The following is a 50,927-nucleotide window of genomic DNA, read 5'->3' on the forward strand; positions in this document are numbered from 1 at the left end:
GAGGTTAACGTACAGTTCAGAACTCACGAGCTCCGCAGACCATGGCTAGACGGTCGTGCGAAGTGAAACCGCACCGGCAATTGTATATATAAATATATTTTCTTTTTTTAAATGAAATTATGCATTTCTTTAAGGTTACCAGTACTAAATGTTTCAGTTTCGATTATAACACATGATGACTCATAGATTATAACAAAAAAATGATATGTTCCTGGAGGTTAATAGTGAAAATCCTAGATTACTAATTTTACCTTAAATGCGACAAAACAATCTACTCTGGAATGTAGGACAATATTTTTTGATATCCTATAATAATCTATCAACGGTCAAAATTGTTACATTGTTTATTTTCTTCATCTCTTCAATATATTTTAACAAAATAATTTTTAGTAGTAGAATATTTATTCTCTTTAATATTTTAAGAGAATGTATAAGACTTTTTTTTTCATATTATGTTTTAATTTGTGGTTTAATCATTTATATCTTGCTGTTAGAATTTTAAAATCTATTCGTCATTATCTAACCACAAAAAATATTTATAAAATTCATTTCCGTTACGCCAATTATTTGGAAAAGGAGCCTTTCCTTAAACGCCATTCTCAATATCGTGACCTTGCTCAATAAAAGTGATACTCCTCTTATACATTGATTTAACTAGAATTATAAACATAATGAGCACTATAAATATCAATTTATAATTTCTCTCCAAGACTTACTCACTTAGGATAATACTAAGGAAATACGAGAATACTTAAATAATATTTTAATTAATTACTTAACATTACAATTGATAAAAAAATTTTTCCGTCCATAATTTGGATTTATTCAATAAAGTTGATTTTTCTATGAAATAAGAGAGTGGTATTAATTTTGAATAGTGTAAATAAAAACATTCCCTTCTTTAATGTAAATTTTGAATAGTATCATGTGCTGGAGTAAATTATATATATATATAGTAATAATTATTATTAGTATTATTCTGCATAATCATGCAATAAAACATACGTTAATTTAAAATTATAAGAAAATTAAAGTTGGAATATAAATCCCTTTAGACAAAATACTTTTCTAAAACAAAAATTGATTTAAACAAAATCTATACAAAAAAGTTATTCAAATTTTAATTCTTATGTATTTATTTTAACCTTTTTTTTTAATTAAAACAATATTTCATTTAAAAATAATTTAAATTTTTCTACTACCGTAGCAGTAGAAAAGCGTAGCTATAGCTACAATGGAAAAGCGTATAGATAGGTAAAGAAATTTAAAAAATTGGTATTTTAACACGTTTTATTTCTTACGGGAACATTATAAACATTTCATGGAAAAAAGTAGATGTAAATAAATTATAAATAATATTGAAAAGTTTTTTTATTCCGCTGTTCCTAAGTACCAAAAATTTATTTTAGTCAGATGGAGAGCCCAGTAATTTTAAATAAATCTCTAAAATATATTTTTTTTATTTCGATTTTCATTCATTTAAAATCAATTTAAGAGAATATTTTAATCAAGAAAAAGTTATTAAAAAAAACCCTTGTAGAGTATCTGATCTCTCACAGCTACCTCCCCATGTGGCAGACTGAGGAATGCTCCCAGATATGGTGGGTACCAGGAAATAAAATACCAAGGGTGGACCAAAACTAGTAGCAGCTGTCTAATGGTTCAAACTTTGGTTAGTTAAAGGGTAAGGAAAGAAAATACCCTAAAGGGTAAGGAAAGTTTTCCTGGTACTCCAGGTTATGCTTTATAGACTTTGGGTTTGCAGGGGGTTGAAATTTCAAAAAAGAGCAAAAACTCTATAGAAAGGCCTCGGAATGAGACAGGTTTTAAAAGTAAATGTAAAAGAAATCAAAAACTATTCATGAATTTTGGTAGCTGGTTCAAGGGTTGTCTACGAAAGATAAGGAGTGGTTTGATGAATTGAACAAATTTATGATAGATGTGACCGTATTATTGGAAACGAAGAAGACGGAATCTGGAACTGAAGTTAAGGAAAATTATGTCAATTTTTGCAATGGAGTAGATAATTCTGAACAGGTTAAGGCTGGTGTGTAGGCTGCTATTCGGAAAAGGTATGCAGGGAATATTATTGTTCATTGTGATTGGTTAATGAACTGATAATAACACTTGAGATTAGCCATACTTTGAGTAGCTGCACTTGCTCTAAAGGACGATGCTAATGGACAGCTTAAAAATTATTTTTTTTACTCTTTAGGCTTGTTACTGGAGAATTTAAAAGGGAAAGATATTGTGATCTTGGGGAATTCTAATGGAAGATTTGGAAGGAGGATGGGAAATTTAGTAGTGTGCCAGCATGGGCAAGATATTGGAAATGATAATGGACTGAAATTGATTGATTTGTGTACACAGTTTTCTTTTAGAATAATAGATGGTTTTTTAAACCAAAAATATACAGAAATACATATGCTAAAGTTCATCAAAACGTTTGAGATCCATAATTGATTATATACTTTTAAGACTGGGATCTTGTTAGAAATTATGATGTTTGTGTGGTGAGGGGAAATATGTGTGGTTCTGATAATTTTTTGGTGAGATCAGAGGTGTTGATTGTCCAGTGATTAAGTTAAAAATAATACTTTTACTAAGATTCACGTACCTTATATGATTTGAAAGGTTTTAGAAATGATTCTACCAGATTCCTGAATAAATTGAGAGTGACACATATTCTTGTGGAGAGATCAGAAAAAAAGTGTAGATGGTACTCTCAAGAAAGTGTTGTTTAAGGCAGTGGCAGAAGCTCTGGGTATTGTTGGAAGACAACAAAGGAAAAAAAGAGACTTAATGGTGGATTGAGGAATTAAGGTGATTAATGTTGGAGTAGAGTTGACTTTATCAGAGATGATTATCTATCCATGATCTGGATGATAAATGGGAATATTTACAGTGTAATTATATGGTAAAAAAGGAAGTGAAGTGATGAGGAAAAAGGAAGTGTAGTAGTAGTAGTAGTAGTAGTAGTAGTAGTAGTAGTAGTAGTAGTAGAAGCAGTAGAAGTAGCAGTAGCAGTAGCAGTGGCAGTAGCAGTAGCAGTAGCAGTAGCAGTAGTAGTGGTAGAATAAGAATAAGGAATGAACTATATTGGATAAAGGTTTACGTCAGCGTCAATTTCTCCAACTTTATTTCATGTCTACACTGTGAAGATTACAAAACACTGGAGTCAGAAATTCAGGTCTCTGGATGTGAAAACAGGAGATATCAGGATATTATTATTATTATTTGCTTATGATCAGGCGTTTTTGTCTGAAGATGAGGAAGACAAGTGTTATATAACCAGAAAGTTCGTTGTTGGATGATTATGACAAGTGGTGATTGGAGATAAGTGAGGGGAAGGTCCCAGTATTTGGAGGGTTGATAGGGAGGGGTCAAATTTGAACGCAAGTCAACACGCTATTAACCCTTTTAATGTCAAGCCTTTTTTTCAATGGATATGTGAAAAAAGTAAACCGATTTTGCTAAAAACATGATACAGCTAAACATTTCTGAATAATAATTGATATTTAATCATAAAAGTCTGAAAAAATTCACACTTACTTTAAAAGGTCTAATGAATCATGTGCTGAGCTTGAAATTTTAATTAATACGTGAAATTTAAATTCAGTATATTTTAATTAAATACTAAATATTTTGAATTTCTTTAAATACAGTTTACAAACTTTACAAACTACAATAATGTTATTATAATCACTAAATTTTCTTCTAAATGAGCTATCACAGCTGTTAGAGAATGTCTCTCTAATAACGGAACATATATATTTTTCCACATTTTATTCACTACTAATTCAGCATCTCAATGAAACAGTTTAAAATAGGTGCATACGTAAAGGAAGACCATGAATGTGGTCAGCCAGGTTAGAATCCTCTCAATTTCTTCTTATATGGACAAATAAAGGATCTGTTTCAACATTGAAAATGAAATTTTACACTGAATCATTTATGTCATCAAATAATGTGAACAATGCAGTGAAAACTACAATTCGTCCCTGAAATATGCATGGAAAGTGGATCCTCACAATAATTTATTGATTTATTGGTGAAATTAGCTAACTAAATTGTATTTGAATATATATATATTTTCAGTTTAGAACTTACAATTTTTTACTAAAAACTTACAAAATAAAATTAAAAAAAAAAAATTACAATTTAACATCAGTTTTATTGACATTAACATCAATTAACTCCGAATTAAATTTTGTTTCAAAGTTGTTTAGATATGGTTTTCACCTCCAATTTATAGGGTTTCACAACGATTTTTTTGTATTGGAGACTTAGTACATTGACCCATTTTAATGTAATTTTTCATCTCTTTTTCTAACAGTTCTCAATAACAAATTGTTTACAAAAATGTTTTTATAAAATTTTATCATTATTTTAAAGAGTATGTTTATAAATTAAGGCAGAAATTTCCAGAAACATTATATATATCTACTGTTAGAATGAAATATTATGTAGAAGCACATGATGAACCGGAAGTAGAAAAAATGTTTGTTTGACAATAAAAAATACGACTGGTGAAGTAAGATAACTGAGAAGGGAAAATTCGCTTTATCATGAGATATTGTGAGATATCATGAGCGAATTTGTGTTTGTGGAAGCAGCACAATTGTATACATAAAATGCACTAAGTATATTTCTTTGCTCTTTATTGGGTATTTTTAATTTTTATGATCAAAAGATTATGAACTTAAAAACCACCCTTTATTATCAAATTCTTCAAATCGCTTTGAAATCATATTTATATACTTTGGATTACTGAAGTATCCTGACATAAACATTTTGTTATTTAACATGTCATCTATATCCACTTCTTTAAAATCGATGAATTCACCATTATTTGGATCACCTATTAACACAGGTAGTACACAAACGGTGACGTAGACACCAAATAATTGTCGTTCCTCAATAGCTTTTTTTAATTCTGTTATATTAAGTCTTTTTTCACACCCAAATAATTTGAGGTATAAGTTCAATTTTTCTAAATAAATATTTAAAAGTGTATCATATTTTTCTGTTCTTACATCTTCTTGAACACTTCCAGCCATAAAGTATATAATATCAAATGCAGGTGATGTATATCGAGATATTTGTAAATCAAGTGCTTTAATATCAACCGGTATATTATCAATATATTTAAACATCATATTTGTTGTCCAAAAATCACCATGATTCAATACATTAAATTCATCTTCTTTAGGTTTAATCATTTCAGTTAGAGTATCAAATATAATTTCACGAAACTTTTTTAGTTTATTTATGTATTTCTGTAATACTTGTATTTCCTTATGCTTAATTTCACCTATTAAATTTTCAAATATTGTTATTACATATAATTCAAAAGTTTCCTTTAGATCTTCTCGAAATAATGCTTCTCTTCCCATTTTTTTAATGAGATCAGGTTCTGTTTGGTATAATTTCACTGAAGCCGCATGAAATTTTGCTAGCATTGATAAAGCTACAGAACATTCCTCAAAATCTAATTGTTTAATTCTATCAGCCATGACGTAACCTTTTACTTTTAAATCTTCCAGTATCACAACATCTTTTATACTTGAATAAAATGACTTTGCGGTTAAATCTGGCCATTCATTAAGAAATACTGATCTATATTTTGGTATTAATTCATTATAGATCATCACTTCTTTATTGAATATACCCATATTTTCCATAAAATCGTTAAGTTTTAATCCATCTTTTGGAGCTTTAACAATTAAAGATATATTTTTCAAACTGCTTTCCTCTTTTACTTTATAAATTACTTTTACTCTGTATATACAACAAGCATAGTTGTTACCTTTGGCCACTGGCATATCTATTTCCATATTTTCAATGGATAAAATATTTGATGTACTTTCTTCTTGCTTTAGAGCAGTTGTTATATAATCCATAGTCAACCATGTCGGCAGTTCAACATCCATTTTTTCTCCCTGAAAAAAAATAATCATCATTAATTTTTTAATTGTATTCTTACACCCCATAAAGTGGTATAAATATTTGAAACAAACTATTTTACAATTGATTTTTGTTTTTTACATAATATATATAAATTTTGTTTCATCTATCTACTTCTCGATTTATTTATAAAAATCTCTGAAATTTTTTTATTAAAAGTTTTAACAGAATGTCCGTAAAATACAAATCTTTATTTACAAGTTTTAATTGCTGTTTCCTTAGAACTGGGATCAATTGACTTTTGAATTAATGTTACTGAAAATTTTACTGAAACATTGATAAAGTTGTTTCATTCCAACAAATGAATTTTTAATTTGTTTGCAAATTAGGATAAAACAGGTTATTTTTTACAATTAATATGCTTTCTAAACACTTGATAACCCACCATGATGTGATATACTTATTACTATTTCAGTAATATGAGAAAAACTGCAGCTTTTCTTACTTTATTACATTGTACATAATGTAATCAGTTTTGTTAAATATTACTGTTAGTGTTCCTGTAATTTTTGGGTTCTAATTAGTTTTTAACAAATTATTATTAGTTCTTTATATTAGCTTAGATTGGAAGTAAATCTTAGATTCATAAATATTGAGGGAACAGATATCACATTCTCACCGATTGAAAACCTAAATTTAAAAATATTTAAATGTACGGAATACAATTCTTTATACATGTACATGAGAACAAGTTTAGTGAGTAGTGGAGCTTATTTTAAGGGTTGGAAATGAATGGAGTTAGACATGTTTTTATTTTATTGTGCTCCATAATTTTGTGTCTTTTTGGTTAGGTGTTGTCTAGTGTGATAAACAAGTCTGTTGATGTAACTTTGGTTACATTATTATTTATATTGTTAGTTTTCTTATATTTTGTGACTGGTGTGTGCAAGATGTTTTGTGATAATACGTTATATACATTTGTCATTCTTTTGGATTTTTGTTTTGTGTGTAAGTGATAATTCACTTATAAATAGGTAATGCATTTGTATTTATACTTATAATTTTTTGGAGTTAAATGATTTTTCTTCCTCTTTGTATATGTCCTATTACATCAACTTTTATTTTCAGAGAAACATATATTAATTAGCAACAACTTCCATAATTAAATTGTTTGTAATTACAGCTATGTGAAGAAATGTATTAAGTAAAATTAAAATACATGTATTAAATAACTAAAATAATAATAAGTATTTAATAATTGCATTAAATAAGTAAAATTTTAAAAAGGAAATGTAAGTAGTATTTTTAAGTAGTAGTTTTCACAGTTAGTGAAAACAACTTCTCCAAAGTTAATTTCATAAAAATTATTATAAAAAATAAACCCGCATTTCTAGGAACATTACAATTATTAGAAACACTAATAAACAAAAGAATTCAGCACAAAACTTCAACACTTTCTTTGTTTAGAATATTTGTCAACAAAATACCAATTATTATAGAAGATTTTGCATAAAAATAATATCAAAGAAAATGAAGAGAGCGGTGAGTATTATAAATCGTCGAATTTACACAGTGTTTCTATTTTTATATAATAACCTATTATGTATTTAATTTTTTTTAAGGTTTAACTTACTCTAAATTCTAATTGTAATCGCTTCAAACTTAAAAGATTTAATTACTAACTTACTTGAACTTTTTTTTTTAAGTTTTTCTGTTTTGTCATAGTGGTCTAATAAACTTTACTACAATGGTGATTTTTTCTTCATTTTAATATTTTTAATGTTAGTTTAATAGTAATTTGGATTAAAAAACCAAAGTAACTTAAGGTTAATATTTAATTTAAAATTTTTATTTTTGTTTAATTTTAATCTAATCATAACTTAATTAGCTCATTTTCGTTTTGTGAAAAAAAAAATTAAATTAGCAGTTTTAGGTTCTTTCACCAGTCAATTAATTTTTTTTTGTCTTTTTTCTTTATTCACTAACAGAATTTTAAACTAGAGATTTTTGCTACAAATTAATAATAATAGCTGGAATTCGTTTATGATTTAATTAACCATTCTTAGGAAACTATTTGATCTTTAATCCCATTTTATAGATTTTGTTTCGCCAGTTTTAAGATTAATACTTTATAATAAATTGAACACTTTACCTATTCGAAATACACTATATACTTTCAATATTTAATGTTTAGATTAATTATTATTATTCTCTTGGGCAAACCCAGTAAAAAAGAAAAAAGCATCCTGGCCAGCCCAAAGGCAAGGCGCAGGAGCTATAACTATTGTTCTGACATGCATTGTATATGGTAACATGAACTATTGAATACTATGGGTGAAATATATGAATGAAATACAAAATACCAGACATAAAAATGTATGAACTGCCAGATGTTAACGGCCATTGTCCCCCGTCTGCAGCTCCATCTGATGACGATCGGGTGGCCCTTCAAGAACAGGCGTTATCCTATCGCTCGAGCTAGTGATGTACCGACGGACCAAGTGGCATGTATCCAACAACACAGCCTTCTGCATTGGTCGGAACAGATTTGCTGGTGCTCCAACGGATCTTAATGAACCATGCAGAGAACGTGGAATCTCTCCCATCGCGCCCAAAACCACCGGGACCACCATTACGCTTTCCTGGTCCCAAATCTCCCTGACTTGTTCTGCAAGATCCCTATACTAGTTTTTCCGTGTACTTCTTCACTATGTTGGTGGACAATGGGATTGTGACATCAATCAGGAAGGTGATCTTTTCCTGTTTCTTGGTCAGAACGATGTCTGGCCTATTATGCTCCACTGTCCTGTCCTTCAGAACAGTACGATCGTAGTACAGTTTATAATGATCGTCCTCTAATACAGGCTGAGGAGCATACTAAAAATACGGGACTGAAACGGCAAGGAGACCCAGGTCCAAAGCGAGTCTCTGATGAAGTATCTTTGCCACGTTGTTATGTCGGAATGTATATTCCCTTGGAGGTAAAAACTGACACCCGCTAACGACATGTTCGATGGACTCGTTGGTCGATCCACAAAGACGGCACAGGTCAATGGTTACAGCAGGATCCTTGACGACATGCTTTCTGTAGCTGAGTGTGCTGACGACCCTACCCTGTATAGCAAATACAAGGCCCTCCGTCTCAGCAAACAACTCGGCATACTCCAGCCAGGCCACAGACGCATCTCGATCAACCGCTTCATCGATAAGCGCCGCATAGTACCTCCCATGCAACTCCCTCGAACGCCACCTATCCATCACACTGATCTCGGAGAAGGTATCCTCAAGGGGCTGAAATTTCTCATCACTGAGGCGCAGTGGTGTTAGACCACTCACTTTTTACTATAACCCCGTGGAGCAAGCTGGATTGGCTCTTCTCTAGAAGTATTTCCGGAGATTCAGCAATTGTTTTGCATGAACCTCCCGCAAATCCACAACGCCTCTTCCTCCTCTATTCCTAGACAAGTGAAACCGCTTGACAGAGCTGAGCGGGTGATGGGAGCGGTGTCACGTGAACGATACACGCAATCGCGTGATCACGCATCGCATGAACGATACACGCCAAAGCTATAGGAAATCAACGGAACGGCAAACATGTTAATGGCCTTTACCTTATTAGAACCACTCAACTGGGAACTCATGACGGCTCTTACTCTACTCTTGAAGCCAGATGTAAGGGTCTCTTTCGCTTGACTATGGATAATTCCAATATCCTGCAGGAAACCAAGGTACTTATATGTCTCACCACGATGCATTACATCCATGAGTGCAGGAGCATCCATCTGCGGCACTTCACACGCCTCAATCTGCGACCATTTTCCTCTCTTCAGAGCATTGACCCTACACTTGTCAAGACCAAAACTCATGCATATGTCGACACTAAACCTCTCGACTAATTTGACAAGTTGCCGGATCCCTTTTTCAGTGTCAGAAATAAGCTTAATATCATCCATATACATGAGGTGGCTAAAACTGTACTGCCCAAGAGCAAAACCCTTCTTGGACTTCTGTAAGATGGAAGACAGAGGGTTCAACGCTAATCAAAACCATAGAGCGCTCAAGGAATCGCCATGAAAAATGCCTAGGTTGATCTATGTTACTCCGAACTTAACGGGGTTCTTATCTGGAATAGTCAGCAAAAGATTTGTGCACCACTTACCCATAACGACACTTAGGCACTCAACGACAACGGGATCGACTTTGTAGAGACGTAAGAACTCTATCAACCAGGAGTGCGGAACCAAGTCAAAGGCCTTTCTGTAGTCTATATAACCAGTATATAGGCTGCCCCGACTCTTCTTTGCCGTTACAGAGATAACTCTATCAATCACTAGCTGCTCTTTGCAGCCCCTACTACCCTGACGACACCCTTTTTGCTCCTCAGTTAAGATCTGATGCCTCTCAAGATGCTTATTGATTTTGGCAGTGAGAACAGAAGTAAAAAGCTTATATATTGTGGGGAGACAGGTAATAGGTCTGTACTTGGACGTATCTGCCTTCGCAGTAGAAGATTTTGGGATCAGATAGGTCATCCCCTGGGTGAAAAACGTCGGCATTAGACTTGCATCTCGCAAGATGGCAGAGTAAAATTCTGCAAGACGCCTGTGAACAGAAGAAAAGCGCTTGTACCAAAAGCGCTTGCACTCCATCAATCCCAGGCGCCTTCCAATTATGGGTTTTCCTAATTGCCTCCTAAACATCTTCTAGAGTGATTAAATTATCTACCATTGTCTGGACTCTATCAACTCGTTTTCGTTCCTCACGAATCCACCTTGCCCCACTGTTATGCTGTGAGGAACACGACCAAAGCGGGCCCCAATAACCCAAGACCTCCTCACTAGTAGGGGACGCGTTCGCCTGAGGTTGTTGCTGAGGTGAAACCTGCAGCCGCTTATACAGCTCCTTTTGATTGGTACGGAACAAGTGAGCTTGTTCCCGGCGCATGTTAATCTGCCGATACCGCCGTAGCCGACATGACAGTACCATCAATCGTTGCTTTAACATATCCAGGATTTCATGGCCGGTGGTGTTTTCCGGGTTCTCATATGTTCGGATTATCGACTCCGCCGCCGATCGGATCCTTCCACTGGGGTTAGCACATGTTAAGAAACTGGACAAACGACCAATCTCTTTCTCAGCTAATCGACTTTTCTACACAGTCTCTCCTCCCCAGGTGGACGCTGGGGACTCTTACGCATTGCAGGAGCGACTATTCGCTGGCCATTCGCTTTGACTGCCGTGATCGGACCGATGTACACTAACTCATGGAGCTTAGTTATGGAGGATACTAATCTTACTTTTTCTTCAAGAATCTCATTAATAAGGCTCACTATGTTCCTCCTTCCGCAATTAACCCTCGGTCTTGGTATACGCTGCCTGGCCGACGGATCTATACCACCATACAGCATCTCGTTCTCAGCAAATTGATCGGAGAGGGGATTGTCGGCTCTTATCGTTTCTTCTACAGCACTTTCATCTGAAGATGGACTGGACAACAACCCTAACTCCCTAGAAACATCAGCTCGGATTAACGCCACCACATCCGCAGGAACCCTATTAGACTTAAAAAGGGATCTGCGCTGATCCAGGATGTTTTGGACAGACTTACATCGTAGCTCAGGGAACTTCTCAACCATCGCTTCGTGCAGCGGAACACTATACGGTTTCATGTGTGATTCAATTTTTGTTATAGTTAGGTAGGTGCGGTAAAGGAAGGCATTATGTTCATCTGTCCATTTAAACCGTTTACTACCCCGGGGTTCTACAGCACTGGGTGACTGAACTTCAGCCACAACAGAAGCCACAGAAGACGTTCCAGGCCTTGTGGTACCATTAGGTGAGGCGCCGCCACTCGCTACAGCACTCCTCACCCCAGACTGAACATCACGACGGCTCCGAAGGGTGTCAGCCCGCAACATCCTACCGCCCTGGCATTTATTCACATCGTTGTACTCCATTAAGTTTCAAAACAAATGGGTAACAGGATAAGCTCCTGCGGGCAAGGCTCCGATACCTCTAGAAACGAACGTCCCTAACATGGGAAATAGACGCCGACCAAACGCTGCCCAATCTGGAACAGACGCGTTGGATTTAAAGTACCTGTTATGGTCCGCGGGTGGGCCTTTGAAGAACACCACCTACCCTGTATATCTACAAGGACTTCCTCTATCCGCCACCTTGAGGACGCGCCCAGTAAGGGGACTGGATTCCCTCTGGGTTATTATTATTATTACCTTATTACTTATATTATTTTTATTTTATATTTAACGTTTTATGTTAAATTCACTGTTTACATTTAAATTACTTAGTGAAAAAATGTGTTTCCTAATCAAAAGTAGTTTATACAAAATTGTAATTTCTTTATATAATTTTTTCCCCTTTTTTTTAAATTTATGAGATTACAGGATTTTAAATAAAAAATCTGATGTGAATTCCATATGACTTCCATGTACGCCTATTAAATTAATGTACACACAAGTACGTCTTTTTTTTTTTAAATGAAATTTTATTTCATTAGTTACTTCTGATACTTTATCATATCTATTTTTGTTGTTATTACTGAATTATAATTTATCGTAAAATTTTCTTTACAATCAGAGGTTAATAAATTAATAAATTTAAATTTTTAAAATAAGTTTAAAAAAAAAGACGAACTCTGATTTGAACCGACGTGTCTTATAAGATTCAAATATTTCTTTAATTAACATTTTATTTGACTATAACTCTGGAACCAATGAAAATTACTACCACTTATGATATATCGTTGAAAAGCTCTCAAAAAAGGACGATTACTACAGTTGAAAAATTCCAAATCCAATTTTGTTTGGATCTTGGGCTTTTTTGGACACTTTTGTTTCAGTCCATTGCAATCAAAAGGGGCGGTGCACAACTAAATGTTACAACAATCCTAAATCCAAAATTTCAACATCCTACCCCTAATCGTTTTTGAGATATGCGAGATACATACTTATGTAAGTACATACATAATATAAGTACGTACAGCCGTCACGCCGAAACTAATCAAAATGAATTCAGGGATGATCAAAATGGATATTTACGTTGAAATCTGAAAACCGAAATGAAAGGAAGTAAAAATGTTGAATTGATCAAAATTTTGATTTCTTAATCACGGATGTAACGTTAAATAATATTATATTTACGTTATTAAAAATGAAGTGTAAAAACTAAACCCATTTGTTCTTTGTTCAAATAATTTCTTATTTCGTATATATTTATTAAAAAGCATCTAATTAGTTTATCTTCTATAAAAACTTTCTGGGAAGTAACTTTTACGGACTTAGTAATGTGAAAATAGTGATAAATCAATTTTCTATCCCCTCTTTTGCAAAAAAGTGACTTAGTGTTGTGTACTTCTGGGCTATGGATAATGTTTATTGGGAATATTTAAAAATATAGTCTATTTATATTATAAATTAATGTTAATACAGTATTAATGTGCAGTATGTTAAATTTATATTACTGTTTTTAATTTCAATTTAGCAAACTCTTTCTAGAAGAAACCTAACGATTAATATTATTAACATTTTTTTAAACTATGTAGTTAAAAAGATTATAATAACTTACTTTTGATTAAATAATTGTAAACACTTCGAGCGTTTAGAAGACTTTAATAAGTGTATATTTTGTTTCAGACTAAATATACACTTTATAATAATTAAACAATTAATTAAGTAATTAATTATTAATTAAAAATATTATAATAATTAATTAGACATATTACTACTGTACAACATTAAATATTGCTAAATTTGAAAAATAAAAAAATTATAATAATTTAAAAGGTTATTGGAATTTCACTTACCATTTAAAATAAACAATTAAGAAAAAATAACTATAAATTAATACTACGATGTTAACTGAAATTTTTACGGTTCTGAATGATACGAGACTTAAAATTTCTTCATAGTTTTATAGCACGTTGAGTTGAAATTGACGTTTATTTAATATGTATGTATTCTATATATTATATTAGCCGAAATAAGATAACAAGAAACAATTCACAAAGTTCTTGGTGATTAGTTAATACTGTGAAGTTAATAAAAAAGATTCTACTAAAAAAATATTTCTTTTGAAGTGTTACGTTTCAAATCTAGTTTATAACTGCTACTAATTTAAAGTATTTTTTTAATAGACGACCTTCAATCAAAAAGATTGACCAATAAAAACACTAGATGCATTATACAATTGTAATACACATTATTTTCACCACCGTTTATTTAATCTATTATGGTAGAAGCCAAATTACCCGGTTATCTGTCATTAACTATTATTTGTAAGAGGCACATAATATTATATCACTTACCCATTTTTTCATATTTTATTTGATTTTAATTTTCTTGAATATTTCCGTTAGGAGTGTGTGCGAAGCATAAGTAAAATATATTAAGCAAATATATATAGTAAATATATTTATTTCTATTATATTTATAATGAGGTCAAAAATTTCCTCTAACTTGACATTAAATTAAGACACACCGATAACTTTAAATACGATAAATTACAAAACTTTTAAGGAAAATTTTTATTTGGTATGAAAGAGGGAAGCGTATTTAACAATAAAGATCAGTCTTCTTACATTCTGGGGCTCTTTCCATACTGAAGAAGATTAAATAATCAGGAAATTTTTCTGTACATATTAACCTTCCACACATATAAAATTAACCTTCTTCATTATATTGCTTCTGGATTTGAAGGGTTAGTTATCTTTCATCTTCTTATTCCTCATCATTTTCTGGATTGGGGGATCCGTCTCTAGCACTCAGCAGTTATTCAAAAGGATACGTTATCCTTACTAATAGGAAATACCAAAGTTGTGACAAAATATTTGAATGTATTTTGGTTCTTGTAATAAAACACCTACGAAAGAGTAATTATAAATTTATAAGAAACTATTGAAAAGTAATATTATAAAACAGATTGTAGCCTAATGTTTGTTGATTGTAGCGTATACACGTTGCCTAAATATTTTTATCGAGCTTATGAAACTTGGAAACGACACATATATAAAGACGGCCCAAAAAATTGTGTTCCCGTAAGAAAATGAAACATCTTAAGTTTTCCTTTCATAATTTGTGTCAATTTCTTAATTTTCTTCTTTCTTATTCTGGATTGATCATATCCTCAACGTACTTGAGGAGAATCTTTGCCAAATTCTAAATTTTTTTCTGTTCTTACTGGTATATTAACAAAATTCCAAATTGGTAATTCTCTTCTGTAAGATTAATAGCTCAATAATTTTTATTCTGAGAGTTGATACCATACACAAATTTTTACGAGTTGTTCAGCATAGTAAGTGCGAGTTAGGTATCAAAGCCAACAACAGTACTTACTATTCTGTCTTGTAATTAATTTCTTTTTCAGTTTTCTATAAAGTCTAAACACTTTGTTAGTTATCAGTATTATTTTCACAAACATAGGGGTAATGAACACTGCGGTGGCTAAGAGGTGGAGCACTCTGGCTAGATGGTCGGACGTGAAAAGCGAGCCCCGTCTATCTAATGTGTATGTGTGTGTGTGTGTGTGTGTGTGTATACTCACTATATACATATATTTACTTTCACATCTAGCGCTATAGCTTTAGAAGTGAAAGTATTGTAATCTATCCAATTAGAGCATATTAGTTCAAATAGGGCAATTAGGGCGGTTTTCACCGGAATTTTACGTTTTTATATCTAAGAAACCCAAAAACAGGATGGAAATTTTCCGGATGTTCGTATATACGTGTGTGTTCGATGTCGCCCTCTAAATCACCTTATATCTCCTGAACTACTGGACCGATTTTGACCAAATTTGGTCATTAATGGCATTAAACTTTCAACTTAAAAGGTTAAGTGGGTGAGGCTGTACAGCAAGTCAACCTCACTATCTCTAGATTTCACCTGATAAGGTTTTATTGTTCTAACCAATTTGTTAACAGTTAAAAAATATGAATATTTGCATAAAAAATTTGCAAAATCGCACCTCCATCCCAAAATATGCTCTAAATAAACAAGTGGATAAGTGTGTATACTGCTTTATTCCCTCTCACCACAAGGAGTGCTAGTGTAGCACTGACATAGTTGCTGTAGTCGACTGTCACAGGTGAGCGGAAGAATTAAATGGATGAATAATATTTAAAGTATAAAGAGAATTTATAGCAGCCGCTAGTACCACTGTAACCGCGCGAATGAAATACTGTATGAGCGCGGGCTTAAGTTATAATCATTGAATTAAATAAACAAAATATATTATATTTAAGTAAAATGATAAATATTTTTAATGAAGTTATGTGTAATCCGTGCATCAGAAAAAAGCAGCGTGAGGAGAAAGTCCTACAAATGTTTTTTTTTTTTTTGTAGGTGGAGGAATTTATTTTATAGATGCCGAATCAGTGTCGGGGTCGTTAACAGGTTCCGTAGGATGTTAAGTGTGAATTAATACCTGCGCACTACTGACGAAACCTCCACCCCTGCCTACCCATCCATTCCTTGTAAACTGCCAATGAAGCATTTCGTTAGCAAGGGAGTAATACGCTGCCACAAACACGCGCCGTAGAGAAGTCCACATCACGAATAAATAACAACACGCAAAGCCACGTACGTCATACCACACCCGATTCACACTATCACACCTAAAACTGCACACACTCACCACATCGCATCGCATCGCATCAACTCAATCACTTCCACCACATCTCACAGCATACATCACGGCATGTCAGACATTCCCAAGAAACTCATACTCACCACCTAGGCTACCATCAGCAACGCAGACGGAGTGTACACGGACTCATCGCGCACAGGCAACAACCACACCTACCGGGGACCCTCTAGGTGCTCACGCGCGGGCCTGTCCGCTCACGCGCCCTCCGGGGCCACGCATGCGTGCGGAACTCCTCCCACAGTTTGAGATCCTCCATCACCGGTATATGCCGACAGCCTACCAATTCTTCACCGACTCCAAGAGTATCTCTTGCAGCTCTTCTGGTACAAATATTTGTTCCCTTATCCAGAGTGTCCAGTAGTTCCTCTTTCTCTACATCGTACCTGGGGCATTTAAAAAACATGTGAAGGGTGGTTTCCTCCTCCTGACACACCGGACAAGCGTCGGAATGATCGAGCTCAAACCTATATAAATAGGCTCTAAACCCTCCTTGGCCAGTCCAAACTGTTTAAACTGTAGTTTAACGAACCAATCCATCCATCACCCAACAGCCGGTGTGTCCACCGACCCTTATTTCCGCAATCCCACCTATGTTGCCATATTTCCGTAATTTCGTACATTATGGGCTTTGATAGACTCATCTTTTCTCTGTGTGAAAGTTCGCCCAGCTCCCACAGACTCCTCCTATGCCTCAGAACCAAATTGAGCGGGAGGAGTCCCACAGTAAACTCCGTAGCTAACCCGGAGACAATTCTGTATGCTCAGATAACCCGGAGACAATTCTGTATGCACAGATAACCTGGAGGCAGCACCTTCTGTGATGCATCTCCAGCATCCCTCGGTATCTTCCGTAGTCAGCGGCTCCCACGCAGACCTCCGCGCCGTATAATAACGCGGAGCCGTCCACACTCGTTAAAAGTCGCCTCTTCTGTTGTCTGAGGCCATTGCAGTTAGGAAGGATATTAGTAATCAACCCGAATACTGTCGGCTTTTTTTGGGGCCTCTAAAACATGTGCCCCGAATTGCAGCCGGGCGTCCACCCAAATACCCAGGTATTTTACAGCCGGCTGCGACACGATGCGTTTACCCTCCAAGGTGACAATCAGTTAAATTTTCCATTTAGCTTCTAAAATGACCACCACCTCTGTTTTTTGGTGCCATCGACATGCCTACTTCCCTTATCTACTCTGATAATGTTGCAGGTATTAGATATCCTCCCTTCCACCTCTTTTGGTAGACGCATTGACAACCATCACAAGGTCATCAGCATATCCAACCAGGTTAACTTCTGGGGGAAATGCAAGTCGAAAAACAACCGTATTATACGCGATGTTCCATAGGGTCGATCCAAGGACTGACCCCTGCGGGACTCCCCTGTCAAACACACTTTCTAATTCCCCTCCTTTCAGTTTACAAATCAGTGTACTTCCAGACAGATACATCTGTATCACCTGTGTTGTCAGCTTTTCTACAGTTCCTACAACTGTGTTGTCAGCTTTTCTTTTTTTAAATAAAATTATGCATTTCTTTAAAGGCTGCCGTAAATGTTTCAGTTTTGATTACGAAATATGATGATTCATGGAACAGAATAAAAACTTAAACGGAACGGAAATATAAACTTAATGATCAATATAAATGTCGATTTATAAGAATACTACACTCTTTCCAAGAATCATTTACTTAAGCATAATACTTAAGAAATCTGAGTATTCTTAAGTAAAATTATAATTAATTACTTAACATAAAAATTAAATTGATAAACAATTTACTCCGTCCAAAACTGAAATTTATTTAATACCGTAGATTTTTCTACGAAATTAGAGAGTAGTAATAAATTTTAAAGGCTAAATAACAACTCAACAATTTTTAAATGTAAATTTTGATTAGTAGTATGAGCTGTAGTTAATTATTTTAATACGTATTATTATGCATAATCATGCAATGAAACCTAGCTTAATTTCGAATAATAAAATGAGAAAATTAAAACCTTGAGATAAATCCTTTTCTAAAAGAAAAACTAATTAAAGAAATTGATTAAAATTGAATCTAAAAAAAAAAGATTGGTCATTTATTGTTATATGTTTTAAGAGAACATTAAAAAAAAATAATGAAAACACTAGATATAAATATATTTTAAGTAACCTTACAAAAATGTTTTTATTCCAGTACTCCCAGGCACAAAAAAATCTATTTTCTGTCTGCCGGACGGACGTTTGTACATTTAGACGTTTGTACGTACTTACTGTATGTTGACCTGTAGTTGGTCTTCTCCGAACTCTTGGCCCTTGACCGATTTCTTCAAACTCGGTACTACCTTTTGGAGAAAATAATAGATTAAATATTTGGAAAAGTTAAAAAGGAGTGAGGGTGTTTGGCAGAAATTAAATTTCAAATCATTTTTGGGGCAATTTGGCAAAAAAAGGTTTCTTACAAAAGTTTCTGGTGGGATGCAGGTCTAACTCAAGACAGAAATTTCTAGATAGAGAGACAATTGAAAAGAAAGTTACAGCAATCTTCAACTATTAGTGCATTTGTTGTAATAGTATTACAGAAAGATAAACAATAAATTGCACACAATTCTCCTGAAAATAGAATCAACATATTGCCAGTGATGAAGAGATTTTAACAGTTATTAGGATTCCAAACAATGCATATCTGTAAAGCCAACACCCATTTGCAAAAAATCTAAGTTGCTCTCCCAGTTGTAATGCAGTTCCATAGTAGTAACACGTATACATGTGGGTGGATAAAGAGAAATAAAATGTTAGAGACAGTTAGTTTAGTCATGTAAAAGAATAAAAGTTTGTAACAGTTTTTACTTCCTTTTACGAAGTAATGGAATATTGTAATCCTGAAAAATCTCGGTTTTCAGATTTCAACGGAAATATCTATTTTGACCATCCCTAAATCAATTTTGATTAGTTTTGGCGTGACGTCTGTACGTACGTAACTATGAACATATGTATCTCGCATAACTCAAAAATGATTAGCCGTAGTTTGTTGAAAGTTTGGATTGAGGACTGTTGTAACATCTAGTTATGCACCTCCCATATTCATTGCAACTGACTTGACCAAAGATGTCCAAAAAAGCTAAAAATCCAAAACTTTTTGGATTTTTCCTTAACTACAGTAATCAGTCCTCATTGAGAGCTTTTCAACGATAAATCATAAGTGGTACTTATTTTCATTAGTTCCAGAGTTATAGCCAAATAAAATTTTAATTGATGAATAATTGGATTTAAGTAATTTATAAAAAACCTACACGATTACAAAACAGTCTCGATGGCGAAAAACAGTCTACCAGCTATATCAACCACATTTTCTTTAAAAACTGTTCCATTGGGTAGAGTGATGTGATGGGGGCGATCCTGAAGACTGCTATCACTGACCATTACTGTACTTAATTTCATATGAAACTTACAAACTTTGTAAAAAATAAGATAACAACCGATAATATTATCAATAAAATAAATTATGATATACTTAAATCTAGTTTAGATAAAGAAAACTGAAACGACATATGCAATAATAACACTGATTATATATAAACTATATGAATTTTATTAATAAACTTACAAACTACTTAAATAGACATAAATAGATTATTAAAATATCACGTAAAAATAAACTACTAAAACAATGGGTCACTCCGAGCATGGTAGCTGCTATGAAAGAAAGAGTTAAAATGCACCGGAAATTATTAAAACAACCTTTTAATACATAACTAAAACATTATAATAAGAAATATAGGAACACATTAAACAATATAATAAAGAAAGAAAAAATTGATTATTTTAACAATAAGTTGCAATCAAAGAAAAATAATAATAATAATAAGAATACATGGGAATGTTTTAATGAAATATTAGATATGAAAAAAGAAATTACGCAACCGAAAATTGAACCTAATAAATTAAATAAATACTTTACAAATGTAGAAGAAAATTAGGCAAATGCAATATTAAAAAATACAAATAACTTAAATCTGCCTCCTTCGTTAACCCCACCCTCTATTAATATCCTGTTTCTTAACCCAACAAATAATAATGACATATTAAATGTGATATAAAAATTTTTAAAATGACTCGGCTCCTGGAATCGATAGTTTTAATGTTTATTGCTTAAAATAAATAAGAAACTGCATAGCAAAACCACTTAAACACATAGTAAATAGATTTTTTAATGAAGGATATTTCCCTACTAAATTTAAAATAGTCAAAATAATCGCAATACATAAATTGGGAGATAAAAACAACCCGGCAAATCACAGACCTATAAGTCTGTTAAGTAACTTTTCTAAGAAAGAATATTAAAAAATCGAATATTTAAAAACCAGTACGGTTTTCAAGCTGGAAAATTAACAAAAGATGCGGTTTTACATTTAACTAGAATAATTAACAATAATTTTAATAGAACTAATAAGACTAGCAATATTCCTCGATTTAGCTAAGGTATTTGGCACAATTCCTCACAAAATTTTAATACTTAAGCTGTATAACTGCGTTATACGAGGACCAGTAAAAGAACTGTTTGAAAACGTCCTTAAGGATAGAACTCAAATTCTGACTTTAAATAATCAGTGATCACAGAAAATCCTCAAACTTCTGACTACCACAAGGTACTGACGGTTCTGTCGACAATACTTTTTCTAATATATGTCAACGATCTTCTAAAACTGAACCTTCTTAACGGTACCATATTATCTTTCGCTGATGACACCGATTTGGTTTTTTCGGGTGAGACATGGGATGAAATATATATGAGCGCTAACTATAGATTACTTATAGAAAATATTGGTTTGAAAGCCATATTCTTACGCTCAACCTAAATATAACGAAATATGTCATTCTCGCCTACTGAAACTGGCAAGCCCCCGAGTTAACTACAACTAAAACTACATATATGTTCAGTAAATAGTAATGAATCGATAAACAGTAACAGTAGTTGGGAAATGGGTATATTGCATCAAAATCCGCCATTTAGGAATGATGCAAGTAGCCCGTCAGTGTTGCCAACTTGATTTATTTTGTGTCAGTGTTGTCAACCTGGTTATATATTTAAATTATTGAAGTAATATTTCAAAGGATGGTAGCACTAGTGAACAGCTGTTGTGTAGCGGTCGGTATGAATTAATAAATAATATTTGAAGTGAAAAAAAACTTGATCGGCTAGGACTTGAACCGGTCATGACAGGACGCGACTGACTGATGCCTTTAACCAATCGGCTACAGGGGCTCCCTGAGGTAATGAGTGAAAAATATTCGACATAAGCGATGAATTATGAATTTTAACGTCACATCTATCTGTCCATATACACACACACACACACACACACACACACATACACGCAAACAGTAGTAAAGAAATAGGGGTACTAGCATCAAATCCAATATGGCGCCGTCTGCCATCTTGGAATTTTCTTTTTACCCTGTGAGAATTTCCATTTTTCCCGTGGGAATTTTTTTGCCTTTTCCCTGTGAAAATTCCCCTTTCCTTTTCCGTGTAGGAATTTCCTATTTCCCTTTTTCACCGTGTTGGAATTTCTTATTTGCTGTTTTTTTGTATTCAGTGAAAAATGAAATATATTATCTGTGTGTGTGTGTGTGTGTGTGTGTGTGTGTGTGTGTGTGTGTGTGTGTGTGTGTGTGTGTGTGTATGAATGTGATGTGAATGAATAAAAATTTTGACGTACTTCGAGGATGTTCCTGGTCATCGTATCTGTTGCACCGGGAGACGTCACCCGCTACTCTAGCACCCGGACGTGGCTCGTTCACAAGGAGGAGGCGGCGGCGGCTGGGTGTGCGTTGACGTAGCGGCGCGGTGTTGCTGACAGTGCGACTGATGAACATGGCCTAAGGTTGAGCGTCCTATTTTGAACAGCCGTTACAGTGGTAGGCGCGAAAGCGCCACACTTTTTCACCCTATCACCGGATTCAAAGCGGTTGCGAATGCGCAATGCAGTACCGTTGCTGCTACTACCACCACCACCACCACCACCACCACCACCACCGCTGCAGACACGTGCCTACATAAAACCTAACACTAACCACAAACATAGGAATGTGCTAAATTATCGTAATGCAAAAGTCTCTCCCTCTCCCACTCCCTCCATCACACTCTCTCTCTCTGTGTGTGAGTGTGTGTGTGTGTGTGTGTGTGTGTGTGTTCGTAAACTTCCACTAATATATCCCGTGAACATTCATTCAGCATTAAGACATTGTTTCTGTGATGCCTTTACATAAAAAATAAAATATCTAGGTGTGTGTGTGTTTGTGTGTCTTAAAAGATTGCCATGATCGACAGTAGCGTCATGCAACACACACTATACTCTAACTTTGTATTATTACAAATAAAGTAGTAAATCTACATCCAGGAAATAAATATTAATGATGAACAAAAAGTTTGCAAAAATTAATTTTTATCTGTTAAGAAAAAAGAAACAAAATGTCTCTTAACGCCCCCCCCCCCGCCCCCCTCAAACTAATATAAACGTGATATATAACATGTATCATTGTAACAGAAGAAACATTTATAGATTATGCTCTATTTTTAATTTTATTTAATCGAATAAGAAATAAAAACCTTGAGTTTATGCAATATTAATAAGTTTATTTAAATGATTGTATGAAAAGTAAATTTATATATATATATATAATAGAATTATCTTACAAATGATTGTATGATTGTATGAAAAGTAAATTTATATATATATATATAATAGAATTATCTTACAAATATATTTGCACTAAAAAATTATTTCTTTTAATTTGAAGATCGGAAAAATAATTACAGGTATAAATACATACCAGGCCGGATTCAAAGCGACCGCACATGCGCAACACGTAGACCGTTACTGCTACCACCACCATTAAGTAAGTATGGACATACCTTGACGATGATTCTGGTCGCCGTGGTCGTTCACCAGGAGGTGACTGCTCCCCGACGGGGAGTCTTATTCTTTATGACTTTAGGGGTTGGCGTCCCCACGGGCCTAGCCTCTGCAGCTTTTCTTCCCACTATACAATGAGCTGCAGAACACTTTAGATTATACACATATACTACACCAAGAACACTACATAAATTACAACATACACACTTACACAATTACACAACGACAACCTACACTGATATTTCTTACATTTACACTCGGTGGTGTTGCGACATCTTACGAAACATAACCGTAACCCAAGGTGGGAACAAATCGTGCCGATGGGTGAATGGCTCTACGTAGTGAGTCTCGAACGATGTCCTCTGGGCACCAGAGCGAACCCAGTTGTATTTAGCTCTAGCTGCAGTACGCGTGCGCTCTGCTGGAGTGGTCCATTTTTTGCCTGTACTCGTGGGACCAAAATTTCAGTTCCAATAATAAACACAATGATGGTTGGTGGTCCATCTGAAAAAACCACCAAATCCAGTCTTGTGAAGAGACCTCGGTCAGCTTTGTCTGACGAGGATAAGTCCTACTGAGAAGAATCACAACTTATTAGATTCGAATTCTAAAAATATTAGATTCGTTGTTCTCAGAAATAGGCAGGAAGGTGGCTCCCTTCAAAAGGTTTCTCCTTTCTTAGTAAACAAAACCATAACAGGTGCAAGTGGCTCCCCGAAGAATATCAGGAAATTACGTGACGGATCGATTCTGATCGAAAAATTCAACGATGAACACAGTCGATCTATCTTACGTCTACGTAATATGGGTGATATAAAGTGCGGAAAGCCACAAAACGTTAAATACGAGCCGGAGTGTAATCTTTTGTCGAGACCTCTAAGATATAGATATCTCTGAAATAGTTGATGAGCTTTGCCACCAAGATGTTGTTGACGTGAAACGTATAGTGAAATGGCAGAACGGAACAGAAGAACCGACACCGTTTCTTATACTAACAATCAATCTCCCTGTTCCACCAGAGAAGAGTAAAGTGGGTTACCTCTCGGTTCAGGTACGACCATTCATACCCAACACACGGCGATGTTTCAGATGCCAAGGTTTTGGTCACACAACAACATCTTGTACAAAAACTGAGATCTGTGCTCGATGTGGTAAAGAAGGTCACAACGACACTAACTGCGAAGAAAGTGAAAAATGTGCAAACTGCAGTGGTCCACATACAGCCCGCTCCCGAGATTGCCCAACTTTAAAAGAAGAAAAGGCAATTCTCAAAATCTGTACGGAGCAAAAACTACATTTCCCGGCTGCACGTAGAGAATATAAAAAGATAATTCACGGAACCTGGTTAAACCAGATGTATCTTTTGCCACCGCTACATCTAAACAAATTCCTACAATTATTAATTATCAGCAATGCGGATCCTGCAATGAGCTTAAAAAACTTGTTCAGATGCTTTCTGATCAAGTAGCTTCACTTACAGCCACTATCTCAGAGCTGACAAAAATTAATAAAAAGTCCTCCGTCGCAGTTAGTGAATCCAACAGTGTGATACATACGAAAGTTCCTGTTCCCAAAGTCGTACCGGCACGAGTAGCGACTATCACAGCTGACAGTAAGCCACCTAATAAGCTCCCTGTACCGGGAACCCACATAACTATCTCCTCTGGGATGTCAACTGCAGCATCCCATTCAAATAAATCTCCTCCACAATCACCTCATATACTTGAGGATATGGTTGAAGAACTACCCGATCCTAGGGTATCAGAGTTCTTTAAAATAAAAAATACAAAAAAGAAAATCCGAATCACGTACAGCTAATCTTTATATAATTTCTGAAATTTAATTATTTAATTTTTTTATTTATTTTTTTTACACTTATGAACATTATTCAGTGGAATGTTCGAGGTATTCGGTCCCGCATTGAAGATATTAGAGTACTGGCGCATGCACATGATCCACTAATCATGTGTTTCCAAGAAACTCACCTTCTACAACATGACCCAATAACACTCAGAGGATACTTCTGTGAAAGATACGACTGTCTAGTAGACAGTAGAGAGTGGTGGAGTGGCGATTTTCATGAAGAATGGGGTGTCGGCTACAAGGATTCAACTAACCACTCTCATTCCTGCTATTGCAGTAAAGGTCTCTATCCCCTTCAAATTGCATATCTGCAACCTGTATCTCTCACCGAACACTGAGTTCAGTGCTCTAGATGTCTCAAATCTCCTCACGAAAATACCATCTCCATCGTTAATAGTAGGAGACTTCAATGCCCATCATATTTCCTGCGGCTCAATCTGCTGCTCCACTCAAGGAAATATGATAAACAGAGTGAGACAAGACTTGGACCTTTGTCTACTGAATAATGGATCACACACATTCATGAGCTTATCATCTGGTACTGTATCTAACATTGATCTCTCCACATGCTCGCCGAACTTACTCCCGCATTTTAATTGGTTTGTTTGTGATGACTTTCACGGCAGTGATCACAGACCAATTATTATTGGTTTTGATGTAGACTGCGAGATTAAAAGAAGGCCACGGAGATGGATTGTTGAAAAGGCGGATTGGAATTGATACCATAAAGCTTTTTCAATCGCAGTATGACGATGATGCGAACCTCATTGACCAGTATTCCTCTTTTACGTCCACGATACTTGAGAATGCCAACAGATATATCCCACAAACATCGGGTAAACCTAGACGTCCTTTCGTTCCATCGTGGAACGATGATGGCATATATGCTATTAGGAATCGACGGCAGGCACTACGCAACTTTAATCGTAGGCCTACAGCTGAACATCTAAATCTATACCGCAGGGCTAGAGCGGTTTGCCGTCGGGTATTCTTGAACGCTAAGAGGAATTCATGGACGAAATACGTGAGCACTATCTCACGCACTACTCCCACGTCTACTGTGTGGAAAAAAATTCGTGCAATTTTCGGATCACCGAAACAATCTATTCTCGGTCTTATTGATGAAGGAGAACTCCTTTCATCACCTTCGGCAGTGGCAAATAGTCAAGCAAAATCTTTCCGCTCGGTGTCTCTCACCTTATCATATAATAACGATTTTCAAAGGTACAAGATACAGATAGAAGTATTATCGTTAAACATTGGTGATTCGGTTGGTGAACTAAACACCCCATTCGTATTTAAGGAATTTTTACATGCACTTAAAAACTCACGGGACACTTCCCCTGGACCGGGCAACATTCGCCTTTCCATGCTTTCACACCTTCCTAATTTGGCACTACAACAACTTGTCAATATTTTCAACGGTTTATTCTCTGAAAAAGTCTTCCCACCCGGCTGGTCAGAAGCATTTATTATAGCAGTACTAAAACCTGGTAAAGACCAAACCAACCCCTCAAGCTACCGCCCTATATCATTAACAAGCGTTTTGTGTAAAATAATGGAGAGGATGGTAAACCGCAGGCTTACATGGCACTTGGAGAAACATGGTTTTCTATCTCCAGAACAGTGTGGTTTTCGACAAGGACGATCTTGACCATTTAGTGTCACTAGAAACAGCCATACAAAACGCTTTCCTCAATCGCCAACACCTCTTCGCTATCTTCTTTGATAGTAAAAGGCGTATGACACAGCCTGGCAACGTGGTATTCTTAACACCCTCAATGAATGGGTAATAAAGAGCAATATGCTTGCTTTTATCCGGGGATTCTTAAATCACCGAACAGCTCGTGTTCGGGTGGACGATTCGCTCTCAGATAATGTCATCTTGGAGAATGGAGTGCCTCAAGGTAGTGTATTAAGTGTCACCTTATTTTCTGTAGCCATGAACAGTATTACCAGATGTGTACAGACTCCTGTTTCATGTTCTTTATTTGCAGACGATTTCGCTATTTACATTGCAAGCCGTTCAACACCCACAGGAGAGAGACTACTGCAGAACACTATATTTCGCCTTGAAGCTTGGTCCAGGATTACTGGTTTCACATTTTCATCCGAAAATACAAAATGTGTAGTTTTTTCTCGGCTACGAAACCCTTCTATTCTGCAAGTTTTTCTGAACAGAAAGACTATTACTATTTCTACCTACGTCAAGTTTTTAGGTTTACTTTTTGATAGCGACTTACTTGGGTCAAACATATAAAAGAATTAAAAACAAAATGTTCCAAACTTCTAGATATGATGCGAGTCCTTACTAACACCAACTGGTGAGCCAATAGATCATGTATGATACGTTTTCACTATTCCTTTGTTCGCTCCCGTTTAGATTATGGTTGTGTCGCCTACTCTTTAGCTCCTCAAACCGTGCTTAAAATGCTGGATAGTGAACATCATGCTTTCTTTCGGCTTGCCACAGGCGCGTTTAGATCTAGTCCTGTCGCAAGCTTACTTGTAGACTGTGGTGAACCATCACTTTGGGATAGACGAGACCAGCTTTTATTATCGTATTTTGCTCGTCTCAGAGGACAACCAAATCACCCGGCTCTTGCGTCTGTCTTTAGAAATCCTTATCTAGGAAAGTATGAGGACCATCCACGTCGTACTGCACCGGTAGGTATCCGTTCCTGGCGTCTGCTGCAGCATATAAATGTTGACAAACCGTCATTCTTTCTTATATATCCTTGCTCATATCCTCCGTGGAGAATAAACCTTATAAATTTTAATTTTGACCTGACCACATACAATAAACAATCAACACCATCTATTGTCTTTCAGCAAATGTTTCAGTGTGTTCTCTCCAAGATGAAACCAGACGCGGTTGTATACACTGATGGATCGAAACAAAACGATGCAGTTGGGTGTGCATTTGTTGTTAATGAGAGAACTTATATGTTTGGTCTACCCGGTATTACGAGTGTGTTTACCGCTGAACTATACGCTATAAATAAGGCTCTAAACATCATTAACCCTAAATATAGAAAATTTCTTATTTGCAGTGACTCGTGTAGTGCTCTCCAAGCCTTAAAATAATTTTAATCCAAACATCCTATCGTCATTGAAATTTACAACGCAATCGCTGAGTTGAATAATCGCAACACATAAATAACTTTTTGCTGGGTCCCTAGCCACGTAGGGATTCCAGGTAATGAACATGCAGATTCTGCTGCCAAAGAAGCATGTAATCAGCCTCCTTTCACCAACCGAATTGCTACCTCTGATTTTATTAATTGTGTAAAACAATCACTTAGAGCGTGGTGGCAAGGTACCTGGACGGCTACCGTTGATAATAAACTCCGACAGATTAAAGATTCTATGTTACCATGGGACTCCTCATACAGAAACCTTGGCGTGAGGAAGTAGTCCTTTGTCGATTGCGGATAGGACACACGAGGATCACACACGATTACCTGATGACAAGAGGACAAGCACCCCTATGCGCTCGATGCAACTGCCCCATGACTGTTTACCATATACTCGTAGATTGCATATGTTACGCGGCGTTGCGTCGTAAATTTAATCTACCCAGAAACATCCGTGGTGTCTTGTGCAATGATAATGAAATTTTAACCCGGATGTTTCTACTTTTGCGTAGTGCTGGGTTAATGCAAAAAATATAATGTTGTTGCGTATATTTTTTAATGCTGTAAGAGTTTTTAATAAATTTTTTTATTTTTTCTGATTTTTTTATCCGATTAGGAGCCCTTTACACTCCTTATCGGAATTTGTTAAATTTTATATAATTATTTTTTTAAAATATTTTAAAGACTGTCTGTGATATTAGTTGTAAGATTTTAATAATGTTAGTTTTAAGTTTTATTTCACCTTCTTAATTTTTACTTTTAACCTAGTTTTAATTATACAATTTGTGTTAGTTTTAAGTTTTATTTAATTTTGTTATTTTAGTTTTTAACCTAGTTTTAAGTTTTATATTAGATCCTTTGTGGTTTTTAGTCTTTTGTTATCCAAGAATGAGCCCTTTACACCCATCTTGGACTTTGTAAAATTCTATTTACTCTTGATTTTATATTAGTTGTAAGTTTTATTCATCTTTTAGAATAGTTTTAAATCCTTTAATTTTTTATATAAAAAAAAGATTCCGGGCGATGATAACGCGCAAGCGTTTTTCGCCCTCAAAAAAAAAAAAAAAGGAGGTGACTGCGTGTGTGTTCGCGTCCTTTCGTTGACCTAGCGGCACGGAATTGTTAACAGTGCGAAGTGTGACGCGCGACTGAAGAATAGCTGACGAACATGACCTAAGGTTGAGCTGGCGGCTGCACACTAGCGCTCCTAGCGACAACTAGTAGAATTAGTAACGCAGTACCAGCTGTGTGTGTGTCTGTGTGTACAAACTGACACCCTACCGACCAATCACAACATCGGATTCAAAGTGGTCGCGCATGCGCAACACAGATAAAAGGTCTTCGTATCCCCTCCTACAATGGCTTCGTAACCGGTCGACCTCTAACAAGTTTGAAGAGGAAAACTTCTATACACATACACAATGACTAGTTTGACCTTGACGTCACACACACACACACACACTTCATGATCAATAGGAACATATCCGTCCAAAGTGCCACACCCAAACCGATCTTGAAGCCCCGTGTCATTTTATGAGTAACCTTAAACAGTGTTAATCGTGTAATTGTAAGAAACGACAACGTATTTTTTCAGCAGTTTAAGAGCGTATGTAACCGGAAACGGCATATCATGTTACACAAATTCTTTACCGTGTAATTCTAAAAAACGACTACGCATTCACTCTTCCTTCCGGTTACGCATACGTGATCGTCAACGAACAAGGGCAGATTTTCGAAGGTCCTGTAGTCTACCGACCGAGTAGTAGTGATGCGAAAATCGTTGAAAAGGTGCTGGATGAATTGCTCGCACACGCTGACAATTTGCACAAAATTTTGATTACCGAAAAACCAATGATGATGACGACCGAAAACACGGAAACATTTCAAAGGGCTACCGAGTGTTTTCTTTGTCATTGCGAATTGAACGACGATCTTGTACGTCATGAATCGTATACCACAGGGCGGTTTCTTGGTGCATATCATAATGAGTTCAATTTAAATTGTAAGCGCACCGAGCATATTCCGGTATTTTTCCATAACTTCCGCGGCTACGATAGCCATCATATAGTTCAAGCTTTGGCAAAATACTAGGACGATGTAAAAATAAACTGTATCGCCATCACGTCCGAGCGAATACAGTCACTGTCCATCGGTCCATTGAGGTTCTTGGACTCTTTACAATTTCTTTCGTCATTCCTCGAAAAACTTGTAGAAAATCTAGTAAAAAGTGCGCTGGTCATACTGGTCATAATAACGAAATAGTTTCGATTATAGAAGAACTGTAAGAAGGTGGATACATAAATGAGGGGGGTGGTAGAAGAAACGTTTTATTTTTAACAGTCTGAAAATGAGTATTGAAGAGTTCGGACATTCTTGCGTTGGAGGTGCACGCGTCACCAACCAACCACCAACTCGAATTGTTGAAACGTTCGACAAAACCGGCGACGGGAATTTCGTTATCAAAAAACGACGTTTGTGCAATGTTGGAAATCCTGTTGATGATGACGATGGTACAACATTTGGTTACGTTAACAAAATGTACGTGAAGCAAAGCGATTTGAATAATAAATACTTGCCGTCACTTTCATCGATGGACAACAACGGACTCTTCTTTTCAAAGAAGCGATTATGCGATATCGGTGAACCAATTGAAAAAACAGACGTTGTTACTGTCAACTATTTACGGACAAACCTTTACGATAAAAAGAAGATAATTAACGCTAGAGGTTGCGTTATCACAAACGCTGGTATACCTAAGAATAGCTCCGATCTCGCTACAAAGTCCTACGTAGACGATATGGAATTTCATCAACAAAAAGTAATGAGTAGTATTATGAACACCAAAACACCAATAAAATCGACCGATCTCGCGACTAAGAGATATGTCGATGAGCATCGACATATTTATTTAAATATGTAAATAAATATGTAAATTTAAATATGACATATCTATTTAAATTTTACAGATTTCTAATAATCGTTGACGGCAAAAGTAACAAACACTTTGATAAAAAAGTGTTTTAAATAATGGAATTATTAAACAATGACAGAATTACGACGAAGAAAAAGGAGAAAAGTATGGTACGACTACCAATGTAAGTTGGTGGAATATTGTAAAGAGGTTCATTGTCTGTCCAACATGTCAAGAGTGAGGAGGTCAAAACGTTCTCCTGTTCGAAAGGGTAAGATGAGAAGATCCAAACGAATAGCTAGTTTTAAACGAGGCGATGGGCTGTTAACAAGTCTAACAGCAAGAGCTGCAGTGATATTAGGATCTTACATTGGTGATAAAGCATTAAAAGGTGTCAAAAAGGTGGTGGGTAAAATTTTAAACAAAGGAATCCATTTATTGCCGGTTAAGTTACATATTCCTGGATATATCAGTACTGCTGACTGGGAACGAATTTAGAAAAACGATTAGAGAGAAACGATCCCGGTGTAAAAAAGTTGAACCCATCTGGTAAAGAACACGATATCGCATACGCTGCGTACAGTGATAATGAAAACAGAGCGGTTGCAGATGTAAATTAGCCGATAGCGCTTGGGAAAGAGTTAAAGCGAAGAATTCAAGTATCGCACAATAGGCTACTGCATTGGGGGTTACAAACGCGATGAAGTTAAGAGAAACGTTCGGTGGTAAAAGAGTAAAAAGAAGACAATCAAAAAGGAATAATATAAAATGTCTTGGTGAAATGATGATCATGAAAAGAAAAGCCAGCACTGTAGGGCAGGGATTATACCATAAGCCCTACCCTTTGACCGGATCGGGGATAGGTGGTAAAGAAATCGTCGTCGTCGTCTCCAGTAAAGGGAATACCAGTGCATCCGCTATCGAATAGAGAACTGATGTGGTACCCGAGAAAACTAAATACAGCCGATTTTCGAGGAGTTTTCATGTTGGACGCATTACCCAAAAAACCGAAGACTGACGAGTCTGCGATAGTTAATCTTGATTGCAGTACCGGTCGTGGAACACACTGGGTATATTATAGAAAATGTGGACGAATGGTGGACTACTTTGATAGTTTCCGTAATTTTCTCCCACCTAACGAATTGATGCGTTATTTTCCATTCGATTCGATTATAAATTTCAATAATAAAGTCAAACAGAATATAAACATGGTTATCTGCGGACATTTATGTCTTTAATTTCTGTCGTGGTTCTTCAGCCTACAGGTAAACATCATCAACATGTTCTGCATAAATGGAAATACGTCGTGATTACATGCTACATTCTTTCCGCCATTGGATTTGTCTGATGGCGATTGGGAGTTGGCGTTGATAAACGTAACAACATATTACTTGATTCCGAATGTCAACGAGGGAATCAACAACACAATTATTGTCGTTTCAAAGAAATTTCAAAAAACGATTAAGTTTACACTACCGACCGGATCGTACGAAGTGGATGATATCGCTAAACGAGCGATGAACTCAAAGACAAACACCAAATAGATTTACTTATGCGACCGAATAACAATTCGTTAAAATGCGAAGTTAAATGCAGTGCTGTGATCGATCTATCATAAAGAGATGGTTTGGTACCGCTGTTGGGGTTTGATAAAATTAATCTAGCGGCGAATATATGGTACGAGTCATTGAAGCCAGTTGCCATTAATAACGTGAACACCGTACATGTCGAATGCAACCCTATACGAGGCTCCTATACTAACGGATCAGAAGGACACGTGTTGCATGAATTTAATGTAAGCATCCGCCTGGTTTCACAATAATCGAATCGCGGAAGAATATAATATATCTACCGGTAAATACAAAGAGCTCAGACGAGATCGCTATAAAGTTTACCGATCAAGACGGTAAACTGATAAATTTCCGCGGTGAAACCGTAACGGTGAGATTGCATTTACAAAGAAAACCAAAATAAAAGAAAACCGACCGATGGGGATAATATACAATAACGGTGGTAGCAGTAGCGAAACGACACGCAAATTGGTCAGTCGACGTGCAAACACCAAAGCGTTAACATTGCATAACGTGTTGTTTCTTCAAAAACTTTGTTTTACAGTTGTGGTGAACCGTAATGGCAGCAATAGGAGCGAATATGTTGGACGTTGCGAAAGTGTTTCTTTCGACAACATATCACCCAGTACGAATATCACACTCATCTACCGTACGCTTAGTCGACTTTCAACAACAACGATGAAATTCGGATACCGATACACAAACAAGATGTGTACACGTTACCGCATAAAAGCATTTTGATGGTCGAAGGGCTGCTAACTACTAAGGCAGGTGATAAAATGGCAACAGAATCTTGTTTAAAAAACAACGCGATACAATATTTCTTCGAGGAATTACGATATGGATAAAACGAACGGAGATGTGTCGTTACAAAAGTTAGGAAAAACGAAAACGATAAAGAATATTCTATCGTTGTTGCGAAAAAAATTATTTTGGAAAATTTCGGGTGGAAGTTGGATGTGACGAATAAATTCGATTTGTGACAAAACACAGGAAGATTCTGCTTCTAGTATAGCTGCGTATGCTGATGGGTTTTGCCGAAGACTACAAACACATAATATTGAACGTCAAACAAGAATTGGTTTTGCTTAGATCTTCCAACGACGTGAACGCACTAGTATCTTCCAAAGAGGTACCCGATTCCAAGTTGAAAATGACTATGGTAGCGTGGAAAATTCCGTATGTTGATGTTGCCGATACGATGACATTGCAATTGTTGGAAGTATTAGAACAAGACAGACCGTTAGCGATAGCTTTTCGTACATGGCAAATCCACCAATATCCGGCTCTACCACAAACAAACGCATTCGTGAACGGTAAAGACATTTGCACAAACGGAGAAAACGAGATACGTGATATTCCGTTTACAGACGGACAGAAAAGATAAAGCTACAAAGTCACTGACATTCTTCGATATGTGCGAATTGGTAAACGTTCATCTGTATTTGAAATCGCAATACTATCCGTACGACAATCTACAAGGTGATGTGAATATGATGTATGAAATGTTTGCCAGCTTTCGGTCCGGTTATTACAACAAACCAGAGGACGAGATTCCCGCTTACAGTTTGGAAAATTTCAAAACCAATGTACCATTAATAGTAATCGACTGTTGCCATCAGAACGATTCGGTTAAAACAGGAACCGTAGATGTGCGTTTCGATTTAGACACCAAAAAAAATATACCAGCCCACACGACTGCCTACAGTCTCATTATAATTGATACCATCGTCACATACACTCGGCTTACGGGAATAGTGAAAAAGGTTATGTAATGCGGGAGGTATTTAAAATCAAACTATTAATGTGCGACTTTTCGCATGAAACGTGTACAAAGATGAAACCGATACGATGTAGAGTGGTTTTTCCTGCACCATCGCTGGTTAACAAGGCGTAGTTCATCATCGGTGGAAGCGGTGCACAATTTTTACAACACTACCTTATCATCATCATCAAAAAATAAGTCTGCTGACACTGTTAGCAACATCACAGCATCGTTACCTTAAAAAAAAAGCAGTGGTTAACGTCGCTAATACGAGTTAATCATTACCTAACGTAACGTTAAATGATAATATTGAAGAAAATCGTAATGAATGTTACATCATTCCTATGTTAACATAACGTTACATATACATGATGTTACTACGTTAAAATAACGTTAATATAATGATGATGGATTTGTAGAAGAAAAAGTGGAGGGGGTTACCACCCCCCCTCCACATCTACGGTGATATAATAAAGGGGACTAAGAAAGTTATCTTTGACCTCGCATTCGCAGTTGAGCAACATTCATGGAAGGAGATATCGAGTATCACGGATTCGTCGGCAACCGAGGTGAGTTTATAGTTAAAGAACTCGCTGTTGTCAGTGACAGCGGATGTTACATGATAATACATTTTCGTTCACCGTACCCGCGCGTTGAATTGAAATCGAAATACAGGTGGATGGTAGCTTGGTTAGAAAGAAACACAACGTAGATTGGGAGTATGGTGACGTTGTATACAGCGATGATGTTATGAAGAAACTTTGTTCACAGTTCTCTACAATATCCGCAAGGGGGTTGGAGAAATCTGAATTTTTGCGTCGATATCATAACGATGTTCGAATGATACAAGACGCACCAAAACCGAATTCGAATTACATCGTAACCTGTTCGTACCATATACTACATCCAAGCGGAAAATGTGCGTTACAAACCGGATATTTCTACATGGAGTAGAAATATACTCAATACGCCCAAGGTTTCTTTTGCTACCTGCATCAATGATAAATATGTTGAATAAAACTGTATATCTAGTTTTCAATTAACAATAAATAAAAAATAAATTAGATCTTACAAGGGGAATGCACTTCTGTTGGAATCCGACTTCATTTCCATTTTGTTTTTTTAGCTTGTTTTATTTTAATTATATTGATTTATTAATTATTAACCTCTGATTGTAAAAAAAAATTACAATAAATAATAATTCAATGAAAACAATAAAATAAAAATATGAAAAATACTTTAAAAAATGTGTTATGTTATTTTGTAAGGCGAAGAAGGAAATGATGTGGTGTCCACATTAGATTTGACGAAACGTGATTATTTAATATTAACTGAAAATTATAATTAAGAATCGTATTATTTTTGGATTCTCTTAGCAAAACTTTCTAAAAATTGTGTATTTAACTATCACAAAATATAAATGTCCCTTTAATTTTTTGTACTAGTATAGTAATTATTTAATTTTAGTTTGAAATATCAGGAAAACATCATTTTTGCCTATTTTTAATCAGCCATCACCTTCCCAGACCGCCTGAACGCCCCCAATTTTCTGTTGGCCTTCTACCGCCCCACCCCTTGAAAGGCTTCAACGACCACAAGGGGGGCGTTATCGTCCTGAATGAATGATCTAGATCAATAAAAATAAATATGTATGTGCGTACATGTGTACGTATGTGTCGCACTGCTTTTTGTCTTATATTTCATTATTGAGCAAATCGATTTTCCTCAAATATGACTCAAATATTTTCTGTACAGGGTATTTCATTTTAATCGCCTCAGGCGATTTTTTTGTATACTATGCACAATACAAAAAATAACCTAAACAAATATGACTCAGATTGAAGGGGGACACCTCATGGACCTTGAATTTGACCTTGGCCTTATTTCAAGATTAACACGATTTTTTCAAATTTAATGATCTATTTTTGTCCCCACCAATGAAAACTGATTTTCCACTGTCGTATAACACTATCTCTGATGATTAGCCGTATGAACTTCAAAAAAAGGTCCAAGGTCTTATGTGTAACTACATATTACCATGTAAAAGTTTCTGCCCTTTTCATTGATGAGTTCAAAAATAAGTCATTACATTTGAAAAAATCGGATTAACCTTGAAATAAGTTCAAGGACAAATCCAAGGTCATGATGACCTTGGTGTCCCTCTCCAATCTCTGAGTAACTTTTGTTTAGGCAATTTTTTTTTATATTATGCGTATTTTACGAGAAAATCTCCTGACGCGATTAAAATGAAACACTCTGTATATGGGACGCTGATCATATTATTTTCTTTTCAAAGTTTGTTAAAGAGTTGGGGATATCACGATAAAACCAATTTCGGTTTTCTTCAGAAGTATTTTAGAGAAAACTTTATTAAAGGAAATTACGAACAATGCGCATATAAATCATCCGAAAACTGTTTTAAAAAAAAACCCATCCCCCTCTTAAAATTGAAATGTGTTTTGTTCGTTTGCTCTATTTCCCATCGGTTTAAATAGTTTTTAAAAATTGTTTGAAAGCTTATACATTATAAGAATTATCAAGAAACGACTACAATTTTTTTTAAATTATACACCCCGTACCAACAATGCAGAAATTTTTTTTGAAATTATTTTTTTTCTTCTAATATTTATTGAAGGGTGCGTTAGATTTAGACGAAACTTTAATTCAAAAAATCAGTTAAAGTTTTTTTTCTTAAAATATATTTCCCAACTGTAAAAAAATATATATAAAGTATATATATATATATATATATATATATATATATATATATATATATAAAGTATATATTTTGTTTAATTTGTTTTTAACTGTTTTAATTTTTACTTTCTTGTACGAAGTAAAGGAAGTATTGTGATCCCGAAAATTGTCAGTTTTCAGATTTCAACGCAAATATCCATTTTTACCATCCCTGAATCCATTTTGACTAGTTTTGGCGTGACGTCTGTACGTACGTACGTATGTACGCACTCCGTCTAACTCAAAAACGATTACCTGTGCAAATCCAAATTTGTTGGATATTTTTAACTGCAGTAAAAATACTCATCGAGAGCTTTTCTACGATATATCATTACTGAGTGGTACTTATTTTCATTGGTTCCAGATTTATAGCCAAATAGGATTTTAATTAATGAAATATTTGGATCAAACAAGAGTTAGATCCAAAAGTTAGCACATCCGATGTTGCTGATGTTGCTCGGTCATCCAAATGATCCGATGTTAGCACATCGGTTCAAATCCGACTTCATCTGTTTTTAAATTTATTTATTTTTTTTAATTTCAATATATTGATTTGTTAATAATTATTAACTTCTGACTGTAAAAAAAATTTTACAATAAATAATAATTCAACAATAAAAATAATTAAATAAAAAAATGATAAAATATCAGAAGTTATTAATGAAATAAAATTTTATAAACTTTTCTTTTTAAAAAAATGTGTATATGTAATTTAATAGGCGTACAAAGAAGTCATGTGGTGTCCACATCGAATTTTTTAAGATATTATTTGGTCAGATGATTAGGAAGGTAAAATTATGAAAACAGGTTTGACTGTATCGTGAACTGTAGAATTATTAATGGATAAGCAAATGTTATGTAAGCAAGTGTTAAGCAAATGGATAAGCAAGTGTTATGGATAGGATTGTTTAATCAATTTGTAGTGGAGAACAAAAAGATTTAGAAAATTGCAATATCTAAGAAGAAAATATAAAATAATTTATTTAATAAGTAAAATATGAAACAAAGTAATATAAAGTATACATAAAATTATTTAATAAATAAAGTAATATAACTTTGTTATTTAACTATTTTTGATTATTTCTAAAAGTATTAACAGAAAAGAGAGAGGGAAAAAATATTCCTGCCTACCTTTATAACGCTAATTAATTTTTTCTTATGCTTGTTTTTTCTAATTTTTCATGAATTTTCTTATTTTTGTCTTGGGGATTTAGCTTTAGATTCATGTAAATTAATAGGGAAGTCTAAATGCAAAAGGAATTTGCAGGTTATGATAAATATTATTTACAGAATATAGCTGGTTGTTCCCATAATTCATTCAATGTTATGAATTAAATATATAGAATGTTTCAGGTTTCTTTGGTACTTCATTGTCATATTCATTTTATAAATTTACAAAGAAAAAAGAACAGTAATGAACAGATACTGTTCATGAAACTAAAATCCTTTAAAAATTATACAATAATTTTCTGCACGTTTACAAATTATATATGTTAGGAGATGGAGAACATTAGTCTGCACCCACATCATCATCAGCATGTATATCTCAAAGAATGTGATTGTGACCTGAAAATAAATTACTGCCAATGGTTGGTTATTGAGCAATAATGCATTAGCAAAACAAATATTCTTAAGCAACCAGCAAAATTTACACATTAATTGTTTCTACAACAATCATATTTAGAATGATGCGATCCCTCAATTAAATTTGATGTTACCTTTCAATTAAATTTCTAATGATTTTTAATAAACATTGTACATTGTCCTCAATGCACTATATTTATGGTTTACTTGTCTTCAATCATTGACTGACGATGGAAGATACCTATCTAAATTTTCTTCAAAATGAGCCATCACAGCTTTTAGAGGATTTCTCTCTAATAACAAAACATGTATATTCTTCCAGGAAATAAACATTTTATTCACTACTAATTCAATATCTCAATGAAACATTTCAAAATAGGTGCACAGGTAAATGAAGACCATGAATGTGGCCAATCAAATTAGAATTTTTTCAATTTCTTCTTATATGGACAATAAAGGCTCAAAGGTTCAACATTGAAAATGAAATTTTACACTGAATCATTTTTGTCATCCAGTAATGTGAATGATGCAGTAAAACACACAATTCGACCCTGAAATATGCATGAAAGTTGTAGACGGTTACTGAGAGCAGCAAAGTAATTTATTGAATTAATTTGTCTAATTAGTTAATTAAATATTATTTGAATATATATACATATTTTCTACAAATTTTTTTAAAGAGTTTTATTTGAATAGCAAATTTGCTACAATTTTTTTTAAAATATGTTTTTTTGCCTCTCATTATAGTATTTAAAACATTTTTTTTTTGGAAACTACTAGAAATTTAGAACAGGAACCAATTTTTTAGTCAATTTTTCATTAAAGATTGCATATTAAATTTCTGTTTCTAACAGTTTGCAAAAACAAATTGTTTACAAAAATGTTTATATCAGATTTTATCATTTCTTTGAAGAATATACCTATAATTAATGATAGAAATTTCCAGAAACATCAAATATATATCTTGTAAGAATGAAGTATTTTGTAGAAGCACATGATGAATCTCAAGTAGAAGACATGTTTGGGCAATAAAAAATTACAAATGACAGATGAAGTAAGAAGACTGTGAAGGGAAAATAAAAATATCATCAGAAAAAACAAGTTTGCGTTTGTGGAAGCAGCAGAATTATATGCATCAAAGGCACTAAGTATATTTCCTTAAGGCTGTCTATTGTGAACTTTTAATTTTTATGATCAAAAGATAACGAACTTAAAAACCACCCTTTATTATCAAATTCTTCAAATCGCTTTGAAATCATGTTTATATACTTTGGATTACTGAAGTATCCTGACATAAACATTTTGTTATTTAACATGTCATCTATATCCAGTTCTTTAAAATCGATTAATTCACCATTATTTGGATCACCTATTAACAAAGGTAGTACACAAACGGTGACGTAGACACCAAATAAGTGTCGTTCCTCAATAGCTTTTTTTAATTCTGTTATATTAAGTCTTTTTTCACACCCAAATATTTTGAGGTATAAGTTCAATTTTTCTAAATAAATATTTAAAAGTGTATCATATTTTTCTGTTCTTACATCTTCTTGAACACTTCCAGCCATAAAGTATATAATATCAAATGCAGGTGATGTATATCGAGATATTTGTAAATCAAGTGCTTTAATATCAACCGGTTTATTATCAATATATTTAATCATCATATTTGTCGTCCAAAAATCACCATGATTCAATACATTAAATTCACCTTCTTTAGGTTTAATCATTTCAGTTAGAGTATCAAATATAATTTCACGACACTTTTTTAGTTTATTTATATATTTTTCTAATTCTCGTATTTCCTTACTGTTAATTTCATCTATTAAATTATCAAATATCTTTATTACAAATATTTCACATGCTTCCTTTAGATCTTCTCGGAATATTACTTCTCTTCCCATTTTTTTTATGAGATCAGGTTCTGTTTGATATAATTTCACTGAAGCTGCATGAAATTTTGCTAGCATTGATAAAGCTACAGCACATTCCTCAAAATCTAATTGTTTAATTCTATCAGCCATTATGTAACCTTTTACTTTTAAATCTTCCAATATCACAACATCTGTTATACTTGAATAAAATGACTTTGCGGTTAAATCTGGCCATTCATTAAGAAATACTGATCTATATTTTGGTATTAATTCATTATAAATCATCACTTCTTTATTAAATATACCCATATTTTCCATAAAATCGTTAAGTCTTGATCCATCTTTTGGAGCTTTAACAATTAAAGATATATTTTTCAAACTGCTTTCCTCTTTTACTTTATAAATTACTCTTACTCTGTATATACAACAAGCATAGTTGTTACCTTTTGCCACTGGCATGTCTATTTCCATATTTTCAATGGATAAAATATTTGATGTACTTTCTTCTTGCTTTAGAGCAGTTGTTATATAATCCATAGTCAACCATGTCGGCAGTTCAACATCCATTTTTTCTCCCTGAAAAAAAATAATCATCATTAATTTTTTAATCGTATTCTTACACCCAACAAAGTGGTATAAATGTTGGAAAAAAATATTTTACAATTGATTTTACTTTTTACATAATATATGTTTTTTTTCATTTTCATCTATCTCTTTTCTTTTTCCTGTTTAGCCTCCTGCAACTACCGTTTAGATAATTCTTCAAAGGATGAATGAGGATGATATGTATGAGTGTAAATGAAGTGTAGTCTTGTACATTCTCTGTTCGACCATTCCTGAGATGTGTGGTTAATTGAAACCCAACCACCAAAGAACACCGGTATCCACGATCTAGTATTCAAATCAGTATTTCATTTTCATCAATCTACTTCTCAACTTATTTATAAATATCTTTGAAATTGTTCAGTTGAAGTTTTAACAGAATTTCCTTATACATAGAGAATTTTATTTAAACGTTTTTAATAATATTTCCTTAGAACTAGAGGTAATGTTACTGAAATTTTATATTTCTACATACAGTTACTTTAATAGCAAGTTTTTTTAAATATTACTTTGATAGTTTTCGTAATGTTTGAGTTATGAATAGTTTCTAATCAGTTATTATTAATTCTTTATATTAGCTTAGATTAGAAATAAATAACTATTCATTTAATTTCAATTTCAGTGAGATTCAAGTGAGCAGCAAATTTTGCAACTTTTATTTGATCTGATCAATATCATAACCCTCTAATGCACTGTTCCCAAACTTTTCTGTGTCGAGGTGCCTTTTTCCAATTATCTGAATAAAACAGAATTCTCCACGCTTAAAAATTTATATTTATAATTTTCTATGTTTTTACTGTTCTAATATTTTTTAAAACTAGCTTTTGGTTTTGTTCTTTTTTGTCTCTATACGAGGAGTAAAAATAAGAACGGTTTGTCATTATCAAAGAATTAGTTGGTAATACGTACCCATGGGTAATATACTTCCCATTTATATTGCTAATCTCATTAATCCTTTTAATAATGCATATTATTATGTATTATCTGAATAAAACACTTTCCAAAATTTATCAAACAAGTAGAGTAGAAAATCTTTTTAATTATTTTTATTTAATTTATTATATACGTACATTAAAGAATACCTACCTCCAGATAGGGATATTGCTAATAATATTACAAATTATGGTATAATAAAGGAAGGCAGAGACCATGAGAATAGTGTTAATATGGAACGATGAGAATAGTGAGTATAATGTAGAATCATGAGTACAGTGTTAATTTGGTAATGAAATAAACAAACATAATTTATATTTATTTATTTTTCTCTAATATTATTTTGAAACTTACTGCTAAAATATCAAAATTAATATAGCAAACAGTCAGCTGATTAATGGTTCATGAAACAAAGCAAAATTAAAGATGTAACAATAGATATATGTAAAATGAAAACTGGAAGAGTGAAAATGTAAAGAACCAGAATGGAAATGTTTAAGCAAACATTTAATAGAAATAAATAGTTTTGATTTAGACATGAAGCAGCATCTTGTGAAGCGATGTAATTGAAGGATACTATTTCACGTAAAATATAAACATTAAGGAAAACGAAAAAGATGAGCTGAAAGCATTTGAAATGTGGGCATAAAAGAAATTGAATAAGATTAAATAAACGACTTAAAGAATGAAGAAGTAATGAGGAGAGTGAATGAAATTAAAAGTTTTATTGGAACAATTCAGAATAGGAAAGCTAACTGGCTGGTGTATAGCACATATGAGGGCAATGATTAATAAAAGCATTGCTAGAAACATTAGTTGAAAATGCAAAAACAAGAAGGCAGGAAACATTAAAAATTATAAATTTTATAAAGGAAATGTTATCTACAAAGAGCTCAAATATTTAGTTGGAAATAGAAGAGAATGGAGATAGTCATGATGCTTTAGGGAAAAAATCCTTACAATGAAGAATTATAATTTTTTTATATAACATATTAATATCTTTATTATATAGATAGTCTAAAAAGAATTGAGCCTTTTGCGCACGAGATAGTGTTAGCATATTCTGGCAAAAATCAAGGGAGACTGACACGTAGGCAGTTACCAAATCGCCAAAGACTGACAATCTGTCACTAAACAGTGTTAAACCATTTGGAGAAAGCTGGCTACAAAAAGAAGTTCTAATTTGGTAGCCACATGATCTGACAGAAACATTTACTCAATCGAATTTCTATCTGCAAATCTCTACTCAAACGTAATGAAATTAACCCATGTCTGAATCAGTTGATCTCGATTAATGAAAAGTGAATAACCTATGACAACAATCTAAAAAATATCAAGGTCGAAGCAAGGAGAAACTCCACAATCGGTGGCAAAGCTCACACTGACACCCAGGAAGGTTATGCTGTCGATTTGGTGGGATTGGAAGGGCATCGTGCATCAAAAGTTGCTGCCAACATGCAAAGTAATAGACTCAAACCTGCAGACAATTAATGTGATTGCATCTAGCAATTCAAAAGAAACTGTAAACTGGTGAAAAGAAAAAGTGTCGTGTAACACACTGACAACCTTAAACCGATATGTCTTTAACATATAGTTAGAATTTGTTAGAATTTGAAAAAACTTGACTGGGAGGTTTTAATGCATACACCGCATAGCATGGACCTCGCACCCTCAGATTCTCATTTGTTTCAGTCTCTGCAGAACTCTCTGAATGTTGTTAAGGTAGTTTGAAAAGAGGACTGTGAAAACCACGTGTCACAATCTTTTGACCAGAAATCACAGAAGTTCTATAGCGATGGGATTATGATGTTGATGGGAAAATGGTAGAGGGTGATTTTCCAATAACAATAAATATATTCTCAATTTTATCCTCCAAAGGATCAATATGTTTTAGACAATCAATAACAGATTATCTTAATTCTAAAGGAAAGACTGGAAGTGTGTCACATAAACAATCTACAAATAAGGGGAAATGTAATAATTCTGTTGAAAGTGATGATGTTAAAACCATTTTGATGGAATTAAAATCTGAGTAATAAACGTTTGGAGAGGATAAAAAATAATTTTTCTTCATTGCCCAATTATTATAATGATAGTAAAAGGGAATTAGATGATTACAAAAAGTAATAAAAATTTTCTCCTAGAAGATTAAAAAGTAACAAAAGATAATAACGTAAAAGATGTGTTATAAACACGTTGGAACCAAAAATGTTGGTACCTTTCTGGAGGTACCATGATAACAAAAATGTTTAAAAATACTTCCATGCCAGTCTTCATAAACAGCATGTGTGTAGGAAAACACGTAACATACAAAGGTTGTTTGGGTGTTCTGTTGTGTCTCCTTTTACCCTTTAACCTTCGTAATTATCTGGCCTCTTTTCTCCATCCTTGGAGGTTAGGTTTCAATTATTTAGATGCTGGAGGAAAACCAAATAAAAACTATTATTATTACGTTATTTATTTTTTAGAATTTTAATTCCAAATTTAATGAAGCATATAAACTCGAAGCTTCTGCCCATGAAATATCAAATGAAAATTTCATAGCGTATGAAAATTGACAAACCTGATCGGGATTCGAAAGCAGGAATTCAGGATGAAAGGCCGAAACCACTACCTTTTCACCAAAGAGATAGGTGGAGTTGAGTTCTTGTTAAAATAATTATAAGTTGGTTCACTATCATAAAAAAAAAAATATGACAAGGTTAGAGGAGAAATTTATTTATCGACAATTCAAGATAAAAGTAACAATTTTTCAAAATTTAATATTGAAGAAAAGAATTATATAAAATAGCTAAATTTTAAAGTTATTCAGAAGTTAGTATTGAAAACGTTTTCTTGTTTTTTATAACAAATAATAATTTACACAATTAAATAAAGGCAATAATTTATTGGGTGCGCTCTATCAAGATTTATTACTTGGAAAGTGGTAGAATAAGAAAGAAGATGAAACTCTACCAGAAAATATTATTATTGAAATCAATTTCAACTACTAAACAACCTTCAAGTTCTACAATATTTCCCAAATTGATAATTCAACTACGAAAAAAATTTGTTGGAAGAATACTTACAGTTAAGTTTAGTGATGTACATGAAATTTTGAATACAATGGTTATATGCCATCTACATTTACAGCATCAGGAGACACTGACCAAAACAACAAGAGAAAGAAAATGTTAAGAACAAGGGAAGAATAAACAAATTAAAAGAAGATGATAAATAAAAAGAGGAAGAAAACGTTAAGACCAAGGAAAGAATAAACAGATTAAGAGAGTATGATGATTATAAAGAAAGAGGAAATTTGAAAACTGGAGAACGTGTAAACAAATTAATATCAGAAGATTATACCAAACCAAAGAGAGATTAAATGACTGGCAAAAAAAAAAGAAACGAAATCATGATCTACTCCGATTTAGGAAGAATATTGTATATGTTGTTCTTGTGAGGGTTATTTTTCAGTCACTGTAGTTGGCATTAATGTACATAAAATTAAACAGAAATTCCAGAATAATTAAATAAAATTAAAGAGAAAATAAACTAGAAAACCCAGAAGTAATACGACTCTAAATTATAATTTTCAATAAATATTAAATAATAAGATGTTTCACCAAATCTGTTGCATATGCACATATGTAATATGCCTATTAAATTACATTTACACATTTTTAAAAGTACATAAAATTTTATTTCACTAATAACTTCTGATTTTTTCATATTTTTTTTATATTGTTATTAAGGAAAATTATTTATTGTAAAATTTTTTTTAAACAATCATGGGTTAATAATTATTAGTAAATAAGTATATTTAAATTTAAAAAAAAAAAAAAAATTAAAAAGAAAGCTACAAAAATAAAGGGAGATGAAGTCTGATTTGAACCGATGTGCTTTCCCTTGTAAGAACCAAATATTTCATTAATTAAAATTTTTTTGGGTATAACTCTGAAACCAATGAAAATAAGTACCACTTACGATATATCGTTGAAAATCTTTCAATGAGCGCCTACTACTACAGTTAAGAAAAAGTCCAAAATCTGAATTTTTTTTGATTTTGGCTTTTCTTGGACACTTTTGGTTCAGTCGATTGCAATCAAAAGCGGAGGTGCATAACAAGTTGTTACAGCAGTCATACATAGTTTATACAAGATTATAATTGCTTATTATAATTTATTCACTCATTGTTTTTAAATTTATAAGATTACAGAGTTTTAAAAGAAAAATGTTGAATTTTTCAAAACTTTGCTCAGTTAATCACGGATATAACGTTAAATACTGTTATATTTACATCATAAAAAAGTAGGTGTAAAAACTAAACCCATTTGTTCTTTGTTCAAATATGTTTTTTATTTAGTAGATATTTATTAAAAAGTATTTAATTAGTTTATCTTCCATAAAAACTTTCTGGGAAGTAAATTTTAAGAGGGTATACTGAAATGAAACGACTAGCACTAGATAGGGAGTCTTGGAGAGCTGCATCAAACCAGTCAAATGACTGAAGACAAAAAAAAAAAAAAAATTAATATTTAAATATATAGTCTAGTTATATTATAAATTAACATAAATAAAATATTAATGTGCAGTTTCTTGATTTTATATTACTGTATTTAATTTTAATTTAGCATTTCAAAAACAAACCCACGATTAAATTCAAACTAAAATTTAACAATTAATATTATTAACATTGATTTAAACTATGTAGTTAAAAAAGAACTTAATAAATTACTTTTCATTAAAGAATTATAAACATTTAGTGCGTTTAGATGTCTTTAATAAGTGAATACTTTGCCTCAGACAGAAGAAAAAATAATAATTAATTAAACATATTACTACTGTTCAACATAATACTGCCATAAATATTGCTAAATTTGAAATATAAAAAAATTATAATGATTTAAAACGTTGTTGGAAAGTCCACTTACCATTTAAAAACAAATAATTAAGAAAAACTAACTTTATATTAATACTACGATGTTAACTGAATTGTTTACAGTTCTGAATGATAAGACTAAATTTCTTCATAGTTTTATAGCAAGTTGAGTTGCACTTGACCTGTAAGTGTGTTTAATTTATCTAATACGTTATCCGAAGTAGGATAACAAGAAACAATTCACAAAGTTCTTTATGATTAATTAATACTTAGAACTTGATAAAAAAAAGAATTACCATTTAAAATTTCAATTTTTAATTTTCTTCTATTATCTATTCCTTGAATTGTTTATTGTTGTTAAAGATATAAATAATACAGATTCTACTAAAACATATTTCTATTGAAGTGATACGAATCAAATCTTGTTTATAACTGTTACTAATTTAAAGTAGAATATTTTTTTAATAGATGACCTTCAAGCAAAGAGAATTGACCAATAAAAACACTAAACTCAGTACACAATTTTAATAAACGTTATTTTCACCACCGTTTATTTAATCTATTATTGTAGAAGCTAAATTACCCTTTCATTTGTCATTAACTGTTTGTAAGAGACATCATATTATAACGCTTACCTTTTTCTCATATTTTATTTGATTTTAATTTTCTTGAATATTTCCGTTATGAATGTGTGTGAAGCGTAAATAAAAAATAATTTGCTAACTTAAATAGTTTATTAAAGTATTTTAAAAATTATTTCTTTTTATAATTATTTAATTGTGAGATTTTTAATTTTGTATGTGATTTTTCTTCGTAGAAAGCGTCTCAAATAAACATCGAAAACCTACTTTCGTCTAAATTAGGGCCAAAATTCCCTCCAACCCGACATTAAATGTAGGAACACCGATGGCCTTAAATACGATTGTTTCCAAAACTTTTAAACAATATTTTAATTTGATATAAAAGAGGATAGCACAAATAGCCGAGTTATGGCTGAAAACTTTTGTTGTAATTTTGTGTCTGTTTTTATTTCCTCCAATTTACGTTCAATTCGATTAAATATTAATTGTTTCTTGTTTTCTTATTTTTAATTTTAATATTGTTAATTAATATTAGATGAAGTAATAATTTTCTCACAATAATAGGCGTAATAATTATGGTACAAAATTACAACATCAGTTTTCTCCATAACTCGACTACTTGTTAACCGATTTTAAAACATAAAATTTCCTTCAAAATAATTTTCTTCAAAATAAAAGGCTTATATTTTAGAAAACAACGTAAATTTTGATAAAACTAATATTTATGGAGATATAACGGATTGAAAAATAAACATGGCAGTCATTTTGTAATTTCAAAGGTATATTTAAGTCCTGATTTTTTGCTAATTTTAAAACTTTATTACCAAGACGTTTACCAAATATTAATGTGATTCATCTATCTGAACTTGATATAAAGTTTTATATAAAAATAACAAAATGGCGGACAGTGGGAGAACGAAGGAGAAATTGTCATATTTCCTAAGGATATTTTTTATTTAATTTTACAAGTGTAATCTGAAAAGGTCTACCATCTTCCATCAGCCTACCATTTTAGAAACACTCTTATAAAGACGGCCCAAAAATTTTTTTTTCCTTAAGAAAAGGAAACATTTTAAGTTTTCCTTTCATAATTAGTGTTAATTCTTCTTTTTTTATTTTGGATTGATCCTATCCTCAACGTACTTGAGAAGAATATTTGCCAAATTCCAATTTTTTTTGTTTTCTTACTGGTACATTAACAAAATTCCAAATCGGTTATTTCCTTCTGTAAGGTTAAAAGCTCAATCATTTTTATTCTGAGAGTTGATAGCATACACTAATTTTTACGAGTTGTTTAGCTTAGTAAATTCGAGTTAGATAGTATCAATGAAAACGACAGAACTTATTATTCTGTCTTGTAATTTAGTTTTCTATGAAATCTAAATACTTTAACTGTTAGTTATCAGTATTTTTTTTTCACGATATTTTCAGTATATTTACTTTCCCATCTAACGCTATAGGATAACTAGAGCTTTAGAACGGAAAGTATTGTAATCGGTTCTATTTGGGCATAAGCAGTTTTCACCAGATTCTTACGTTTTGATGTCTAACGAACCCAAAAATCGGATGGAAATTCTCCGGATGTTTGTATGTACATGTATGTGTTTTGTGTTACCTCTAAATCACCTTATATCTTCAGAAATACTGGACCGATTTTGACCAAACTTGGTCAGATTACTTCCATGCATGTGGTACTGATGCCATTAAACTTTTCACTTTTAAGGTCAAGGGGTGAGAAGCAGACAACTGTGTTGCCTACTTTTCTTTTTTTAAATGAAATTATGCATTTCTTTTAAAGCTGCCGTAAATCTTTCAGTTATGATTACGACATATGATAACTCATGGAACAGAATAAAAAATCAGACGTTCGTCGAGGTTAATAGTGAAAACCCGAGAATATCAAGTATAATAGGTAAGGAAGAACAATCTATTCTGGAATGTAGAAAATTTTTTCTGATATCCTTACATCCCTAATCATCTATCAACAGCCAAAATTGTTACGTCAATTTTTAAAAATTTTTCAATGTATTTTAATAAAATAATTTCTAGTAGAGAACATTTATTTTCTTAAATATTTTAACAAAATGTCTAAGACATTTTCTGATATTATTTCGTTTTAGTTACTGTAGTTTTCATTTATATCCTGCTGTTAGAATTTTTAAATTTATTAGTTATTATTTAACCACAAAGAAAATAAAATAAAATGTGTAATTTTTGCCAAATATTTTGAAAGAGGAGCCTTCCATTAAACTGCGTTCTCAATATTGTGACCATGCCCAATACAAGTGATACTCCTGTTATACGTTGATTTAACTGGAATTATAAACATAATGATTCTTCAAACGCAAATCTGTACCATTCACATAGCTCCTGATGATTCACTTGGCTACTGACGATTCACGCAGCTCTTGGAGGTTCATTCGGCTCCATCTACATTAAATAAGCCGGCTCTGCACTAGATTCTGGCAGTCTCTGACCATCATTGAACGACTCATTCGTGTGTGTTACAATTCTAATATTGTTCAGTCAAAATTTGCGCTTCATACATTTAACATGTAAATAGATACACATATTGCTCAACAATGTAATACAAATTAAATTAAATCATCAATATTTTGATATGTATCATTATAACATACAATAATATACTCTTTAAACATAACTGAACAATGTATTTTATTTACCATGAAATATGAAGCAGAAAGATTAATACACAAAATAGATATACCTAACCAAGGTATGGCACCAAGGCGGTTTTTCTTCGAAAATGATCAATATAAATGTCGATTTTTAAGAATACTATACTCTTTCCAGGAATCATTTACTTAAGCATAATACTTAAGAAATCCGAGTATACTTAAGTAATATAACATACACTTAGAATTACACTTAAATTGACAAACAGTTTTCTCCGTCCATAACTGAAATTTATTTAATAAGATAGATTTTTCTACGAAAATAGAGAGTAGTAATAAATTTTAAAGGCTAAATAACAACTCCACAATTTTTAAATGTAAATTTTGATTAGTACTATGAGCTGTAGTTAATTA

At 33.3% G+C, this 50,927-nt stretch overlaps 1 protein-coding gene across 1 annotated transcript; it reads right to left on the reverse strand.

The window, feature by feature from the left end:
• Nucleotides 1-1,275: 1,275 nt before the first annotated feature.
• Nucleotides 1,276-47,504, reverse strand: LOC142317621 (uncharacterized). Its single transcript, XM_075354179.1, has 4 exons — nt 47,349-47,504; nt 40,213-41,475; nt 22,490-22,594; nt 1,276-5,942 (listed from the first exon to the last, which is right to left on the reverse strand). Exons 1-4 carry the CDS (start codon nt 47,349-47,351, stop codon nt 4,695-4,697), a joined length of 2,619 nt encoding a protein of 872 aa, XP_075210294.1. The 5' UTR covers nt 47,352-47,504; the 3' UTR covers nt 1,276-4,694.
• Nucleotides 47,505-50,927: the final 3,423 nt, after the last annotated feature.

The sequence above is a fragment of the Lycorma delicatula genome, chromosome 1 (assembly GCF_047948215.1).
Source record: "Lycorma delicatula isolate Av1 chromosome 1, ASM4794821v1, whole genome shotgun sequence".
NCBI lineage: Eukaryota > Metazoa > Arthropoda > Insecta > Hemiptera > Fulgoridae > Lycorma > Lycorma delicatula.

Coding starts and splice junctions, on each gene's coding strand:
- LOC142317621 (XM_075354179.1), bottom strand. Junction 22,595..40,212: donor CGTTATCTTTTGATCATAAA/AATTAAAAGTTC, acceptor GGTTTTATGTAG/GCACGTGTCTGCAGCGGTGG. Junction 5,943..22,489: donor GCTTTGAATCCGGTGATAGG/GTGAAAAAGTGT, acceptor ATTTTTTTTCAG/GGAGAAAAAATGGATGTTGA.